Genomic DNA, 72089 nt, shown 5'->3' on the forward strand with positions numbered 1-72089 from the left:
TCTTGATTCTGTCCCAGTTGTGAGGGATTTTACCGATGTGTTTCCTGTAGACCTGTCGGGCATGCCACCGGACAGGGATATTGATTTTGGTATTGACCTGGTGTCGGGCACTCAGCCCATTTCTATTCCGCCGTATCGTATGGCACTAGCGGAGTTGAAGGAACATCTTTGGGAACTCCTAGATAAGGGATTCATTCGGCCTAGTATGTCACCTTGGGGTGCGCCAGTTCTGTTTGTGAAGAAGAAGGATGGCACAATGAGAATGTGCATTGATTATAGGCAATTGAATAAGGTAACAATTAAGAACAAGTATCATTTGCCTCGCATTGATGATTTATTTGACCAGCTTCAGGGAGCGAGAGTGTTCTCCAAGATTGATATCCGTTTGGGTTATCACCAGTTGAAGATCAGGGATTCAGATATTCTTAAGATAGCCTTCAGGATCAGATATGGTCATTATGAGTTCCTTGTGATGTCTTTCAGGCTAACCAATGCCTAGCAACGTTCATGCATCTAATGAACAGCATGTTCCGGCCTTATCTTGATTCGTTTGTGATCATCTTCATTGATGATATTTTGGTGTACTCGTGTAGTCAGGAGGAGCACGTGGAGCATTTGAGAGTTGTGTTGCAGAGATTGAGGGAGGAGAAGATTTATGCAAAGTTCTCCAAGTATGAGTTTTGGCTCAGTTCAGTGGCTTTCTTGGGGCACGTGGTGTCCAGCGAGGGTATTTAGGTTGATCCGAAGAAGATAGAGGCAGTTCAGAGTTGGTCTAGATCGTTCTCAACCATAGAGATTCGTAGTTTTCTTGGTTTGACAGGCTATTATCGTCGGTTTGTTCACGGATTCTCATCCATCGCATTGCCCTTGACCAAGTTGACTCAGAAGGGTGTTTCATTTGTATGGTCGGACGAGTATGAGGAGAGCTTTCAAAAGCTCAAGACAGCTTTGACCACAACTTCCATTATTGGTTTTGCCATCAACTTCAGGTTCATATACCGTGTATTGTGATGCTTTGAGAGTCGGGATTGGTTGTGTATTGATGCAGGAGGGTAGAGTTATTGCTTATGATTCTCGTCAGTTGAAGCCCCATGAGAAGAACTACCCCGTTCATGATTTGGAGTTGGCTGCCATAGTTCATGCATTGAAGATTTGGAGGCATTACTTGTATGGCATGTCTTGTGAGGTGTTCATCGATCATCGCAGTCTTCAACATTTGTTCAAGCAAAAGGATCTTAATTTGAGGCAACGAAGATGGTTGGAGTTTCTTAAGGATTATGATATCACTATATTGTACCATCCGGGAAAGGCCAATGTGGTGGCAGATGCTTTGAGCCGAAAGACAGTGAGTATGGGTAGTTTGGAATATATCCCAGTTGGGGAGAGACCTCTTGCAATTGATGTTCAGGCCTTGGCCAATCAGTTTGTGAGGTTGGATATTTCGGAGCCCAGTCGGGTGTTGGCTTGTGTGGTTTCTCGGTCTTCTTTATATGATCACATCAGAGAGCGCTAGTATGATGATCTGCATTTGCTTGTCCTTAAGGACAGAGTTCAACATGATGATGCTATAGAAGTGACCATCGGTGATAATGAGGTGTTGAGGATGTAGGGCCGGATTTGCGTGACCAACGTGGATAGGCTTCGGGAGTTGATTCTGGATGAGGCCCATAGCTCGCGATATTCCATTCATCCGAGTGCCACGAAGATTTATCAGGATTTGAGGCAGCACTATTGGTGGAGAAGAATGAAGAAAGATATTGTGGGATTTGTAGCTCGGTGTCTTAATTGTCAACAGGTGAAATATGAGCATCAGAGATCGGGTGGCTTGCTTCAGCAGATGGTTATTCCTGAGTGGAAGTGGGAGAGGATCACTATGGACTTTGTTGTTGGACTTCCACGGACTATAAAGAAGTTCGATGCTATTTATGTGATTGTAGATCGACTGACCAAGTCCGTGCACTTCATTCCTATGTGTACTACCTATTCTTCAGAGCGGTTGACAGGGATTTATATTCGAGAGATTGTCCGTTTGCATGGTGTTCCGGTTTCCATCATTTCAGACAGAGGTACTCAGTTTACTTCACAGTTTTGGAGAGCCGTGCAGAGAGAATTGGGTACTCAGGTGGAGTTGAGCACAGGTTTTCATCCTCAGACGGATGGGCAGTCTGAGCGTACTATTCAGATATTAGAGGACATGTTGCGTGCTTGTGTTATTGATTTCAGAGGGTCTTGGGATGAGTTTCTACCGCTTGCAGAGTTTGCTTATAACAACAGCTACCAGTCGAGTATTCAGATGGCTCCATATGAGGCTTTGTATGGGAGGCGGTGTAGGTGTCTAGTTGGTTGGTTCGAGCCCGGTGAGGCTAGGATGTTGGGGACTGATTTGGTGCAGGATGCCTTGGATAAAGTGAAAGTGATTCAGGAGAGGCTTCGTACAGTGCAGTCGAGGAAAAATAGTTATGCTGATAGGAAGGTTCGAGATGTGTCCTACATGGTTGGCGAGAAGGTTTTGTTGAAGGTTTCACCCATGAAGGGTGTTATGAGATTTGGGAAGAAAGGGAAATTGAGTCCTCGGTTCATTGGGCCTTTTGAGGTGCTTCGAAGGATTGGGGAGGTGGCTTATGAGCTTGCTTTGCTATCCAGCTTGTCGAGTGTGCATCCGGTATTTCATGTTTCTATGCTCCGGAAGTATATTGAGGATCCGTCTCATGTTTTAGACTTTATTACGGTTCAGTTGGATGATGATTTGACCTTTGATGTGGAGCCAGTAGCTATTTTGGGTCGTCAGGTTCGGAAGTTGAGGTCTAAGGATATAACTTCAGTGAAAGTGCAGTGGAGAGGTCGGCCCGTGGAGGAGGCTACTTGGGAGACTGAGTGGGAAATGCAGAGCAGATATCTTCACATATTTGAGGCTTCAGGTATGTTTCTTGACTCGTTTGAGGACGAACGTTTGTTTAAGTTGGGGAGGATGTGACGACCCAGCCAGTCGTCTCATGAGTTACCGCTCCGTTTCCCCCATTTGTTCTTTTTCATGCTTCGTTATCCGTGGTTATGTGATCGGGTTGATCAGTTTGAGTTCGGAGAGGATTTGGTAAGATATGAGACACTTAGTCTCTTTTGAGAAGGTTTAAGTTGAAAAAGTCAACCAGATGTTGACTTATATGTTAGAGGGCTCGGATGTGAGTTCCGATGGTTTAGTTAGCTTCGGGAGATGATTTATGACTTAGGAGCGTGATCGGAATGGATTTGGAGGTCCGTAGTAGATTTAGGCCTGAATTGGCGAAGTTGATATTTTGGCGATTTCTGGTTGATAGGTGAGATTTTGATATAGGGGTCGGAATGGAATTTCGAGAGTTGCAGTAGCTTAGTTATGTCATTTGGGACGTATGTGCAAAATTTCAGGTCAATCGAACTTGGTTTGATTGAGTTTTTGATCAAAAGCGTATTTCGGAAGATTTTAGAAACTTAGGCTTGAATTCGATGTGATTTGGTAGATTTGATGTTGTTTGAGGTATTTTGATGATTGGAACAAGTTTGAATAAGGTATTGGGTTATGTTTGTACTTTTTGTTGAGGTCCTGGGGGCATCGGGATCATTTCGGGTGGTTCTCAGAGAATTTGGAACTTGGTTGCAGCAGCGGATATTGCTGCTTCTGGTGTTTTCGAACCTGTGGTTTGGGGACCACAGGTGCGGTGCCGTACTTGTGGAAAGGGAGCCGCAGAAGCAGATTCGAAAGGGTTGGTCAGTAACCGCATATGCGGTAGGGGAACGCACCTGCGGAGTCGCAGATGAAGCGAGTGAACCGCAGATGCGGTTTGGCTGGTTAAATGAATTTCCGCAGAAGCGGATAGTTAGACCGCAGAAGCTGGTTTTGGACCGCAGATACGGAAAAGCCTGGGCAGAAGGTATATATTTCATCCTTCGTGATTTTTGAAGGGTTTGACCATTTTTGAACTCGGAATTGGAAGCTTTGGGCGATTTTGAAGAGGGAAATCAAAGAGACTTCGTTGAGGTAAGGATTTTGGACCTAAAACACACTTCTATGGTAATATTTCATGGATTGAGACTAAAATTTAAGGAATTAAAGGACTAAAAATGGAGGTTTAGGGCTTGAGTTTAAGAGGGTTTAAATTGAGAATTTGAGGGGTCATTTGAACTCCGATTCTTGTGTTTTTGATGTGTATGAACTTGTGGGGAGACGAGGAATCTAAAGATGTGAAAATTTTTGAGTTTTGAGAAGTGGGCCCGGGGTTCAGGTTTTGCTAATTTCAGGATTTTTGGTATTTTCGATTGTTTTCGCTTGGGCTTTGTTCCCTTAGCATATTATGACGTATTCGTTCTGATTTTGGATAGATTCGACGCGCATGGAGGCCAATTTGAGGAGAAAAGGCATCGCGAGCTAGAGAGTTTGCCGGTTCGAGGTGAGTAATTATTGTAAATGATGCCCTGAGGGTTTGAAACCCCGGATTGCACATCGTAGTGCTATATTGAGGTGAGACACACGTTTGATGACGAGCGTGGAGTCATGCACTATTGGGGATTGTGACTTGGTCCGTCCCGATTGATGATTTTACCACGTATTTGACTGAAACTTATTTGCTATCATCATGTTTTGGGCTGATTGCCATATTTGGGCTTCGTGCCAACTATTTGAACTCTTCATGGATTTTTATCACTATTTCCTCACTGTTTTGACTTATTACTTGAACTCAGTCATGTTGTTTCCCACTGTTTTAATACTCAGCCATTTTTACTCAGTTTTGAGACTTAAATGATATTTTAAATGATGTTTTGGGCTGAGAACTACTGTTTTACTAATGCCCGAGGGGCTTGTGATGATTTTCGAACTGAGTACGGTCGAGGGCCAGATGTAAGGATACACTGATGCTGATATGAGGCCGAGGGCCTGAGATACATATATACGCCACAAGGTGTCTTGACTGTTATGAGGCCGAGGGCCTAGATTTGATGCCACGAGATGGCTTGATATTGCGCTTGGGCCGTAAGGGACCCCTCCTGGAGTCTGTACACCCCCAGTGAGCGCGGGTATCCATTGTGATGTGAGATTGAGCCCGAGGGGCTGTCACTGTTCTGAGATTGAGCCCGAGGGACTGGCACTGTTTTGAGATTGAGCCCGAGGGGCTGGCATTGTTCTAAGATTGAGCCCGAGGGGCTGGTACTGTTCTGAGATGTTGCCCGAGGGGCGGTTTTGTTGACACTGTGCCCGAAGGGCGAACTTTTACTTGTTATTTACCGGTTAATTACTTGTTTTACCTGCTGAAAAAAGGATTTTACTTGATTCTTCACTGATTTACTGATTTTAAGTGATTTTACTGCTTCAGTATAGAATGCCTTTTGTTTTACGTGTTTTCTTACTTTCAGTCATTATTTGTATTTATTACTCACTGGGTCGAAGTACTCACATTACTCACTGGACCGTGTGTGAAGATTCAGGCATAGTAGGTCCCGCTCCTGAGTGCTGATCCTTCCAGTCCAGGCGGTGTTTCGGAGACTAAGAGGTAGCTTTTGGCGTCCGCAGCCCCCGTGTCTCTCTTATCTTATTATTTCTATGTTCTTCAAATAGTTGTACCATATATTGTATTTAGTAGACTCGTATCAGGATCCTTAGTTGCTCATTCCTTGTGACACCCCGGTTAGGGCTGTGTCGGGTTGGATTTCTGCTTTGTTATCTCTATTTCTGCTAATTGTGCTATTAAATTATGTTTGAACTATTCTCATGCTATTTAACTACTTAAAATGACGAATTGTGTTAGACTGACTGGCCTTGTCTTCACGAGAGACGCCATCACAACCGGGTTCGGGGTTAGGATCGTGACACTTTTGGGCAAGGTTAGAAAGAAAGGATATCATAAAGGCTCAAAATAACAAAGACAACGGGGTTAGTTTATTTACAACTTTTGGAATCCATTATAAAAACTTTGCCCCAATTTCCAAAACAAGAGAATTTGATTCTTTTTTTTAATGGAGTTACTAAGAAAGATTGCCCCACTCTCGACTTCGTGGGATTATGAAATATTCTATTTGGTGCGACCGAACCTTAAGGCTGCCTACGTATCTTGTGGTGACAAGAATCAGGTCAAACGTAGTTCAAAAGGCTACTCTTTGTTGCTGCTATTTTCCTTTCCTTTTCTTTTGTTTTTTTTCTTTTTTTTTTTTTTCTTTTAGGATGAAGATTCTAAAACAAACCTATGGGGACATGAACTTTTTTTTACTCTAACTTGATTCCAAAAGAGGGGAAGTCAAGAAAATTAGCACAGGCTCAAAAGGGGTACCGAATGGTATAAAGTGTTTGGGTAGCTGAAAGAGGGCCTCCCAATCCATGAAAATGCCAAGTACAACACGTTCAACTTGAGAATGAAAAAGACGATCATGCACAACATTTCTTTTGCAGCTTCGGCATTGATATCACTGATATGTCTTCCATTTTTCTTTAGCGCCTTGCCAAGTACAAAACTCTCATTGGGTAATTTCTTCTTCACAATGGATACCTAATGTGTGGGCTATAAGTCATGGTTTTTGCACATTATATACTTTGTGTTTTACATGCTTTAATGTTAAATTACACTTTTTTTGAGCATAATATAGTCTATTTTATGTGTAGGTACATCAGAAATGAAAGTAGAGCTAAAGGGATGCTTAAACGTCAAAATTGTGCTCGAGAACGGGGAAAAGGAGAAGCCGGGCAAAAGCCAGGTCGACCAGGCTTTATCGAGGTGAGGCGAGCTTAAAGCCAAGCCTAACCAGGCTTTATCCAGGTGAGGCCAGCTTAAAGCCAGGCCTAACCAGGCTTTATCCAGGTGTTATCTAGGCACCAGGCCTAAGGCCAGGCCCAGTCCAAGTTTTGAAGGTTTTAAGTATTTCCCAGTTTGACTAGAAGTTAACCTACACGTTTAGGGCTTATCCCAAACATATAAATAGACCTAAAAATGCCACTTTTTGGGGAATTGGAGAGACATACAGAGTTGGAGAGGCGAGAGATACAAGATATCGAGGTTGGACATACTTTTGACACAGATTCGACCTAAGGAGGCAAAGACATAATAGGATCAAGGCGGAGAATTCTTCTACGAGTTTTTCCTTCCGCTTCCTATTTTTCATTGTTGGTTATGACTTTTAGTATTGTAGTTTTATATACTATTATGAATAGCTAATTTGTTATCTAGGGTTTTGATAGAATCTTTTGTAGGATAAATTCTTGTTATGTTTTTATATAATTGAGCCGTTGAATTTCTCTACTTGTTCAACTATGTGTTTATTGTTGTTGATTGAATGACCATCGATTGACTGTGCCTATTTATTACGTGTTACTTAAGAAAGGATACATATTTAGGTGGTTGTTGAATAACGTCACTCCTAACGTATGTGAGAAATCAATACATCGGGTTTAAAGGCAGGTTTAGAAATAAAAAACTCTTGACGTGGTCATAGTGAGCGGTTAGATAAATCCAACTAGCGTAGTTTGAGAGAATATGTCTAGTAAATTGTTGTAGTTGCTTGAGAGAGAATTACGGTACCTAAAGTGCTCACGATCAGTAGAGAATACATCAGCGAAATTATAGGGAACATAGCTGTAAGGATTCCGACAATTGGAAAAATCATAACTCTAGACCTCCTTAATTTAGTCTCCAACCCTTTGTTTCGTTAGTTGGTAATTTTACCGCTTTTTAGTATTTGCTAGTTAATTAGTTAGAAATATAAATCTCAATCTTTATAATTTAGAAATTATTCAAACTTGTCTTTTTAGTGATGTTAAACAGATATAGCTAAGCCTTAGTTCTCTGTGGGATTCGACTCCGGACTTTTAGACCGGATTATATTTGTAGAGACCGCTTATCCTTTTTAGGACTAGAGTTGGGTGTGATCAATACCCTCCGTCGGTTCGGAGCAAACTCCCTTGGCTTTATCTTGTTACTTGAGGTGTGCTTGAACTCAAAACTGCTTGCTTCAAATTGTCTGGGATGCACTCTCCTTTAACGAATTCTTGTCATCCTATTATCTTCCCCAGTTTCACATAGTTCGGGCTTTAAATGATCTCAAAATGTCCAAATCTGTACTTATTTACCTCAAGTGTCCCTATCATCTTCAAAATTATTCCATTGCTTCATGACTAAACTAACTTTTAAGACTAGGCTGAGAATTACGCGTGCATATTATGTCACTAGAGTCAGCAGGAAAAGAACTACAAAAGAAAAAAGAGAACTAAACAAAAAATCACTAGAAATAACAGAAAAGAGAAAATTGCATTAGATAGACAGTGAAAGGGTTTGAACAATGAAACAAGCAAACTAAACTGGGGTTACAACTCTCGAACAAACCTAGATAACACTAGACGAGTTACTACGACTAAACGAACTAGACAAAATAAAATGATAGAAGGGTTTGAGTCACAAGTCAATATCCGGATTACAACCCTGAAATAACCCGGACCATAGAAATGACAACAAAATAAACCACAAAGACTCCTCCCTGGCTATCCAAGAAAGGAGAGTCTTTCCAATTACCAAGCTCGGCATCTTAGCCAGTGAGTTCCACGTCAATATTATCATGACCATTACCAACTTCAATGTCATTAACTTTAGTTAACAAGTTCCTAAGAGGATTCTCATACTCCCTGTCACCACGCATCATCCCCACAAAGTGTGCATCATTATGTGCGGGTAAAGGATTCTGTGCGATATTCTGGGTGTCACTATCTTAGATCACAATTATCCGTTATTGAATCATTTTTTCTATTTCCCTTTTCAAAGCACGACAATATTCAATGTTATGACCTTGGACATTAGAGTGGTACATGTATCATACAGTAGGATCAAAGCCTTTTGCATATGAGTCCGGAGTATAGCCGAGGAGCGGCTCAATCAGGCCAGAATATTTTAACTTTTCAAACAACCTTGTATAGGATTCTTCGGTTGGCGTGAAGCTATTTCTTTGCCTTTATTCCCCTCCATGCCCCAGTTTTCTAGGGTTGTTGGGTGCTCGAAAATGTTGTGAAGGTAAAAGTGCATTATGCGGTGCTGGCGCTCGCCATAAGGAGTGACCCAGTGGTTAGACAGATGACCGGACGTTGTTCGGAGGATAATACTGGGGTGGATTATGTGGAGCTCAGGGATAAGTTTTGGGTTGGGGTTGAGGCTGACTATATTGGTGAGGCAGACCCGTTGGACCATGCCGTGATCCTGAGACAACCATGGCAACATCATCATATTTCTTCTAACCCAGCAAGCTTCCTATGTCATTCTGAATTGCTTGTGTTGTGGCTTTTAAAGTAGAATAGCTCATGATCTTCCTCGACTTCAACCCATTTTATACAATTTCTCCCATTTTTACCACATAATTAAAAGGCTTACCCATAGCCGAGATCAAATGCCCAAAGTAAATTGGCTCTTGAACTTGAAGAAAGTACTCGACCAACTCGTCTTCTTCCATCGGGCGATTGACTCGGGCAGCTTACTCTCTCCATCTGAGCTCGTATTCCCTAAAGCTTTCATTCGGCTTTTTTTCCATCTTGGTGAGGGACATGCGATCTGGGACAATTTCTATATTGTACTGAAAGTGTCGGGCAAAGGCCTGAGCTATATCGTCCCATGTGTACCACCTTCTAGCATCTTGACGGGTGTACCACTCCAGAGCTACCCCACTCAGACTCTGACTGAAATACGCCATCAATAATTTGTCCTTCCCAGCTTCGCCTCTCATCTTACTGCAGTAGCCTCTCAAATGGGCCACATGATCTCTATGTCTGTCATACAAGTCAAACTTTGGAATCTTAAACCCAGCAAGCAGTTGGATGTCAGGAAACAAGCACAAGTGTTTGTAAGACACGCTCATCTGGCTCCTTATCCTTTGCATGTTTCTTAAAGATTGCTCTAAGATTTTCACCTTCCTAGATATCTCATCTTGCTCCACTATCTTAGCAGGCTTTTTAGTTTCACCGGGAGGCTCAAAATAAGGAGCGTGGGAGTATGGATCTGAGACCTTGAAAGTTGGTTTTGGAGCATAGTGTTGGGCATTAGGAACTTTGAACACAGTCTCGCTAGTGGATCGAGGAAAAGTAGCTTGTGGAGGAGCTACAAAAGCATGAGTGGTCAAAGGAGCAGGATATGAGGTGGTTTTGGCGGGTGGAGTGTGAAAAGGTTGTGGGAAAATATCAGCAGCAGTAAGAAGCTGGATTTGTGACAGTGACAGAATTGTGACGAGGCTTTCAGTGTAGTTAGTGGTAACTAATGGTGGAGGATGCCCACTAATCCAGGCTTGGTATATTTCGGCCATCTGTCCTTTCAACCTTAAGACCTTTTCTTTCAATTCAGATTCTGATTCAACAATTCCCTTAGACAGACCAACAACACTTGTGTCCAAGTCTTTGCTAACCATGGCTACTTTGCTCTTTGACCTTGTGTTGTATGAAAGAGTTACTAGTTTAAGAACCACAAACCAACCACCCTTCTACTATAAGAAGATAACGAAGAGGAACAAAATAAAGTCATCATGTTAGCGTTAGGGCATTTAACAACTAAAAATATCACATTGCGTGCAATGCACCCAGCAACAATTAACGGTTTAAGAATGACTTCGAGGGTCACAAGGTCACTTGGCATCATCCCAATTTGTTCATTTCAATATTCTCTTTTCTTTTCTTTTCTAGCACTTCTTGGCTTGCTCATTTTCCTTCCTCTTTTTTTCTAATTATCACTCTTTTCTTTCCTCTCATTTCTCACGTCCCACAACTTCATCCTCTTTTTTTTATTTTCTCTTTTTTTTTTAAATTTTTTTTAAAAGAAAATGATTCGATCGAACCCTATGTAGGTTGCCTACGTATTATGATGCTGCATGAATCAGATCTTTGCATAGTTCGGAAAAAATCGAGAATAGACTAAATAAACTAACACACTCTTTTTTTTTACCTTAATGACTACTCTGATGAGAAAAAAAAGAAGAAAATCTCTCTTTTTTTTAGACTTAATATTCTATAATCTATTCTAAACTCAATCTTAAACGACCATATATTTTTTTTGAAACAGATACTCTATGAGAAATTATTAAGGAAAAAAAAACCAGAAGAGAAAAATATTTTTTGATTCTTTTTTTTAGGAAGAAAATCTAAAGAATGAACCAAAGAAAAATATTTTGAATTTTCACTTGATATCCTGAAGAAAGATTTCGAAATAAGCAATGAAAAAGATAAGAAAATATTTTTGAATTTCAGTTTTTGATTACCTAAGGGAGAAACTCTAAAGATAAATAAAAGATAAATTATGTTTTTTATTCTTCTATGTACAATGTCCGAAAGTTCTAATGAAAATAAAAAGAATATTTTTTTATTTTATATATATTTCCCAAAGAAGAACTTCTAAAGAGGTATCAAAAGAAAATTCTCCCCCCTTTTTTAGTATTAATTAATATACTAAAGAAAATATAAAAGCAATTTTTATTTTGAGTTCTAAATATTAATTTCCTAAAGGAAAACCACCTCAAAAGATATTTTTTTGTAGAATTAGCATTCTAAAGAAAACTTCTAACGGAAATATAAAAACGCAAAATCTCTTCTTTTTTTGGATTTTTGATTTATAACACATTTTTTTCAAATACAAAATAGAAAGTACAATAACAAAAGACTCGACAAACTTAGCTAGACTATGACAGACTTTAACATCACCTAAAAGACTCGACATTACTGTACAAAACTAGAAGGTAAAAGATGACATAAAAAGAAAAACAGACTCAAAACATAACATAAAAAAATCCCCTTAAGCAAACTCCTGAATGAGCAATCCTGACTGGATGGTCCTGGGGCGTCCGTCATGCTCAAACTCCGGTAAGTAGACCCACACATGTATGAGAAAATTAAGACCAAATAAAGTTAAATACCTAGAACACTATGTGAGACAATAACACTTCCTGTTGGACACATGCAAGACATGATTGAGGCTATTTTGGCAAAACGGCCTATGAGGCCAAAACTGGCTAGATGTGCAAGATTTGGCTAAGACCCCGCGAAGCCAAGAACCTAAGACTTACTAGGAAGACCGGGCCCTATGTGGGCTGCCTACGTATCCCGCCCCGAAAGACGAAAATCAGGTATGCGTAGTTCAGGCAGATTGGATACGGGCGAGAATAAAAAAACAACTAATTTGGAAAAAACATATTTTTTGTCTTTTTTAAAAAAAAATAAATGATGGAAATTCATTTTTTGTCTTTTTCTTGGAAAAAATGTGAGAAAAATATAACTAAGCCTACTTGCTTCATTTTTACACTTCACCCTCTTTTCTTTCTCATTTACCCTCAGCCATCATTGGTCCGCCAAATGATCCCTTTTACCCTTAAAGATTGAAACATGTAGCACATAAGATACATCAGGATAGCCTTTTAATTTTGGGTACACCTGTCCTTGACGGACCCAACCCCTGTGTTGAGTCCCCAAAATCAAATGCACGTGATGCAAACAAGCGTCTCTACTAGGGATCCGACATGAGGCTATGTTATTCTAGGTTTAAAACCTGGGTGTATTTTTCTAGACCTGGCTTACCCGAGCGGACAACTCGAACCGGAGGGGAGGGGGAGCAACGTACCGGTAACCAAAAGGCCATCAGGCTTTGTAACTGATCTGATCCTCGTTCTAAATTAGGGTATGACACTAACAGAAAAGAAGTCACGCCAGCATGCACTTCCCAGAAGATTAGAAGAGAAGGGTTTCACAGCAGTTTATATACAGTTCAAATAATATCAAAGCGGTAAAAAATGACATTTACCACATTAGGCTCAAACATTTAATAAATCAGATAATAAATAAAATACAACTATAACAGTTATTTTAAGCTCGAATTCTGAACCCTGAACCAGAGATTCTGGGTTCTTGATCCCCAATAGAGTCACCAGAGCTGTCACACCTCCTTTTTCTACCCGAAAGGGGTATATGGTAGTTTTTCCAATTAAAGTGACAATAGTCGAAATAGGATTATTTATATTCAAATCAGAGTCACCACTTGGGATAATTTGTGGTGTCCCAAGTCACCGGTTTAAAATCCCGAATTGAGGAAGTTAACTCTTATTTATGATCTGTGAACACAGAAATTCGGGGAAGGAATTCTCTTAATCCGGGAGAAGTTGTTAGGTATTCCCGGGTTCCGTGGTTTTAGCACGGTCGCTCAACTATTATTATTGGCCTGATTATCTGATTAATTACATATTTTATACCTATTGTGTATTTTTAACCTTTGACCGCTTTTAATTATTTATGAATTATTCTGGAACAAGTTATGATTGTCATACATTTGTTTGTTTGATACACATTGCGAATCGTGTCACGGGAACCGTACCCACGCTCTACAACATGTTTAATTTATTAACATTATTAGAAATTGTGGCCGGGTCACATGAAATGCACACTCGAATTGGTATTTACGTGTCGTGACCATACTACGGGAACTGTACCCATGGCCACGATAATTTATTATTGATCGAGCTTAAAACAAGCTACGATGTTTATGAATACTAACGGCCTAAATATGCTCCTAGCGATCAAATTCATGAGAGTAAGAATAAGAGAGCAACAAAATTATCTAAGTCTAATTTCCTCACTTTTTGAAAGCTAACTCCCACAAATCTGGTACTGTGAAGCCTTAAACTATGAAGCCTTATACAATTACCTCTTAATAAAGTGGTAACACATGGAATCAACAACTCAATTTTACCATCAAGAACCCATCCAAAACCAAAAAAAAATCTAAACAACGTGCAAACAAGAATGATTAAAAGAGCAAATATTATTAAGACACTCAATAACAGAACAATGATATAGTAACTCATATGATCAACTAACAGAGCAATCGATAGATTAAAGAAATGACAAAGGTGCGAGGTTCAGCAAATAAGAAGTAGAAGGAAATGAGAGATCAACCTCAAATGAATCTGAAGTTAATTATGCAGCAGCTCTGAAACATAAGTGTTAGAACCGCGGATGGAAACTCGAATCGGCACTGGAAACCTCAACTCTGTTGTACCTCGATTCCTCATTCTTGATCCGATTCGCTTGGAGCTGGAGGGAAACAACGGTGTGCTACTGGTTCCTCTCGTTCGCTGCCTCTGTTTCTGTGTTGCTTCAGCATGTTTTTTTGAATTCCTAACTGATGGAGGAATGGCTATGAGGGAGATCCCATTTTTCGCTGGGTTCACGTTTGGGTGATGAAGGCTGCCCGTTTTTGTGGAGGAGAAGAAGGCCTCTTCAGGGTTCAACCAGAACCTAGAAAACGGCTACTGGTTTCATTGAAGGGAGCAGGGGTCAATGTTGATGGAGCTTGAGGTCTATCGTTAGTTTTTTGGATGGAGAAGAAGAAGCTTAGGGTGTTCTTAGGTTGTGCCAAAGTGAAGAAAAATGGCTGACGCTTCTCTAGGGTCCCTTGGGTTTTTGATCTAATGAAAAAGAAGAAGGGTGTGTGTTTCACGGCTGGGAGCCCATGGATGCTTCTTTTGAAGAAGAAGACATTCGGGGGGGGGGGGGTCTTTTTTTGGTTTTCTACGGTTGATCTCCAAGACTAGGTTAGGGGTCCTCCTTTAAGATTATTTTAATTAGGGTATAAGATGCGAATGGGTAAATTGGCTTGGATTTGGGAAATTGGGTTGGACCATGTCTTTTGGGTTTGAATTTATGCTAAGAAGACCAATAATACAATATATCTATAAAGGGTAAAAATCACTCTTAGTTAATATAAACTAATATAAACTAAATACTAAAAGTGAAACTAATTTTGTATTTTCAAGTTTTATGTAAGGCAGATAAATTAAAAGTAACTAGATAAAATATTAATTAGCTAAATAAAAGAAAATATTTTTGTAATTTTTATTTTTGTGATAAAATAGAGTAAAAGAGTCGAAACTATTTAGAATAGCGATACTAAACCTAAACTAAATATTTACGCTAAAATGTGTAAAAACTTGGGGAGGGTCAAAAATTACATGTCTACAGCAAGTGCTACATTTATTTCAAAATTCAAACTTGAAAATTGAAAGATTTATATTTAACAAGTAAATTGACGAAAAAGAGTAAATTCAAAGGTTTTGCATTGCCTTAGTAAGTTCTTCATAATCAATATGAACTGATTGACCTTCTTTTGGAGTGTTAAATTCAGATGGGTTACCATATGTTAATATATCTCCAAGTTCCTCATTTTTTAGGCTATCAACATCTTCACGGCCTTGATTTCTTCATTCCTATCTAATCCAATTTCTGAAACATACTAAAACTTCCAAAGCATTGCTTCCCAATGAGTGACGGGTGTCTCCAAGTTGTTGTCTTGCTTGGCTAAATGCACTCTCTGATGCAACAATTTAAATTGGCACATTCATCACGTCCCGAGCCATAGCGGAAAGAATAGAAAATTTCTTTCCATTCTCATACCAACATCCCAACGGTGAAAATTTCTTTGTGCGAGGCTCTTTTTGCTTTTGCAAGTAGAATTGAAGTTCATCAATGTTCCTGCTACTGGTTTGAGTGTTAGAAAATGTAGAAAAAAATATTAAAACTATCAAGGCTTTCATCATCAGCCACAGTAGTAGATGTGGTACAATGCATAGTGGGATTAACATTGCCTACATTAAGAGCAACGTCATCAATTATATTTGCATAATAATTATATAATTGTTGTAAAGAATCATTTAGCTTGTTCATACAAACATATATATATATATATATATATATATATATATATATATATATATATATATATATATATATGTGTGTGTGTGTGTGTGTGTGTGTGTGTGTGTGTGTGTGTGTAATCTCCATATAAGTATATAAATCATTGATTAATTGGTGACAATCAGACATCTTAATAAAAGGATTTAAAACAGCACCAATTAAGTAAATTGGAAGAATTTAAAAAAAATATTTTTTGAATTTTGCTTGCACTTTTTCAACAACATCCTTATATTTTTCTTTCTTCTTAAATTCAAAGAGTAGAAAAGAAATTTCAGCTATATGTACTAAATCCATAATAACAATAGGGTAATATGCTCCAGAAAACTCAACAGTAGCTGTATAAAATTTATGTAAAAATTTAACAACATCATTAATGGCCTCCCAAGTAGTAGTTGTTAACATACGGTTTTGGGTCAGTACAATGCGCATTAACAACTTCAGTTATTGGGAATCTATATTTGTAGCAATATTTAAAATATATATATATATATATATATATATATGTATAATTCCATCTAGTAACGATTTCGTCTGGCATGAATCTGGGCTTAAGGTTATGCTCGATACACTTATTCTTAAATTCCCTAATTCTAGATTGTTTATTATTTCCTTGAATAACACCAACTGCTCTTCTAACATGAGTAATCTCAGTTGAAATAAATCAAGGTCACTTAATTTTAACAATTAAATTATAAACATGACATGCACACCTAACATGAAATAATTTCGTCAAGTGGTGGTTGCGAATACAATTTTAATATTGAAACTGCGGCATTATTGTTAGAAGCATTATCAAAAAACATACACAATACTTTTTGCTTGAGATTATAAAATTTAATAACTTCACAAATAGTAGTACTTAAAAACACATCAGTATGACTCTAATCTTCATCTTATTTAAAAGCGATAATATATTTTTGCATACAATAATTATCATCTATCCAATGACATGTAATTGTCAAATAATTATTTCCATTAACAGCATGGCCAATATCAGAAGTTAGAGAAACTCTACAAGGAAGGTGGCTTGTCACGACCCAAAATCTAACCATGGTCGTGATGACGCATATCGTGTTACAAGGCAAGCCTATTCCCAAAATATTACTACTAATTTGATTATAAGAGTTTAATAAAATATTTCCAATAATTTATTTTCTGATAAACTAAACTAACTCTAAATATAAATAATACAAAATATGGAAATGAGCCCCAAACATCGGGGTGTCACTAAGTCATGAGCGTCTAAAACTATGAACTAAGATATATAAACTGTCTAACTGTCCAAAATAAGAAATGACAAAAAGAGTAACAAGGTCCTGCGGACGCTGGCAGCTACCTTGGAATCTTCACAGATAGTCGGCCTGAAATCAACGATCGCGCTCTAACTCACCTGGATCTGCACATAAAGTGCATGGTGTAGTATGAGCACAACCAACTCACTAGTAACATAAATAACTAATGAACTGAGCAGTAGTTACAAGCTAAGTAAAATAGTCCAATTATTTATTTTCACAATTTAAAAATAATAGGAATAAACAGGTAAATTTCATAACTCAGTAAATGCCACAAATAAAATTAACAAATAAATGCAGCAACAACAAAAGTAAATGCAACCTCACAGCAATGTTACTCCATCACTCAGCACTCGCACTCAACACTCAACACTCAACACTCAACACTCTGCGCTCACTGGGGGTGTGTACAGACTCCGGAGGGGCTCCCAAAGCCTAAGCACTAAGCATGGACAACTCACGTGCTGCACGGACAACTCGCGTGCCATAATATCATTTCCTGGATCCGCACGGTCAAATCACGTGCTACATGGACAACTCATGCGCTATGGTATCAATACCTGGATCTGCATGGTCAACTCACATGCTACATGGACAACTCACGCGCTATGGTATTAGTATCCTCACAACCAGGCTCTCGGCCTCACTCAGTCATGTACCTCACTAGCCTCACCATCATCAACAAATAAGGGAACACATCCCACATCAAGTATCACAGCATATTAACAAATAATAAAAACTGAGGTAAACATGTACAATAATTTTTATGACTGAGTACAAAATAATGTGAGCATGAATAAAGCCTAAGCATGATCTCTAACATGAAGGCAATGTAAACACATAACCAGAGATAATAGCTATTAGGCCTCGTAGCCTCACGGGACGGACCAAGTCTCAATCCCTCGAGGTATACACCCACACGCCCATCATATAGCGTGGGTGTTACCGCCAAACAATCACATGATATCAAATTCTCCGGGTTTATACCCACAAAGCTAGAGTTAAAACTGTTACTTACCTTAACAGCGTGAAATCCTACTCCGGGATACCTTCGTCTCTGGACTCGGTCTCTAAAAGCTCCGAATCTATCCATAATCAGAATACTACTATCAACATAGTCTAAAGAATCGAATTCCACAATAAAAACTATATAAATATGCCAAAAATTCGAAATTGACCAAAACCCGGCTCCCGGGCTCACGTTAGAAATCAGTCAAAAATGGCAGAATAATAAATCTCGTCCTCTCCCGAGTCTAACCATATAAAATCTATCAAAATCAAACTCCGTTTGGTCCCTCAAATTCTTAGTTAAAACTCTCCAAAACTCAAACCCTAACTCCCTTAATTTCACTTTGAAATCATCAATTAAATCCCAAAAATGAAGATGGATTCATGAAATATAACCAAAACTGAGCAGAGAACACTTACCCCAATCCATATGATGAACATCGCCTCCAAAATCGCCCAAATCCAAGCTCCCCAACTCAAAATATGACCGAATGAACAAACGCTAGTCTTATATATTTTTTTGCTAGCTATTCTTCCTCGTTTCTCATGGCAAACGATTTCCAAACCCGCTTTTTATGCCTCCAATGGATTTCTTGTAAAATTTTAGTCAAGTTAGGCTTTTGAATCACTCAATTTGACCTTACAATGAATGAGATATGTTGGTTTCAATATTTTCAAATAGTGCAGATTTTTAAATACGCCGTCAATGGCAATTTCGTAATTAATCTAAAAAAACCTGGCAACCTAATTCTTAATAAAATGACCATAAAAGCCTCATATGATGTCTAAATTCGACCATTCTTTTTGCTACGAATCCGTAATTATGATATGTATCTAATGTTTCAATCAAAAAAGAAATCGGAGCTTGTTTGTTCAATATGATATCATTTATGCTTGAAGAAACGGCGTCGAAACATAAAAAAAACAAGCGCTACACAACCCAAACCTATCCAAAACTCACCCGAGACTTTCGGGACCTCAACCAATAATTCCAACAGGTCATATATCACTACCCGAACTTAGTCGAACTTCCGGAATACCCAAAACAACACCAAAACACCAAATCAACATCGAATTCAAGCCTAAGAACTTCTAAACTTCCAACTTTTGCCAGTTCAAGCCTAATTCTACCACGAACCTCCAAATTACATTCTGGACACACTCCTAAGTCTAAAATTATCCAATGAAGCTAAATTAAATCATAAAAATCCAAATTCGAATTCGTTTACTCGTAAGTCAACTTTCGGTTGACTTTTCAAACTTAGCTTTCTAACTAAGAGACTAAGTGTCCATTTCACTCCAAAATTACTCGGAACCCAAACCTACCAACTCGATACAACTCAACATAGCTGAACAACACATAAATAAGCATAAATGGGGGAAATAGAGCTATAACTCTCAGAACGACCGACCGGGTCGTTACATGGCTAAACAAATAACGTATGTATGTTTGATATTGTCCATGAAGTCTAAAGATATCAGATCTACAAGTACTTCTAGGGATACCTTTAAATAAAGGATTATAAATCCTTTGAATATATATAATAAGATATGATGAAGAAGCAAAAGAAAAAGGTAGACAACCCAAAGTAATCATTTTTGCTAACTCCTCACGATCCTTCATTTTATTATATTTCATAAGTCCTCCAGTAGTAGGGTTTAGAGTTGCTTGATTTTCATCTCTATCAGAGCCCTATTCTATAGGATGATCAATTTTCATATGTCTAATAAGTGTCCCAGTCCTCCCTAATTGTCCTCCAGTCTTATGTTTAAAAGTATCATTAAAAAGTTTGCATTTAACTCTATCAGTACCTTCTATTTTGTCAAAAAAAAATTCCAAACCTTACTTCTTTTCTCCGATTAGTAGTCGGGCCATAGGTGGTCTACTACTAGCACCACGACCATCACCCCTGCTACCAGCTCCAACACTACTAGGTGTAAGTGGTATCTCATCTTCCATTTCCAATTCATTATCTTCTATACCGAAATTTTCATGTAATTTTTCATAATCTATATTATTATCAGGTAATGTTTCAAGAATATGTGTAGAGTCATTTAAATTACTACCAGATGCTGAAGCAGAAGTACTCCCTCTTTTTTTATTTCCCCGATTAGTAACCTTATTACAAACTCTTTTTGCAGCATTAAACATATTGTGAAAATTTAACTACTAGTAAAATTAAATATGCAAATAAAATAGTAAATAAGAAAAAGAGTTGGAGGGAATGCACCGAATTCGGCAATAAATTGAACACTTGATGATTTCGCAACTCCAGTGTTACCACGAAGAAACGTCAATTGTTCAAACTTCAAATATTAAATAATACGATAAATGAAATTCCAAAAAAAAATGAGAGCCAAATACTTAATTGCACTTTAGGTGAAGAATGAAAGAATGATAATTGAGAATATGAGAGATGAGGGAAGAAATGAAGAAGAGGGGGTGTATTCAAAGGGCTAATTAGGTAATTACAAAAGGTGTTAATTTAAAAAAAAAGCCCAAAATGGGCTATTTGTGCAAATCTTTCATTGGGCAACGGCCCCAAGGGCTAGAAGTCCGTTGCCAACGGTCAGAAAAAGTCAGGCCCTATTTAAAAATAAAAAAAATGAAAGTAGCCTGTCACAACCCTAAACTCGGACCCGATCGTGATGGCGCCTCTCGTGAAGACAAGGCCAGCCAACACAATACCCAATTCATTTTGACAATTAAAATACACAATTTAAGTCTTTAACTCGATAATAATCCCAAAATAAGCAGTAAAACAGTTCAATTTGTGGAAATAAAACCAACACAGCCCGACATCAGGGTGTCACCAGTCATGAGCATTTATCATAAAACTACAAGTCTGAAAGAGTCTACATAATCTATTACATAACTAGGAAAAGGGAAAGAAATAATGATAATAGGGAGAGACACCGGGCTGCGAACGCCGAGCAACTACCTAGTGGACTCCGAGAATCTGCTGGAAGCTATCAACCCTCGCTAGTAGGACATGAAGCACCTGAATCTGCATACAGGGTGCAAAGAGTAAAGTGAGTACTCCAACTCAGTGAGTAATAACAATAAATGAAGACGGAGCGAGAAGAAATCACGTAAAAACACAACAACATGCACAGAAGTAGAGTAAAAACCAGTAAAATGCAAGAAAACAGTGAAAACATATAAAGTCGCCTTAGTTCCGAATAAGCTTCTTTAAAATACTTTTTTAACAGTTAAACAAGTAAATGACAGGTAGGTAGAAGAGATAAGCACATAAAACCCTCCCCTCGGGCACAATACCAATAGAATCAGCCCTTAGGGCAACAACATGGAACAACACCAGCCCCTCGGGCTATATCTCATATCATAATGGATTCCCATGCTCACTGGGGGTGTACAGACTCTCGGAGGGGCCCCTAATGGCCCAAACGCAATATCAAGTCATCTAATGGAATAATCAATAGGCTCTCGACCTCATATCAAGCCACCCTGTGGCGTACAACTCAGACCCTCGACCTCATAATCATAATCAGTACAACACTGCTTCAGCGTGAAGCCCGATCCCATAATAGTCCTCACAACACAAGCCCTCGGTCCTACTCAGTCAGAAATCTCTAAAAGCCACTCGGGTACAGTAACTATGATGCTCAGCCCAAAATATCATTTAAAGTGTTAAAAACAGAGTAAACACGGCTTAGTTATGAAAACAGTATATTATAACATGACTCAATGCAGATATAAAATCAAAATAGTGAGGAAATAGCAGTAAGAATCCCGTAAGGGTCCAAATAGTTGGCACGAGGCCCAAATATGGCATTTATCCCAAAACATGATGATAGCAAACAGTTTTCAATCAATACGCGGTAAAATAGTCATTCGGGATGGACTAAGTCACAATCCCCAACGGTGTACGACCCCACACTCGTCATCTAGCGTGTGCGTCACCTCAATATAGCACAACGATGTGAAATCTGGGGTTTCATACCCTCAGGACAATTTTTACAATCATTACTCACCTTTATCCGGTCCAAATTCTAGCCCACGATGCCTTTGCCTCTCAAATCGTCCTCTGGATGCTCCAAATCTAACCAAAAATCAGAATCACGACGTCAAAATATGCTAAGTGAATGAAGCCCATACGAAAATAATTAACATACAACATAAATCCCAAAAGTAACCAAAACCCGACCCCCGGGCCCACATCTCAGAATTCGATAAAATTCACAACAGTAGATTCCTTATCTCCCCACGAGATCATACAAATCAAAAGTCCCAAAATCCGACTATAAATGGCCCCTCAAATTCGTAAGTCAAGGTCTCCAATACCAAGCCCTAATTTCCCAATTTTTAACCCTTAATTTCCCTAATTACAGCTCTAATCCATGAAATACTACCATAGAAACGAGTTTTTGCTTCAACAATCTTACCTCCAGACGTTATCCCTTGAATCCCTCTTCAAAATCTCCTAAAAAGCTCCAAAACCGACTTGAAATGGTGAAGAACAACTCAAAATTGCGAAGGAATCCTTTTATACTTTCTGGCCCAGGCATTTCGCACCTGCGATCCAGCTACCGCTTATGCGGTCCAAGACGCCGCATCTGTGGTCCTTACTTAAATGACCATTTCCGCATCTGCGGTTAAAAATCTCGCACCTGCGCTACCGCAAGTGCGCCCACTTCACCGCTTTTGCGGTTCCTGATGACCTTCTCCTTGGCCGCATCTGTGGCTGCCTTTACGCTTCTGCGAGCCCGCACCTGTGGTCCCCTAGCCGCAGGTTGTCTGTAGGAGCAGTTTGTGCTAGTGTTTTGGCGCTCACCTTATGGTTCTCATTCCTCTTTCGCCGAGATGCCCTTTAAAAAGATTTTTTCCGCATCGGAACAAGACCCACTATACTAGATTTAGACAATTCGGGTGCGGATGGGGATTCCCCAATAGATTCTATTGATTAGGATTTTGGAACAGGAGGAAGTACTCAACTAGTGAATGAAAGGAAAGATGACGCCTAGGCGAAGTCAACTTATTCAAGAGTCATCTTTAATCTTTCTTTAGAGGCCCGAATGCTTATCATTCTTGCCTTCTAAACTTCTTTATATCGAGGGATGAGGAACCATATTATCCATACCGCAGGTGCGGTTATGACAGCAGACTACAACTCCAGCTGCCATTTTCAATTTCCATTCTTTCCGTCAACCACCCAAAATCACCCCGAGGCCCCCGGGACCTCAACCAAGAGCACAAACAAGTCACATACCACCATCCAAACTTATACCAATCTTCAAAACACCTCAAACAACATTGAATCAACCAAAACACACCAGATTTAAGCCTAAGCTTCCAAAATCTTCTGAATTACGCTTTTGATAAAAAAGTCTACCAAACCACGTCCGAATGACCTGAAATTTTGCACAGACATCCCAAATGACCCAACGAACCTACTGCAACTTCCGGAATTTCATTCCGACCCTTATATCAAAATCTCACCTATCAACCGAAAAATGCCAAAATTCCAATTTCGCCAATTCAAGCCTAAATCTACTTCGGACCTCCAAAACAAATTCCGATCATGCTCCTAAGTCTCAAATCACCTCCCTAAGCTATCCTAACCATTGGAATTCACATTCGAGTCTTCTAACATATAAGTCAACATCTGATTGACTTTTCCAACTTAAGCTTCCTCAAAAGAGACTAAGTGTCTCAAACCTTACCAAAACCTCTCCGAACCCGAGCCGACCAACCTCATCACACATAGAATCGATAAACAAAGCAATAAGAAGAAGAAATGGGGGAAATAGAGTGGTAACTCATGAGACGACTGGCCGGGTCATCACATCCTCCCCCTCTTAAACAAACGCTTGTCCTCGAACGAGTCAAGAAACATACTTGAGGCCTAAAAATGTGAGTATATCTGCTCCGCATCTCCCGCTTGGTCTCCCAGGTAGCCTCCTCCACCGGCCGACCTCTCTACTGCACTTTCACTGAAGCTATATCCTTTGACCTCAACTTTCGAACCTGACACTCCAAAATAGATGTTGGCTCCACATCATAAGTCAAATCACCATCCAACTGAACCGTGCTGAAATCCAGAACATGAGACGGATCCCCAATATACTTCCAGAGCATAGAAACATGAAATACCAGATACATACTCGACAAGCTGGGTGGCAAAGCAAGCTCATAAGCCACCTCCCCAATTCTTCGAAGCACCCAAAAGGCCCAATGAACCGAGGATTCAATTTACCCTTCTTCCCAAATCTCATAACACCCTTCATGGGCGAAACCCTCAATAGAACCTTCTCGCCAACCATGTAGGACACATCCCGAACCTTCCTGTTAGCATAAATCTTTTTTCTCGACTGAGCTGTACGAAGGCTCTCCTGAATCACCTTCACCTTCTCTAAAGCATCCTACACCAAGTCTATCCCCAATAGCCTAGCCTCACCCGCTCAAACCAACCAACTTGAGATCTACAACACCTCCCATACAAAGCCTCATATGGAGCCATCTGGATACTCGATTGGTAGTTGTTGTTATAAGAAAACTCTGCGAGCGGTAGAAACTGGTCCCATGACCCTCCAAAATCAATGAAACAAGCATGCAACATGTCCTGCAATATCTGAATAGTGTGTTCGGACTGTCCGTCCGACTGAGGGTGAAAAGCTCTGCTCAACTCAACCTGAGTACCCAACTCTAGCTGCACCGACCTCCAAAACTGCGAAGTAAATTGAGTGCCCCTATCTGAAATGATGGAAACGGGGACACCATGCAAACGAACAATCTCCCAAATATCGATCTCTACCAACCGCTCTGAAGAATATGTATTACACACAGGAATGAAGTGCGCGGACATGGTCAGTCGATCCACAATCACCCAAATAACATTGAACTTTTTCAAAGTCCGTGGGATCCCAACTACAAAGTCCATGGTGATCCGCTCATACTTCCACTCTGCAATATCCATCTGCTAAAGTAAGCCACCCGGTCTCTGATGCTCGTATTTCACTTGCTAACAATTGAGACACCGAGCTACATATCCCACAATGTCCTTCTTCATTATTCTCTACCAATAATGCTGTCTCAGATCCTGATACATCTTCGCAGCACTTGGATGAATGGAATACCACGAGCTATGGGCCTCCTCCAGAATCAACTCTCGAAATCCATCTACATTGGGCACACATATCCAGCCCTGCATCCTCAACACCCCATCATCACAAATAGTCACATCTCTGGCATCATCGTGCTGAACTCTATCCTTGAGGAAAAGCAAATGAGGATCATCATACTGGCTCTCTCTTATGCGATCACATAAGGATGACCGAGAAATCACACAAGCCAAAACCCGACTGGGCTCCGAAATATCTAACCTCATAAACCGATTGGCCAAGGCCTGAACATCAACTACAAGAGGTCTCTCCCCAACTGGAATATATGCCAAACTCCCCATACTCACTGCCTTTCGGCTCAAAGTATCGTCCACCATATTGGCCTTCCCCGGATGGTACAATATAGTAATATCATAATCCTTTAGCAACTCCAACCATCTTCGCTGCCTCAAATTGAGATCCTTCTACTTGAATAAGTGTTGGAGGCTACAATGATCCGTAAACACCTTACAAGACACACAATGCAAGTAATGCCTCCAAAATCTTCAACGCGTAAACAATGGTAGCCAACTCCAAATCACGAATGGGGTAGTTCTTCTCATTGGGCTTCAACTGACGAGAAGCATAAGCAATAAGTCTACCCTCCTGCATCAATATACACCCAATAACAACTCTCGAAGCATCACAATACATAGTATATGAACCTAAAGCTGATGGCAAAACTAACACTGGAGCTGTGGTCAAGGAAATCTTGAGCTTCTTAAAGCTCTCCTCACACTCATACGACCATACAAATGAAGCACCCTTCTGAGTCAACTTGGTTATGGGCGATGCGATAGATGAGAATCCCTGAACAAATCGACGATAAAAATCCGCCAAACCAAGAAAGCTACGAATCTCTATGGCTGAGGACGGTCTGGGCCAACTCTGAACTGCCTCCATCCTCTTCGGATCAACCTGAATACCCTCGCTGGACACCACTTGCCCCAAGAAAGCCACTAAACTAAGCCAAAACTCACACTTGGAGAACTTTGCATAAAACTTCTCCTCCCTCAATCTCTGCAACACGGCGCTCAAATGCTCGCTCCTCCTGACTATGCGAGTACACCAGAATATCATCAATGAAAACCATGACAAACGAGTCGAGATAAGGCTAGAACACGTTGTTTATCAAATGCATGAACGTTGTTGGGGCATTGGTCAGCCCAAAAGATATCACCAAGAACTCATAATAACCATATCCAGTCCTGAAAGCTGTCTTAAGAATATCTGAGTCCCTGATCTTCAACTGGTGATAACCTAAATGAAGATCAATCTTGGAGAACACTCTCTTTCCCTGAAGCTGGTCGAATAAATCATCAATGCGAGGCAGAGGATACTTGTTCTTAACTGTTACTTTGTTCAACTGCCTATAATCAATGCACATCCTCATCGTGTCATCCTTCTTCTTCACAAATAGAACCGGCGCACCCCAAGGCGACATACTAGGCCGAATGAACCCCTTATCAAGGAGTTCCTGAAGCTGATCCTTTAACTCATTCAACTTCGCTGGTGCCATGCGATACGGTGGAATAGAGATGGGCTGAGTGCCCGGCACCAGGTCAATACCAAAATCAATATCCCTGTCCGATGGCATGCCCGGCAGGTCTGCAGGAAACACATCAGGAAAATCCCTCACAATTGGAACAGAATCAATACTGGCAGTCTCTGCACCAACATCCATCACAAAGGCTAAATACGAAAGACAACCCTTCCCAACCATACGCTAGGCCTTCAAGAATGAAATTACCCTACTGGGAACATAATCAGTCAAACCTCGCCACTCAATCTGTGGCACACCCGGCATAGCCAATGTCACTGTCTTAGCATGACAGTCCAAAATAGCATGACACAGAGATAACAATTCATGCCCAGAATAACATCGAAATCTACCATATATAACAACAAAAGATTTACTCGGGTCTCCAGACCCTCGATAGTCACCACACATGACCGATACACATGGTATACAATAACAGTATCGCCCACCGGAATAGATACATGAACAGGTGAAACAAGAGACTCACAGGGCATATCCAAATAACGAGCAAAGTATGATGACGCATAAGAATAAGTGGAACCGGGATCAAATAATATAGAGGCATCTCTGTGGCAGACTGAGACAATACCTGTAATAACAACATCGAAAGCAATAACATTGGGTCTAGCTGGAAGTGTATAGAAACGGGCCTGACTGCCACCTAATCAACCTCCCCCTCTAGGGCGACCCCAAGCTGACTGACCTCCATACCTAGCTGGCTGGGTGGTTGTGGTGAAGTAACTGACGTTGAAGCCGATGGCTGACTCCTCTGCTGAGATGAACCCACAAGACAACGAGGACACTACCTCCACATATGACCCATCTCTCCACACTCATAACAACTCCCGGGTGCTAAAGACAGGGACTGAAGGGAACCCCTAGTAATGGAATGACTAGCAGATGCACCTGGCATGGAAGAGCCCTGAACTGATAGAGCACGGGACAAACTCTGAGCTAGAAGGGCACTAAGTGATGACTGGCCCTAATGAGAACTGTGAGAACCATGACCTGATGACGCCCCACGATAACCTGGGCGAGCTGGATGAGCATGCCTGAATGGACGGCCTCTGCCGTGCTAAAACTGACCTCTCGAAGGATTACCAGCATAACTACCAGAACCTCAAGGCCTCTTGGCCTCCCTCTCATCTCGCTCCTGGCGACGAACTGACTCAATCTCACGAGCAATGTCTATAACCTCCTCAAAAGTAGCACCAGAAACCCTCTCCCTGGTCATGAGAATATGAAGCCGATATGTAAGGCCATCAACAAACCTTCTAATCCTCTCTTTATCTGTCGGAACCAACCAAATAGCATGACGAGCTAACTCTGAGAACCTCATCTCATACTGCAACACTGTCATCTCTCCCTGACACAACCACTCGAACTGCCTGCGCAGCTCCTCTCTGCGAGACTACGACACATACTTCTCCAAAAAGAGAATGGAGAACTGCTGCTAGGTAAGGGGTGCTGCACCAACAGGTCTACGCCTCTCATAAGCCTCCTACCAAGTGAAGGCAGCTCCAAAAAACTGAACAGTAGTGAAAGCGACCTCGCTGGTCTCCAGAACACCCATTGTGCGAAGAATCCTCTTACACTTGTCCAAGAAACCCTGAGCATCCTCGCCCTCTGCACTACTGAAAGTCGGAGGATGAAGTCTACAAAACCTCTCCAACCTGCGCTGCTCGTCCTCTGGCATGGCAAGAGCTACATAGTCTTGAGCAACTGCAACCGACTGGGCTGGATATGCCCCCGACGTCTAAAGTCCCTGCACGACCTGCTTAGGTGAGTGGACGGTGGGAGTCTGAGTGCCTCCCCCGACCTGAGAAGTAGCCGCGACTGTAGTAACTAAAACCGCCTGAGCTAGGCCAGTGCATACTGATAGAATCTGAGCCAAGGCCTCCGGAAGACCCGGAATCACAATGGGCACAGCTGGTGCGTGAGCTGGTACTGTTAGAGTGTCCACAACTGGGACCTGATCCTGAACTAGGGTGGCTGATGGATCTATAGGTGCTGCCCTAGCTGCTGTGCGGGCCACACCCCTGCCCCTACCACGATCGCATCCTCGACCTCTAGTGGCCACAGCCGGTGGTACTGTTGGTTGTCCATCCTGACCGGTAGCGCGTGTCCTCACCATCTGTGAGAGAATAGAATAATAGAAGTTTAGTACTCGGATCAACAGATTCGCACGACAAGAATTTCAAGAATATGAAGTTTTTCCTAAATGTTCTGTAGCCTCTCGAGGATAAATACAAACGTCTCCGTACCGATCTGTGAGACTCTACTAAACTTACTCATGACTCGTGAGACCTATGTAACCTATGCTCTGATACTAACTTGTCACGACCCTAAACCCGGACCTAATCATGATGGCACCTCTCGTGAAGACAAGGCTAGCCGACACAACACCCAATTCATTTTGACAATTAAAATACAAAATTTAAGTCTTTAACTTGATAATAATCGCAAAATAAACAGTAAAACAGTTAAATTTGCAGAAATAAAATCAACACAGCCCGAAATCGGGGTGTCACCAGTCATGAGCATATATCATAAAACTACAAGTCTAAAAGAGTCTACACAATCTATTACATAACTAGGACAAGCGAAAGAAATAATGATAAGTGGGAGAGACACTGGGCTGCGAACGCCGAGCAGCTACCTAGTGGACTCCGAGAATCTGCTGGAAGCTATCAACCCTCGCTAGCAGGACCTGAAGCGCCAGAATCTGCATACATAATGCAGGGAGTAAAGTGAGTACTCCAACTCAGTGAGTAATAACAATAAATGAAGACTGGGCGAGAAGAAATCACGTAAAAACACAACACCATGCTATACAGAAGTAGAGTAAAAACCAGTAAAATGCAAGAAAACAGTGAAAACATATAAAGTCGCCTCAGTTCCGAATAAGCTTCTTTAAAATACCTTTTTAACAGTTAAACAAGTAAATAACAGGCAGCTAGAAGAGAAAAACACATAAAACCCACCCTTCGGGCACAATACCAATAGAATCAGCCTCTCGGGCAACAACATGGAACAACACCAGCCCTTCGGGCTATATCTCATATCACAATGGGTACTCGCGCTCACTGGGGGTGTACAGACTCCGGGAGGGGCCCCTTACGACCCAAGCGCAATATCAAGCCATCTCGTGGCATAATCAATAGGCTCTCAGCCTCATATCACCTCGTGGCGTACAACTCAGGCCCTCGGCCTCATAATCATAATCAGTACAACACTGCTGCGGCGTGCAACCCGATCCCATAATAGTCCTCACAACAAAGGCCCTCGACTCTACTCGGTCAGAAATCTCTAAAAGCCACTTGGGCACAGTAACTATGATGCTCAGCCCAAAATATCATTTAAAGTGTTAAAAACAGATTAAACATGGTTGAGTTATGAAAACAAAATATTATAACATGACTGAGTGCAAATATAAAATCAAAACAGTGAGAAATAGCAGTAAGAATCCCCCAAGGGTCCAAATAGTTGGCACGAGGCTCAAATATGGCATTTAGCCCAAAACATGATGATAACAAACAATTTTCAATCAATACACGGTAAAACAGTCATTCGGGATGGGCTAAGTTACAATCCCCAACGGTGTACGACCCCACGCTCGTCATCTAGTGTGTGCGTCACCTCAATATAGTACAACGATGTGAAATTCGGGGTTTTATACCCTCAGGACAATATTTACAATCATTACTCACCTCTATCCGGTACAAATTCTAGCCCGCGATGCCTTTGCCTCTCGAATCGGCCTGCGGATGCTCCAAATCTAACCAAAAATCAGAATGACGACTGTCACACCTCCTTTTTACGTACCCACGAGGGCGCAAGGGAGTTTTTTCCAATTAAAGGACAATCGAAACGGGGTTGGTTTAATTATTTCAGAGTCGCCACTTAGGAGATTTAGGGTGTCTCAAGTCACCAATTTTAATCCTGAATCGAGGAAAAGAATGACTCTATATTATAGCCTGCATACCAGAAATCCGGATAAGGAATTCTGTTAACCCGGGAGAAGGTGTTAGGCATTCCCGAATTCTGTGGTTCTAGCACGGTCGCTCAACTGTTGTATTCGGCTTGATTATCTAATTTTATACAAATTGAACATATGTGCAAATTTTAACTTTTAACCGCTTTTGTCGTTATTATTATTTTTACGAGAATTGCAACGTCGTGAAAACATATCTCGAACCACGTTACATCAATGCACCCGTGGCTATCGATATATCTCGACTCGGTTGAGATTTGGATTTGGGTCACATAAATATGCACCCGAATTAAGGAAAATAAATTATTAGAGGCACGCCTAAAGCAACTAGCGTCTTGTTATTTTGAGGAAGGTCGTAAAAATTCGTTAAACGACACATCCCAAATTCTAAATACTTTGATATATACATACATTAGAGGGCCCCGCAATTTTTGTACATTTTGTTTGTCGAGGCTCGTCTCATTATTGTTTTTTAAAAGGAATTTGCGACGTCATGGACACGCATCTCGAACCACGTCACAATCAATGTACCCGTGATTAGAAACACATTTTGAATCCGTTGAGATTTGGATTTGGGTCACATAAATGCGCACCCAAATTCAAGAAGGTAAAATTATTAAATACGCGCTTAAAGAGACTATCGCGTTATTATTCCGGGAGGTCGTGAGATTTGCTAAACGACCCACCTTAGGGACTGAATGCTTCAATATATATATACATTTAACGAGGGCCCCGCAATTTGTGCATTTTTCTTTACTTTTGTCGAGGCTCATCTCGTTCTTATTTTAAAAGGATATCCTATAGCAACTACCTTTCTTGTCGCGTTTGTCTCTACTAATTGAAAATAGTAGATAGCCCTAGTTAATTACATGCTTGCAAGTTATCTATAACAGAATTCTGAGTGCTTGCGCAAAATTAGTAGCACGGCCACGTACACAGTCAGCCGAGCAAATTTAAGGGCCCAAATCCAGCCCATGCGTGATGGACCAGACCTGGGCCATTGTTTGTTCGATGCAAGCCTGCTTGGTCTGTTTCGACCTGGGCTCGACCTTCGTGAGGTTGAGATTGCAAGCTCTGTGTTCTTTGTCTTAAAGCATGGTTTACCAGTTATATGAAGCAATTTTTCAGAAGGGAAAGAACTTAACTAGTTAGTGTACGATTTTCATGCTTGGCATACATTACAGAATTATACTACACCATTAAGCTAAATCTAAGGTACAACCTACTGCATTGGGCATACTTTTATCACCAACCTATATACACAGTCTAACATCCGACTACCATATATTGACATTTATTAGGCATGAGGACTATCTCCAGTGTCCAAAACAAGAACGTAAACTATTATACATTACATGAGGCCTAACATAATAGTCTATGTATATATAAACATCTGCAGATCTTCTCTTTTATACTCATTGCTCAAACTTTCGAGTTACATTGGTAGTGTAATTGTGTACCTGGTAAGGAAAGCAAGTGAAGAAAGGAATGATCAGCTGAGTAGTATTGCAACAAACACAGCAACAACAGACACACAGCAACAACACAGCAACAACAACCAACCAACAATGATGAAGCTCAAGAGAAGTCGAGCAACAAACAAACAATCCCAGAACCAGAGTAACGAACCAACGGAAATAACAGAGTATTCAATGCAGCAACACCAGCAGTTCAACAATCACAAGCAGCTCAATCAGGGCAAGCAACAGAACTTGGCCAAGACAGCTTGACCAAATGTGAATTCTTATGTAGTTTACAGACAATGTTTGGTCACAATATCCTCTGAATTTATGTCTCTTTCTTTCAGTTTTTTTTTTCAGAAGAACCTCCTCCTTCTTTGGCTCCCAAAAGAATCCCCCTTCTTATAGCCTAACCTCAGCACTTTACAGCCTGCTGGACAACTTAGAATTCCCCCTCCCTGTTGTTTTTCCACTCACTTATTTTAAATAACAAAACTCCCATGAAATCCCTGACAGCCCCTCTCTCTTTTTGTTGTAAAAGTGTCCTAATCCCTTATTTCTTTAGCCAAAGTATGGGCAGCAGGAATATAATCTGACAGCACATGCTGTCCAATTATTTTAATTCCTTTAAGCTAATCATACACATGCTGCCCACAGTCTAATCCAAGAGAACATGTTATCCATAAAAAAAACACACAGCCTGGACCGCAACTATAACACACCCTCAAATGTTTTTGATTCAATTCGAACAAATCTCAGGCAACACACTCAATTCCTAATTGAATTCAAATACGATCACAGCAGCAATAAACAACACGGATCAAGTTGTTACCATTAATGACTGAAACTAACTAACGACATACATCGACTCGACTATATTAATCGTAACACATAACAATTAATCGTTCATGTAAACAACACGTACAGAGTCCCGAATGACTTCAGACAACTTTGTTCAATCACTGGGAGCCTATATGAATTAACTCATTTGACGATTAATTTAATTGACGATCATGTATACCACAGAATACATTCAGAGCATACACAGAAAACAATCGACCAAATAAAAGGTCTTTGACAGAGATGAAAGAAATTAAGAAAACTATCAAACAATAACAAACAATCACAACAAAGCATGCTAACAACTTAATTAGCAGTTGAATAAAACAAAAAGGAAAAGAAAAACTTACCGAAAAATGTTTAAACCAAACTGACCCAAATCTGACTCAACTTTGACCATTTGAGGCCGAACAAACTTTAACCAGGGTGTTCTCACATGAGAACACCTTGGTTAAGGTCTATTAGACCTCAAAACCCTGTCAAGACCGGCCGGATTCCAAGGCTACTCGTGTTCTAGGTTTTGGATCTTCAGATCTTGTTTTTTAGGAGTTGTGGGTAGATTCGGACCAAACCAAGCTTGGTTTGGTCACAAGGGAGGTCAGGGGATTGTCTGGTACGAAGATGGTGAGGTTTGGTATAAATCGAGTTTTGTCTTGAATCTTCAAATCCAGATTCGAGACGATGGGAGGTGATTCGAGGTACATGGTTAGTGGATTCGTGCTCAGGGTGGTTAGATGTTTCAGGGGTGTGAAGGGGGTGGTCACCAGCGTTCATGCCATCGGGTTCTGGTGAAAAGGATATCAGGGCGGCTGCTAGGGTTTGGGGGTTCAAGGCTTGGGGAAGGAGATGAGTGAAGGGGGGTTCGGATAGGGGGCGTGGGGTGTGAGGGAAGGTTTATATACGGCGTAGAGGATTGGATCCAGGCCGTTAGATCATCTGATCTCAACGGCTGCGATCTGATGGTGAGGGGTGAGACGAGGTCGTTTGGCATTAGAACGGGGTCGTTTGGGTTTAAGTGGTGGGTTGGGTTAGACCGGCTAAACAGGTCGGGTTACGGGTGCGGATGTGGACCGTTGGATCAAGGGGTTTAGACGGCTCAGATCGACTCGCCTGAAACGACGTCGTTTGAATTGGTGCTTGGGCAGGCCGGATTTGAACTGGACTTGAGTGCTGGTTTGGGCCTATTTTTGTTTTATTTCTTGGGCCCAAACCGATTTTCCCTTCCCTTTTAGTTCAACAAATTAACAAAAATTCCCAAAACAATGTAAAAAATTAACATAAACTTATATACATATTGGGTAACACCTACAACAAATGACACACATATATAGAATTTTAAAATGGTTAAACCACAGCCTAGAGTAAAAGCTGCGTATTTTTGTGAGTTTTCTCTTAAAACCGGACTACGGCCTGATTACACACGACGTACTTATTTTTGTATTTTGTAAGATTAATTGCAACACGGGTTGAACCACAGATGACTAGCAGCACATGGCGTGAAAAACTGAAAATTTGTACAGCGAGGTCACTGGTCACTATTTTTGTTTTCTTTTGGAGTGATTGTCCGTGAGGCAAAAATCATGTGCTTACAGCTGCCCCTCTTTGCACGAAGACACGAAGGGTTTTCGCGCAAAGATAAAGCGGGCGATCTTTGCTCGTCCGAGTACTCCGTGTGAAGCATTTTTGAAAAAGATTTGACCGAACCTTTGCTTCAGAGGTTTCCTACATATCCTGGGCTGAACAGGAATCAGGTCAATGTAGTTCGGGGAATTTTGGTAGCTGGGACTACCGTATGACTGTAGTGCTCGCTGCTGTTGTGCGCTGTTGCATGCTGCTGCAGGATGCTACTGCTCACTGATCTCCTTGTTACATTGTCTGAAAGGAAAAACAAGAAGCTAAGCTAGACTATGGATCATGAGATCTCGTCTATCCTCGACTTGTTCTTGTTGCCTTGCTTTCTTGTCGGCCAGCGCTTTCCTCTGATGCCTTTATTTTGTGAACTTGGGGGGATGATACTGGTCCTTCGCCTTTTCTGAATACCAGTTTTCATCACTTCGCTTGATCTGCTGGGAACATGGCCCTCTTCTTTAAGCCTTTCAATGGTTTCTTCAGTGGTATGGCTTTCTTCATCAAAATCGTTATGTTGGGCATGCTATAACGTTCCCAACTGCTTCTTCTGAGACGCGTTCCTTCTTCCTTTAGAATCGCGCGCTTGCTTTTGTAGCCTTCCGCTCCTTGGTGCTGGGGATTTTATTGTTTCCTGCTTGGGGTCTCTATTGTAACCTTCCGCTTTTAGGTGGGGTTACTGATTCCAAAATCTGGATCTGAAAAGTATTCCCGCATTTTACTGGTGGGCGACCTAGAACTTAAATGTATTCCCGCATTTTACTGGTGGGCGACCTAGAACTTAAAAGTATTCCCGCATTTTACTGGTGGGTGACCTAGAACTTAAAAGTATTCCCGCATTTTACTGGTGGGCGACCTAGAACTTAAATGTATTCCCGCATTTTACTGGTGGGCGACCTAGAACTTAAAAGTATTCCCGCGTTTTACTGGTGGGCGACCTAGAACTTAAATGTATTCCCGCATTTTACAGGTGGGCGACCTAGAACTTAAAAGTATTCCCGCATTTTACTGGTGGGCGACCTAGAACTTAAATGTATTCCCGCATTTTACTGGTGGGCGACCTAGAACTTAAAAGTATTCCCGCGTTTTACTGGTGGGCGACCTAGAACTTAAAAGTATTCCCGCATTTTACTGGTGGGCGACCTAGAACTTAAAAGTATTCCCGCATTTTACTGGTGGGCGACCTAGAACTTAAACGTATTCCCGCATTATACTGGTGGGCGACCTAGAACTTAAATGTATTCCCACATTTTACTGGTGGGCAACCTAGAACTTAAAAGTATTCCCACATTATACTGGTGGGCGACCTAGAACTTAAATGTATTCCCGCATTTTACTGGTGGGCGACCTAGAACTTAAATGTATTCCCGCATTTTACTGGTGGGCGACCTAGAACTTAAAAGTATTCCCGCATTTTACTGGTGGGCGACCTAGAACTTAAATGTATTCCCGCATTATACTGGTGGGCGACCTAGAACTTAAATGTATTCCCGCATTTTACTGGTGGGCGACCTAGAACTTAAAAGTATTCCCGCATTTTACTGGTGGGCGACCTAGAACTTAAATGTATTCCCGCATTTTACTGGTGGGCGACCTAGAACTTAAATGTATTCCCGCATTTTACTGGTGGGCGACCTAGAACTTAAATGTATTCCTGCATTTTACTGGTGGGCGACCTAGAACTTAAATGTATTCCCGCATTTTACTGGTGGGCGACCTAGAACTTAAATGTATTCCCGCATTTTACTGGTGGGCGACCTAGAACTTAAAAGTATTCCCGCATTTTACTGGTGGGCGACCTAGAACTTAAAAGTATTCCCGCATTTTACTGGTGGGCGACCTAGAACTTAAACGTATTCCCGCATTTTACTGGTGGGCGACCTAGAACTTAAATGTATTCCCGCATTTTACTGGTGGGCGACCTAGAACTTAAAAGTATTCCCGCAATTTACTGGTGGGCGACCTAGAACTTAAAAGTATTCCCGCATTTTACTGGTGGGCGACCTAGAACTTAAATGTATTCATGCATTTTACTGGTGGGCGACCTAGAACTTAAATGTATTTGAAATTGTTTCCCCGTTCTTCCGAGAAAATATTCGACAATCGACAGAAAATTTTCTGCCCCGGTTTTTGGTGGTTTCCCTGGCATTGCGTCTTGCTGCCATCATCAATCCTTTGTTTTCCTGCAGCAGACAAAAGGATTTAGTTAGTTTTAATTGTGGTGGTAGGAGGTGCCTTTCCGGTGGATGATTTTTCCTCTCTTCCCCTTTTCTTGCTCTATGTCCCCATAATTGGTTGGTGGACAAAACTGCTTGCTGGGGGTTTCTAGCCTGCTGGGGCTGGTTTTCAATTTTATCCCCTTTCCTGCTTTCTCTTTAAGCACATGTTGTGGGAGTCTGTTTTTACTCCCGAAACCACTCCCTTTAGGAGCTTACTTTCTCCAAAACTGCCAGGCGCGATCATTGCATTGCCTGGGGCCGGCCTTTAAGTCTGTTTGTGTTATCCTGCATTGACTGAATTCCCCTTCGGTCTCTGGTAGTAAGCTTTGAAAAAAATTCTTTTCAAGACAAATTTTTAGGAAGAGAAATAAAAGATAGAAAAATGAGAAAATCTTTCTGAACCAATATTTGGTGGGAGAAGAAATTCAGAAGAACTTATCTGGAGGACATGACTGGTCCCCGTGATCATGACATGCACCATAGATTCCCGACCCAGTCTATTCGTATCAATCGAATTTGCCCGATGGTCTGACTTGCTGGGGATGATAAATGAGTGTCCATTTCGTTGCGAATGTGGTCGCTTTTTGTTGATCTGTCTTGTCGCCTCATAGTGCCCTTCGAGGGGTTTTCACTAATGAGACTCTCTCTTTTCTCTCATCTCCCGGCGCCTTATGGTGCCTGTGAAGGTTTTCACCAATAAGACTCTCTCATTTCATATCTCTCATCTTACGTCACCTTTTGGTGCCTGTGAATGTTTTCAACGATAAGACTCTCTCATTTTATTCTTCATCTTACGTCGCCTTTCGGTGCCTGTGAGGGTTTTCACCGATAAGACTCTCTCATTTTATTTTTTATCGAGGAATCGGGGTGTTGTCGATACGACCCTCTCTTCTGGAGATTCCTTTGACCATCAATTCATTCCCAGTCTTACGATCCTCTTCTTTGCTGGGGATCGGTGCATTATTCTCGGCCTTATTTGCCTGACTTGGCATCTCTTGGATATTGATCGGGAGGTCTTTTGGACGTCGATGTTGGTTTTGGTGTGGGGTTAAAGAAATGCTATCAAAAAATGAAATAATTTGATGGGTGATGTGCTACAACTTTTGGAATCAAACCTTTGTTGGAACTTAAAACATAACCTCTGCCCCAGTTTTCTTGCTTGGGGAATTTTATTTTTTACACTTATGTTGAGCTATGTGCGTTACGCACATTGTGCCTATTATGCACACTATGTACATTATGCATCCTATATTCACTATGATGCACACTATGACCGAGCCGTGAGGCACCTACGTATCCTCTTTGAGGAATCAGGTCAAACGTAGTTCCCACGGTTTTGTATTTCTTATGATTTTATCTTCTTTTTTCTTTGTTGTTTTTCTTTTCTTTTCTTTCTCCTTCTTTTCATTTTCCTTTAAAGATTTTTTTTTCTTTTCTTTTTCTCTCTTTTTTTCTTTTCTTTTTTTTTCTTCTTTTCCTTGTCTTTTCCATTAGTGATTCCAAAAGAGGGGTATGAAAGAATAACTTAAGGCTCAAAAGGGGAAGCAAGGGTTAAAAGTGTTTGGATAGAAGTAAGAATTGCCTCCGTCATATTATTATCCAATAAATGCCAAATACAAACAAATGAACCAATAATTGCCATAATTAAAGAAATTACGCGTAATATCTCTTGACTGCATCAGAATTGATAGCCATGTCGACATATCTCCCCTCGATATCTGTCAAACACAAAGCACCGTTGGACAATACTCTGGTCACGATATAAGGCCCTTGCCAATTTGGGGAGAATTTGCCTTTTGCCTCGACCTGATGTGGGAGGATCTTCTTCAATACCTGTTGCCCTACTTCAAACTTCCTAGGGCGCACCTTCTTATCGTATGTTCTTGCCATTCTCTTCTGGTACAGCTGACCATGGCACACCGCCGCCAATCTTTTCTCGTCTATCAAGCTTAACTGTTCCAACCGAGCTTTGACCCATTCATCATCATCAATCTTGGCTTCAGCGACAATCCGGAGGGATGGAATTTCGACCTCCGCCGGTATTACGGCTTCAGTTCCGTACACCAACAAATAAGGAGTTGTACCTATGGAAGTCCGGACAGTAGTGCGGTAACCCAACAAAGCAAAGGGTAATCTCTCGTGCCATTGTCTGGATCCTTCCACCATCTTTCGCAGTATCTTCTTGATGTTCTTATTGGCTGCTTCGACCGCTTCATTCGCCTTGGGACGATATTGGGTGGAATTGCGGTGTGTAATCTTGAATTGTTGGCATACCTCTCTCATCAGGCTGCTATTAAGATTCGCACCGTTATCCGTGATGATTACTTTTGGGATCCCAAATCTGCAGATGATATGGGAATGCACAAAATCCACCACTGCCTTTTTAGTTACCGACTTGAAGGTTTTAGCCTCAACCCATTTGGTGAAGTAATCAATGGTCACAAGAATGAATCTATGGTCGTTGGATGCTGCTGGTTCAATAGGTCCAATGACATCCATGCCCCATGCCACAAACGGCCAGGGTGCTGACATCGTATGTAACTCTGTTGGCGGGGAATGGATCAGATCTCCATGTACCTGGCACTGATGGCACTTCCTCACGAAAGTGATACAGTCGTGTTCCATGGTGAGCCAATAACACCCTATTCGAAGGATTTTCCTTGCCAATACATATCCGCTCATGTGTGGCCCACAAACTCCAGCATGTACCTCTGCCATAACCGTCGTGGCTTGACCGACATCTATACATCTCAACAATCCCAAATCCGGGGTTCTTTTGTACAACACTCCTCCGCTGAGGAAGAAACCATTCGACAAACGCCGAAGGGCTCTTTTTTGGTCTCCAGTGGCCTGTTCTGGATATGTCCCCATTCTGAGGTATTCCTTGATATCATGAAACCAGGGCTCGCCATCCGGTTCCTCTTCTACGGCGTTGCAATAAGCGTGCTGATCACGGACCTGGATGTGCAGAGGATCAACATACATTTTGTCAGGGTGGTGCAGCATTGATGCTAAGGTGGCCAAGGCATCCGCAACCTCATTGTGAACTCTCGGGATATGTTTGAACTTCACCGATCGAAATCGCTTGCTCAGATCATGCAAGCATTGTCGGTATGGTATGAGCTTTAGATCTCGTGTTTCCCATTCACCCTGAATTTGATGTACCAAGAGGTCCGAGTCTCCCAAGACCAAGACGTCTTGGACATCCATGTCCGCAGCTAAGCGCAGACCCAAAATGCAAGCTTCATACTCGGCCATATTATTGGTGCAATAGAAGCGTAGTTGAGCCGTAACAGGATAATGGCGTCCTGTTTCAGAAATGAGTACTGCTCCTATTCCAACCCCTTTCGCGTTTGCAGCTCCATCGAAGAAAAGCTTCCAACCCGGTTCCTCAGTTAATTCCGTCTCATTTGTATGCATTACCTCCTCGTCGGGAAAGTACGTTCTTAAGGGCTCGTACTTTTCATCAACGGGATTCTCTGCCAAATGATCGGCCAACGCCTGGGCTTTCATGGTTGTCCTCGTCACATAGACGATATCAAACTCTGTGAGCAGAATTTGCCATTTTGCTAACCTTCCCGTGGGCATAGGTTTCTGAAAGATATACTTCAATGGGTCCAAACGGGATATGAGATAAGTAGTATATGAGGACAGGTAGTGCTTCAACTTCTGAGCTACCCAAGTCAGGGCGCAGCATGTTTTCTCGAGTTGAGTGTACTTGACCTCATGCACTGTGAATTTCTTGCTAAGATAGTAGATGGCCTGCTCCTTCCTTCCTGTGTCATCATGTTGCCCCAGTACACAACCAAATGAATTTTCCAAGACTGTCAGGTAAAGGATTAGGGGTTTCCCGGGCTTAGGCGGGACCAACACGGGTGGATTAGACAGATACCCTTTGATTTGGTCGAAAGCCTCTTGACACTCTGTCGTCCAACCTTCTGCAGCATCCTTTCTCAGTAGCCGAAATATGGGCTCACAAGTTGCTGTGAGTTGAGCGATGAACCTGCTGATGTAATTGAGTCTACCCAGCAAACTCATTACCTCTGTTTTGTTCCTTGGCGGTGGCAAATCTCGGATGGATTCAATTTTGGATGGGTCTAACTCAATCCCCCGTCGACTGACGATGAATCCTAGCAGCTTTCCTGATGGAACCCCGAATGCGCATTTGGCCGGGTTGAGCTTGATATCATACCTTCGGAGTCTTTGGAAAAATCTCCTTAGGTCTGCTACATGGTCCTCCTAACGCCAAGACTTTATGATCACATCATCGACGTACACCTCGATTTCTTTGTGTATCATGTCATGAAACACGACAGTCATTGCTCGCATGTACGTTGCCCCGGTGTTCTTCAATCCGAACGGCATTACCCGATAGCAGTAAGTTCCCCATGGCGTAATAAATGCTGTCTTCTCCGCATCCTCCTCGTCCATTAGGATCTGATGATAACCCGCATAGCAATCCACAAAGGATCCGATCTCGCGCCCAGCGCAATTATCGATCAGGATATGAATGTTGGGTAACGGAAAATTGTCCTTGGGACTTGCTTTGTTGAGGTTGCGGTAGTCGACGCACACCCTGATTTTTCCATCCTTCTTTGGGACTGGTACCACATTGGCCAACCACTCGGGATATCGAGTGACCCGAATGACCTTTGCCTGCAACTGCTTAATCACCTCTTCTTTGATTTTTACACTCATTTCTGTTTTAAATTTCCTTAGTTTTTGCTTGACCGGGGGGTATGCCGGGTCAGTGGGCAATTTGTGAACCACTAAATTGGTGCTTAATCCAGGCATATGGTCATATGACCATGCAAAAACATCTTTGAATTTCATGAGGGTTTTGATCAATTCTTCCCTGACATTCGGCTCAATGTGGATGCTAATTTTGGTCTTTTGGACGTTATCAGCGTCTCCTAGATTCACAGCCTTAGTGTCATTTAGGTTAGGCTTGGGTTTTTCTTCAAATTGGCATAGTTCTCGGTTTATCTCTTCGAAGGCTTCACCTTCATCACATTTAGATTCATCCTCACAAACGACCTCTTGCATCATTGAGTCAGATTCATATTGATTTATTATACTAGGTCGAAGATCCGTTGTGCATGCCATGTCATTAGAACCAGTAAAAAGAGAACTGTTTAGAAAGGAAAAAAACAAAACAAAATTAAAATAGGGAAAAGGAGAGAACTTTATTAAATTTGCGGGATAAAGGGTTCACACTTTTACAAAACAAAAGTAAAATTTGGATTACACCCTGAAATAATCCGGACAAAACAAAACACACAAAACATAAATCAAAGCCTACTACCAAGACTCCCCTCGGACAGGAAGAGGAGTAACTGTCCAATTGTTGGTCTTGGCCTCAGGCCCCACAAACTGTATCTCTGTTCTGCTGGAACCTTCTCCAGCTTCTACCATACTGACATCAGCGAATAGCCTCTCAAAACTCTGATTCAGGTCCCCATCCATACCAATCAACGGTCCTAGGATCTTCGGGACTGGCAACCTCTTGGCATTTGCTTTGACAAAAGACCTTGAGAGACGTGGCACCGGCTTAGGCAGAAACCAAACCCTTTTCTTCATTTCTCGCGCTTGCTTCCTATCTGCTGCGGTTGGTTTGAACCCCAATCCGAAAGTTTCCAGATTTTTAGGCAAGGTGATAGGTTGGACAATCCCCTGAAGCTTGACTCCTAGGCCCTTTCCCGGCACGAATCCAATACCCAGCATTTCTGGGACCATCATGATTGTTGCGGCAGCTATCCTAGGGTGCGGGATGATTTCTCCTTCAGAAATTTTGTCGGCCGACCCTGTATCGAAAATCTGGTATACCCAAGGACCTTTGTCATTAGCGGTCTCTATGAAAGGTACAATGGCTCCGGCCGTGGTGCATGTTGTATCCTCACCGTGTAACACGACTTCTTGTCTTTCCCACTCGAACTTCACCATCTGATGTAGGGTGGAGGGCACCGCTTTGGCTGCATGAATCCATGGTCGTCCCAACAGCAGGTTATAAGATACTGTGGCGTCTAACACCTGGAATTCCATGGTAAACAGGACTGGACCAATAGTCAGTTCAAGTACAACATCCCCCACAGTGGCTGTTCCGTTTCCGTCGAACCCTCGGACACAGATACTGTTCTTGTGGATCCTTCCGTGGTCGATCTTTAACTGGTTCAGGGTAGATAGTGGACAAATATTGGCGCTTGAGCCGTTATCCACCAATACTCGAGTTACCACCGAGTCTTCACATTTGACAGCTAGGTATAGAGCTTTATTATGCTCCGTACCTTCCACCGGCAGATCATCATCTGAGAATGTTACCCTGTTCACCTCGAAAATCTTGTTGGCAATGGTTTCCAGGTGGTTTACAGAAATCTCATTGGGTACATGAGCTTCGTTCAATATCTTCATCAAAGCCCGTCGATGCTCCTCAGAATGGATCAGTAATGACAGCAACGAGATCTGGGCCGGTGTTTTTCTCAGCTGTTCGACCACGGAGTAGTCCTGCACTTTCATCTTCCTCAGGGAACTCCTCAGCCTCTTCTTCGGACACAGGTTTCTTGGTTGCAACTGGGTTGGTTCTTCTTAGCTCCACCGGAGCAAAACAACGACCTGATCGAGTCAGCCCTTGCGCTTCACAACTGACTTCTTCCACCTGTTTTCCTTTGTACATCACCACCGCCTTTTCATATTTCCAAGGTACATCCTTGCTATCAATCATCGGCAGCTGGACTACAGGCTTTATGGTGACCAGTTCTCTATGTGCCCCCTTTAACACAACAGCATGTGTGGGCAGAATCCCTGATATTACCAGCTTATTTGGCTCGGGTTTGCTTGTTATGGCGGACGGGCTCTTTCCCAATATCACTACCGGCTTGACACCTTCTCCCTGCGACTGTACACTCGTTCCTCCACTGGTTGAGACTTCTTTCGGGGCGGCCTGGATCATCATCACTGTTTGTGAGGGTTTTCTCAACTCTCCTCCCTCATATACCAACTCAATCATGTGAGTCTCGTGGTGCGCTGGTAGTGGGTTCTGGTTGATGTTAGGAGCCTCCGGTGTCTGGACCTCGATCTTATTGGTGTCAATAAGATCCTGTATGGCATGCCTCAATTTCCAACACTTCTCGGTATCGTGCCCGAGCATCCCTGAGCAGTATTCACAACTTATTGATCGATCCAAATTCTGAGGTGGGGGATTTGGTTCTCGAGTCTGGACAGGACTAACCAAACCCAATTGCCTCAGCTTGTGGAACAAAGCGGTGTAGGTTTCTCCCAACTCCGTGAAAGTTCTCTGTTTCCGCAACCTGTCATTCCTAGCATCTGGATTTCCCCGAAAGCCTGCCCCTGAAGGGTTTCTATACGCCCTCGGTGGAGGGTAGGTGTTTTGTGGTGGTGCATATATGTTCTGGGGAGCCGGCGCGCGCCATTGCGGGCGAACCGGAGGCTGAGTGTATGCTTGGGCCTGGTGTACGGAACAATGTGGTTCTCGAGGTGGATAGAAATTTTGTGGTGGGTTGTATGGGTAGTTTGACCTGTGAGGACTGGGTTGGTTGTAGTGTGGCCGGCCAGCCCTGGACCAACTGCCTGCCTCGATCGTGGCAACCTCTTCTTTCTTTCTTCTCAGCGCACCTCCCGTGCCGCTTTGAATAGCCTGGGTTGTGGCCTTGAGTGCCGAATAGTTCAAGATTTTGTCAGACCTCAGACCCTCTTCTATCATGACCCCTATCTTGACCACCTCGTTGAAAGATTTTCCAACTGTTGTCACCAAGTGACCAAAGTAGGTTGGATCCAGTGTCTGCAAGAAATAGTCCACCATCTCTCCCTCTCTCATGGGAGGATCGACTCTAGCTGCTTGTTCTCTCCAGCGGAACCCGAACTCGCGAAAACTTTCCCCGGGTTTCTTCCCAGTTCTCAATAATGTGAGACGGTCAGGGACTATCTCGAGATTGTACTGGAAATGACCTGCAAAAGCCTGCGCCAGATCATCCCACGTGTACCACCTGCTGGAATCCTGCCTGGTATACCATTCTAGTGCAGATCCGCTCAGACTTTGGCCGAAATAAGCTATCAGCAGCTCATCCTTGCCGCCTGCCCCTCTCATTTTGCTACAGAATCCCCGCAAATGTGCCATGGGATCACCGTGCCCTTCATATAAATCAAACTTAGGCATCTTGAACCCAGCCGGGAGTTGGACGTCTGGGAAAGGGCACAGATCTTTGTATGCTACGCTGACTTGATTGCCCAATCCGTGCAAGTTCCTGAAGGACTGCTCCAGGCTTTTGAACTTTCTCAATACTTCATCCTGTTCAGGGGCCTTGACCGGCTTCTCAATCTCTGCCGGCACTTCCAAGTGTGAATTGTAAGCCTGTGGCTCGGGAGCGTGAAACGTAGGCTCGGGGGGATAGTATTGTGTATCGTGAGCCTGAAACAATGGCTCACTGGTCGTTCTTTGCAAAGGGGCTGATGTTGGTCCCACAAAAATGGGAATATTGGGTGTTGGGAGAGGTTGATGGGGTGGTGGAGCTTGGGAATCATGAGGGCTTCTTTCTTGATGATAAAGGGGATTTGGGCGGCTTGTGGAAGGGCCGGAGTGAGGGTATTCTGGCATGTGTCCCAGTGTTTCAGGGCTCTTTTGTGTTTTGGCTATGGCTAGCTGCATTGCATTCATCTCTAGTCCCATCCTTTCAATCTTTTCCATCGCTTCTTTTAACAACTGGCTCATCGGCCTCTCTTCCTCATTACTATTCTCTGAAGTAGTCATGCTTGTTGCTATCGGTCCTTTGGATCTGGTTTGATAGGAGTGTGTTGCCAGATTTCTTTAACAACTAACTTGTCTGGATCAGACAACAACAAACTTTGTTAGCGTTAGAGCTTAACAGATTTGATCACAACACATAGAGGATGCAATTCTCCTAGGCAGTTAACCGTTTCTACATGCTTCGCTTCGAAAAACATGCGTCATCCCGGTTTGCTCATTTGTTCCCTTTTTATTTATTTTTGTATTTTCTCTTCTTTCTTTATTAAGAGCGGTCGAATCTTATGGGGATTGCCTACGCATCACGTCCCCGCGCGAATCAAACCAGGAGTAGTTCTGCACAAATGAGCATAAAAGCAAACAACCTTTTATTGTTGAAATGGCCTATTACAAACTACATTTTGCAAACGAAAGAGCAAACTTTGAAAATAAGCCTAGACTCAAAAATAGACCAGAAATCACCCTGATAAAAAAACAAGCAAAAAGTGCTAAGATACAGACTTTGACTTATGAGTACATTATGGTTTTGAAAATTGGTGTCCGCGGGGCGTCGTTCGGCCTTGCCGCGGTCCTAGGTGCGAGATCCCTCTCAAGTTGCTCCAGCTCATGCATGGTCTGCTTGACATAACTCATCACTGCCGAGAGGATGGTAACGCTGGTCATGTTCTCACATCGTAGACATCGTCGGGTGATGGCATGGGCAATGGCCTTGATCCTATTTCTGGTTTGCTTCTTCTCTATAAATAGACATTTTATCTGATCGCTGCACATCTTGAATACCTGAGCATCCTGGATATGTTGATTCTTCAGTTGCCGTACTTCTAACTTCATTCGGGCCGACAAGTCGTACCAGTATCTGCTCTCAATTTGGAGATCCTTGGCCTGATTAGCTGTTTTGATTTCAAGTGTAGCCATCTCTCTCTTCATTTTAGCAACAGTTTTCTCGTGGTCGCCTTCCAATTGATTCAGGTATCGGCGATGCTTATCTGCTCTTGTATCCCATTGTGCCCTAAGCTCTGCTATGACGTTTTCGAATTTCTCCAAACCATCTTGCCATTTCCTGATTTCACTTTTTAGCCTTTTTATCAGCTGCTCGTCTGATCAACGCCTTGACTGTTTATCCGCATCCACCCTTATCTGTTTGATCTGGGCTCTGAGCATTTCGTTTTCCTGAATTAACCTGTTCCGCTCTCCCAGATTGGTAGCAACTTGCACATTGTGCTCATATTTCAAGCTTTCCATTTGTCGCTTCAACCTACTGATTTCGGCGCAATAGCCTCTTTCCTTCGCTAACCAATCCCACTGCTTTTGCGATGATTCGGTGAAATTCCGGATGTGGGGTCTCTTAGCCGGCCTTTCATGCTCAAATTCCCTTCTATACCATGCAAGGTAACCTGGCGCCGTCTCTCCTTTGGCTCGATCCCGCACGCAAGTATCTGATTTCAAATATTGACCCTTACTCCAGATTTGGCGAATCTTCGCTTCTGGGAATTGTCCGTTAGGACTTATCTCAACTGCTTGAGTGCTAAGATCTTCTTCATGAGGTACTGTCTGGCATCTTCCGAACTGTCTCAAAACTCGGCAGGGTGCGTAAGGTTGAATGCTCTTAAGCCCCATCAGTAAGAAATGAGTTTTAGCTGCCGACATATATAGGATCTCATCAACAGGCAACCATCCTAGCGTCCATTGTATTTGGCTGGCAGTAAGAGCTTGAAAGAACGAGGTCCATGCCAGGACTCCTTTGGGCAAACTGATCTCTTTGGTTCTCGTGTAAGATTCTTCTATGCAAGTCTTTTCCGGGGAACCATGGCTCAAAATCTCGGAATGATGGCAGAGGTGCTCGGTCATCCATATCTGTAGGAGCAAGTTACAACCTTCGAAGAAATTTCCCCCAGCTTTACAAGCTGTAAGAGCTCGAAAGATGTCAGATACCACCATAGGTGCGAGAGTACTGTCATTTTGCGTGAGTAAAGTGCTGACGACCCCGGATATCTTCAAATCAATGTTTCCGTCTTTCCTTGGAAATACCAGAAGGCCCAGGAACATCATCATGAAAGCTACCCGTCTGTGTTTGTCCCACTTCTGACGAACACCTTTGCTGCACAGTTTGTTGATTGGATTATTGAATCCCCCCTCATGACCGTACCTATCATATATGAAGCATGGAGTACAAAATCCGGCTGCCAGATCCGGGTTGTGGACCGTTCTGGGTATCTTCAATGAATCTAGGAACCGATGTACCGTGACAACTCTTGGGGCGACCAAGTATTTTTGCCTCAACGGAAGTTCAGCATTCCCGATGTACCCGGCCATTTCTTCCAAAGTCGGGGTGAGTTCAAAATCAGAGAAATGGAAAACATTGTGCGCCGGGTCCCAGTAGGTAACCAAAGCTCTTATGATATCTCCCCGAGGCTGGATTTCCAACAAACCCACGAGACCTTTCAGATATTTCTTGACCTCATTTTGTCCTTCAACACCTAGATCATTCCACCATAGCCGTAACTTGACAGGGATTTTGGTCATTATTGAAAAATGTTCATTTTGCATCGTGCTCATCCTGCACATTTATTAAGGTGATTTTAACAAAATGACTTGACTCAAAAATATTTTACAAAGGGGATCAAGTTTTGAACACGGCCTTTAAACACTTCGGGGACGAAGATTTTAAGGCTGTGTGGGTCAACTGGACAAAAATGCTAAACAAGACCCAAAGGTGGCTGTTTATGCAAAGTCAGCCTTCCGGCGTCCCTTTTCGGGAACATTCGGCTATTTATGATAAAACTGCATTACCTGACTTATTTATGACTCTTTTAAAATTTGACATCTTTTCTTTTTTTTCTTTTTTATTTATTTATTGATTTTGGCTATTTTAGCAAAAATGGGGTTGAACCCGACGAGGGTTGCCTACGTATCTCACATCCGGTGAGAATCAAACCGGCGTAGTTCGGGATATCGTGAATAGAGAAAATCAAATAAACCTAGAAAACGAGAATATATATTTATTATTTTTTTTCTTTTGAAAAGAGATAAAGACTAAAGAAAATATTTATTTTTTAGGAAATATTTGGACTATTAGTCTGAGTTTATAAAAGGGGTACTACGAAAGAAACAACATTTTGGAATTATGAATTTTCCGTTTTTTTTTACTTTTAAATAAATTCCTTCTCTTTTTTTTTTTTGATTTTGAAAGTGATAAAAAGAATATTTTAATATTATTTTTTTTTTCTTTTTTTAAAAATCCAACTAGAAGTAATTTTTATATTATTTTCGACACTACTCGGACATTGGTTTTTCCAAAAGAAGTAATTATCTCCCTACGCTGCTATTTTTCCCTTTTATTTTTAGAAACCGGTCAGCATGCGGAACTGAAGCAAATAGATGCGCAAAACAAATAGGATGCAGCAGGATGGTCTTTTCATTTCAGGTTGCTAGTCCTAGACGGACCCAACCCCTGTGTTGAGTCCCCTAAGTCAAATGCAACATGATGCAAATAAGCGTTCCTACTAGGGATCCGGCATGAAGTTTCGTTATACTAGGTTCACAACCTGGGTATTTGTTCTAGACTGTGTACCCGAGCGGACAACTCGAGTCGAGGAGGGGGCTACGTACCGGGGACCCGCGAGATCGTCCGGCTTTGTAACTTGTCCGACCTCTTTCTTATTTCAGGGTATGACACTAACAGAATAGGGAGTCTCGACCAGCGAGCTTCTCCCCGGAGGTAAGAAGAGAAGGGTTTCGGCACATTTTATATGTACAGTTCAAATAATATCAAAGCGGTAAAAGCAGCATTTAGCACATTATGCTCAAAACATGTAATAAAATCAGATAATAAACAAAGCCAAATAATAACAATTATTCTAAGCTCGAATTATCAACCCTGAACCAGTGGTTCTGGGTTTTAGATATCCCCAGCAGAGTCGCCAGAGCTGTCACACCTCCTTTTTACGTACCCGCGAGGGCGCAAGGGAGTTTTTTCCAATTAAAGGACAATCGAAACGGGGTTGGTTTAATTATTTCAGAGTCGCCACTTGGGAGATTTAGGGTGTCCCAAGTCACCAATTTTAATCCCGAATCGAGGAAAAGAATGACTCTATATTATAGCCTGCGTACCAGAAATCCGGATAAGGAATTCTGTTAACCCGGGAGAAGGTGTTAGGCATTCCTGAATTCCGTGGTTCTAGCACGGTCGCTCAACTGTTGTATTCGGGTTGATTATCTGATTTTATACAAATTGAACATATGTGCAAATTTTAACTTTTAACCGCTTTTGTCGTTATTATTATTTTTACGAGAATTGCAACGTCGTGAAAACATATCTCGAACCACGTTACATCAATGCACCCATGGCTATCGATATATCTCGACTCGGTTGAGATTTGGATTTGGGTCACATAAATGTGCACCCGAATTAAGGAAAATAAATTATTAGAGGCACGCCTAAAGCAACTAGCGTCTTGTTATTTTGAGGAAGGTCGTAAAAATTCGTTAAACGGCACATCCCGAATTCTAAATACTTTGATATATACATACATTATAGGGCCCCGCAACTTTTGTACATTTTGTTTGTCGAGGCTCGTCTCATTCTTGTTTTTTAAAAGGAATTTGCGACTTCATGGACACGCATCTCGAACCACGTCACAATCAATGTGTCGTGATTAGAAACACATTTCGAATCCGTCGAGATTTGGATTTGGGTCACATAAATGCGCACCCGAATTCAAGAAGGTAAAATTATTAAATACGCGCTTAAAGAGACTGTCGCGTTATTATTCCGGGAGGTCGTGAGATTTGCTAAACGACCCACCTTAGGGACTGAATGCTTCAATATATATATACATTTAACAAGGGCCCCGCAATTTGTGCATTTTTCTTTACTTTTGTCGAGGCTCATCTCGTTCTTATTTTAAAAGGATATCCTATAGCAACTACCTTTCTTGTCGCGTTTGTCTCTACTAATTGAAAACAGTAGATAGCCCTAGTTAATTACATGCTTGCAAGTTATCTATAACAGAATTCCGAGTGCTTGCGCAAAATCAGTAGCACGGCCACGTACACAGTCAGCCGAGCAAAATTAAGGGCCCAAATCCAGCCCATGCGTGATGGACCAGACCTGGGCCATTGTTTGTTCGATGCAGGCCTGCTTGGTCTGTTTCGACCTGGGCTCGACCTTCGTGAGGTTGAGATTGCAAGCTCTGTGCTCTTTGTCTTAAAACATGGTTTACCATTTATATGAAGCAGTTTTTCAGAAGGGAAAGAACTTAACTAGTTAGTGTACGATTTTCATGCTTGGCATACATTACAGAATTATACTACACCATTAAGCTAAATCTAAGGTACAACCTACTGCATTGGGCATACTTTTATCACCAACCTATATACACAGTCTAACATCCGACTACCATATATTGACATTTATTAGGCATGAGGACTATCTCCAGTGTCCAAAACAAGAACGTAAACTATTATACATTACATGAGGCCTAACATAATAGTCTATGTATATATAAACATCTGCAGATCTTCTCTTTTATACTCATTGCTCAAACTTTCGAGTTACATTGGTAGTGTAATTGTGTACCTGGTAAGGAAAGCAAGGGAAGAAAGGAATGATCAGCTGAGTAATATTGCAACAAACACAGCAACAGCAGACACATAGCAACAACACAACAACAACAACCAACCAACAATGATGAAGCTCAAGAGCAGTCGAGCAACAAACAAACAATCCCAGAACCAGAGTAACGAACCAACAGAAATAACAGAGTATTCAATGCAGCAACACCAGCAGTTCAACAATCACAAGCAGCTCAATCAGGGCAAGCAACAGAACTTGGCCAAGACAGCTTGACCAAATGTGAATTCTTATGTAGTTTACAGACAATGTTTGGTCACAATATCCTCTGAATTTATGTCTCTTTCTTTCAGTTTTTTTCCAGAAGAACCTCCTCCTTCTTTGGCTCCCAAAAGAATCCCCCTTCTTATAGCCTAACCTCAGCACTTTACAGCCTGCTGGACAACTCAGAATTCCCCCTCCCTGTTGTTTTTCCACTCACTTATTTTAAATAACAAAACTCCCATGAAATCCCTGACAGCCCCTCTCTCTTTTTGTTGTTAAAGTGTCCTAATCCCTTATTTATTTAGCCAAAGTATGGGCAGCAGGAATATAATCTGACAGCACATGCTGTCCAATTATTTTAATTCCTTTAAGCTAATCATACACATGCTGCCCACAGTCTAAGCCAAGAGAACATGTTATCCATAAAAAAAAACACAGCCTGGACCGCAACTATAACACATCCTCAAATGTTTTTGATTCAATTCGAACAAATCTCAGGCAACACACTCAGTTCCTAATTGAATTCAAATACGATCACAGCAGCAATAAACAACACGGATCAAGTTGTTACCATTAATGACTGAAACTAATTGACGACATACATCGAGTCGACTATATTAATCGTAATACATAACAATCAATCGTTCATGTAAACAACACGTACAGAGTCCCGAATGACTTCACACAACTTTGTTCAATCACTGGGAGCCTATATGAATTAACTCATTTGACGATTAATTTAATTGACGATCATGTATACCACAGAATACATTCAGAGCATACACAGAAAACAATCGACCAAATAAAAGGTCTTTGACAGAGATGAAAGAAATTAAGAAAACTATCAAACAATAACAAACAATCACAACAAAGCATGCTAACAACTTAATTAGCAGTTGAATAAAACAAAAAGGAAAAGAAAAACTTACCGAAAAATGTTTAAACCAAACTGACCCAAATCTGACTCAACTTTGACCATTTGAGGCCGAACAAACTTTAACCAGGGTGTTCTCACATGAGAACACCTTGGTTAAGGTCTATTAGACCTCAAACCCCTGTCAAGACCGGCCGGATTCCAAGGCTACTCGTGTTCTAGGTTTTGGATCTTCAGATCTGGTTTTTTAGGAGTTGTGGGTAGATTCGGACCAAACCAAGCTTGGTTTGGTCACAAGGGAGGTCAGGGGATTGTCTGGTACGAAGATGGTGAGGTTTGGTATAAATCGAGTATTGTCTCGAATCTTCAAATCCAGATTCGAGACGATGGGAGGTGATTCGAGGTACATGATTAGTGGATTCGTGCTCAGGGTGGTTAGATGTTTCAGGGGTGTGAAGGGGGTGGTCACCAGCGTTCATGCTGCCGGGTTCTGGTGAAAAGGATATCAGGGCGGCTGCTAGGGTTTGGTGGTTCAAGGCTTGGGGAAGGAGATGAGTGAAGGGGGGTTCGGATAGGGGGCGTGGGGTGTGAGGGAAGGTTTATATACGGCGTAGAGGATTGGATCCAGGTCGTTAGATCATCTGATCTCAACGGCTGGGATCTGATGGTGAGGGGTGAGACGAGGTCGTTTGGGTTTAAGTGGTGGGTTGGGTTAGACCGGCTAAACAGGTCGGGTTACGGGTGCGGATGTGGACCATTGGATCAAGGGGTTTAGACGGCTCAGATCGACTCGCCTGAAACTGCGTCATTTGAATTGGTGCTTGGGCAGGCCGGATTTGAACTGGACTTGAGTGCTGGTTTGGGCCTATTTTTGTTTTATTTCTTGGGCCCAAACCGATTTTCCCTTCCCTTTTAATTCAACAAATTAACAAAAATTCCCAAAACAATGTAAAAAGAAATAACATAAACTTATACAAATATTGGGTAACACCTACAACAAATGACACACATATATAGAATTTTAAAATGGTTAAACCACAGCCTAGAGTAAAAGCTGCGTATTTTTGTGAGTTTTCTCTTAAAACCGGACTACGGCCTGATTACACACGGTGTACTTATTTTTGTATTTTGTAAGATTAATTGCAATACGGGCTGAACCACAGATGACTAGCAGCACATGGCGTGAAAAACTGAAAATTTGTACAGCGAGGTCACTGGTCACTATTTTTGTTTTCTTTTGGAGTGATTGTCCGTGAGGCAAAAATCATGTGCTTACAACGACGTCAAAATATGCTAAGGGAACGAAGCCCATGCGAAAATAATTAACTTACAACATAAATCCTGAAATTAACCAAAACTCGGCCCACGTCTCGGAATTCGATAATATTCACATCAATAAATTTCTTATCTCTCCACGAGTTCATACATATCAAAAGTGCCAAAATCCGACCACAAATGCCCCTCAAATCCGCAAGTCAAGGTCTCCAATACCAAGCCCTAGTTTCCCAATTTTTAACTCTTAATTTTGTCACACCTCCTTTTTCCGCTCCCGCGAGGGGCGTCGGAGTTTTTTCCAATTAAAGGACAATCGAAACGGGATTTGTTTATTTATTTTAGAGTCGCGACTTAGGAGATTTAGGGTGTCCCAAGTCACCAATTTTAATCCCGAATCGAGGAAAAGAATGACTCCATATTACAGTCTGCGTACCAGAAATCCGGATAAGGAATTCTGTTAACCTGGGAGAAGGTGTTAGGCATTCCCGAGTTCCGTGGTTCTAGCACGGTCGCTCAACTGTTATATTCGGCTTGATTATCTGATTTTATACAAATATGAACTTATGTGCAAATTTTATCTTTTAACCGCTTTATTATTATTGTTTTTAAAAGAAATGTGAACATCGCTTAAAACACGTCTTTGGACTGCGTCACATGAAATGCACCCACAATCCGGAACATATTTTATTCGACGTTTTGGGATTTTGGATTTGGGTCGCATGAAATGCACACCCGAGTTTAAGAAGATAGATTATTAAAGGCGCGCCTAAAACAACCAGCGTCTTGTTATTTTGGGGAAGGCCGTAAAATTTACTAAACGGCACGTCCCTAATTCTAAGTAATTAAAGCACACATTTTTTTGTGAGGGCCCCGCAATCTGTGCATTTTATTTGGCGAGGCTCATCTCGTCCTTATTTTAAAAGGATATCCTATAGCAACTACGTTTCTTGTCGCGTTTGTCTCTACTAATTGAAAACAGAGATAGCCCTAGTTAATTACATGCTTGCAGGTTATTTATAGCAGGCTTCAAAATGCTTTTACAGAACAAGAAAACGTGGCTATGCGCACGGACAGCTAATCGAACATTATGGGCCCAAATCCAGCTCATGCAGGATGGGCCAGACCTGGGCTACTGTTTATCCGATGCGGGCCTGCCCAGTCTGTTTCGACCTGGGCTCGCCCCCGTGAGGTCGAGGAACGCAAACTTGTGCTATTTGTTATAAGGGTGTGGTTCGACAATTATAATGAGGCAGTTTATCAAAAGGAAACGAAATTAACTAACATGGATAGTTTTATGTTTTGACATACATTTAAGGACATGCCAATCACAAAAAAACACAACTCATTTCCAGGTTATAGCCTATTATACTGCCAATCCTCTTATCTGTCAAATTACACACCATATGATATTAAATTATCCTACATTTACATTCACTATATGAAATGACCAACTCCAGTACCCAAAAAAAATGTAAACCAATACACTCTACATGTCTCTCGATATAACAACTACATGTGGACCTAAACGTCTTCAAATCTTCTCTTTTGTATTCATGCTCAACTTTCAAGTTACATGGACAGTATTAGTCGTGTACCTGGTATAGAGGAACAAAAGCAGGAGAAGAAGAAAGGTGTCAGCAACAGGCAACCAAACAGCAACAACACAGCAACAACAACCAGCAGCAATAACCAGCCACAATTATGAGGCCCTCAAGTGATAGAGCACCAAGCAGAAAATCCCAGAAAACAGATTAGAAAAACAACAGCAGGAAGCCCAGAATATTGAATGTAACAGCGCCAACAGTTTAACAATTACACACATTTCAGCAAATAACAGCAATTGGCCAAGACAGCTTGGCCAGCTTAAATTCTTATGCTGTTTTCAGACAGTCTTGTTACAATGTTCTAAGATTTCTTTTTGTTTCTTTCTTTCAGCTTTTTTTTTTAATAAAACCTCCTCTCCATGCTCCCAAAATTCTCTCTTTAAACGGAAGGTCTGCCTTTTTATAGCCTTCCCTCAGCACTTTACAGTTTGTTGGACAACTTAGAATTCCCCCTCCCTGCTGTTTTTCCACTCAGTTATTTTAAATAACCAGACCTCCCATGAGATCCCTGACAGCCCCTCTCTATTTTTGTTGTTAAAGTGTCCTAATCTCTTATTTATTTAGCCAAAGCATGGGCAGCAGGAATATAATCTGACAGCACATGCTGTCTAATTATTTTAATTCCTTAACAGCTAACCATACACATGCTGCCCACAATCTAAACCAAGAGAACATGTTATTCATTTAAAAATCACAGCCTGAACTGCAACTATAACACACCCTCAAATGTTTTTTTTATTCAATTTGAACAAATCTCAGGCAACACACTCAGTTCCTAATTGAATTCAACAAAATCTCAGCAGGCAAACCAATGACAAAGATCAGATTATCGCCATTCCAAACTGAACTAATTGACGACGTATATCGACTCGACTATACTAATTGTAATACATACAGTCGAAACCAATGATCATAAATCCAAAAGTATCAGCATGTGATTCAAATTGTACCGACATAAACCAAGTTGTACTGGGGACTAATTAATCGATCAAATTTAAATTCAACTGACTGCACAGCTTACAAACACACACCAAAATGAAGACGGGCTTGACCAAACACAGAAACCTTGGGCAAAATGGACGGGGCAGTCAAAATTCACAGCAAATCAACTACAGACAATTAACCATACAAACAGACCTTTAACTATAACAAAACACATGAAACGATAAAGTAAAAATACCTGGGAGTCTTGGAAAAGGAATCAGCAAATCCTAACTCGGATTTGAATCGATCTTTATTGGGGATGAACGGGCTTTAATCGAAGTGTTCTCCACTGAGAACACTTAGATTAAGGTCCATTAGACCCTAATCGTCTGGTTTAAATGGACACCGACCGGACATCAGGATTTCTAGGGTTTCTAAAGGCGGATTTGAGATTTATGCTTCCCTGGTTAGATTCGGACCAAAGCAAGCCTGGTTTGGTCACGAGGGAGGTTTGGGGAGTGTCTGGTACGAGTATGGTGTGGTTTGGTGTAGGTCATAGTTCGACTCGAATCTTCAAATGAAGATTCGAGAAGCTAAGGACTGATTCGAAGCAAAAGGATAGCAGATCCATGTTCAGGACAGTAAGGTGGTCCTAGGGTGTTCAGGAGGTGGTCACCGGCGTCCATGCCGCCGGCTTTAATGGCGAGGGAGATGGGGCGGCTAGGGTTCCTAATGGGAGGTCTGGGTTCGAGCTTGGGGACGACGGGAGGGGGGTGCTCGTATAGGGGGCTGGGTAAAGGGTTAGGTTTATATACGTAAAGAGTAATTAGATCCTGGCCGTTGGATGCATCGAGATTGATGGCCAGGATCTTTTACTTAAAACGGAACGAAACCGTTTGGCCTCGGTTGGGGGGTCAGTTCGGACTGGTTCCTGGGTCGGGTTTGGAAATGGGTTACTGAAAGGGAATCATGGGCCGTTGGATTGGCCTGGACGGATGGCTCAGATTAGATGGCCCATACGGCATCGTTTTGGGGTCTCGCCTGGGCAGGCTTGTTTGGACCGGATGGTGGACGTGGTTTGGGCCTACTGTTTTAACTTTTGGCCCAATCCGAGTATCCTCATTTTCTTTTGCTTTTTCTATTTTAATTTAAACACAAAATTCCTAAATAAGACAAAGTAAAATTATATACCCACAGATTAATATTTAATAAAAATCAACCAATGATAAGAAACATTTATGCATATATTTTTGATTTTCTTTTCTTTTGGAGTAATTCCCGTGAAGCAAAAATCACGTGCTTACAGCTGCCCCTCTTTGCCCGAAGACACGAAGGGTTTTCGCGCAAAGATAAAGCGGGCGATTTTTGCTCGTCCGAGTACTCCGTGTGAAGCATTTTTTTGAAAAAGATTTGACCGAACCTTTGCTTCAGAGGTTTCCTACATATCCTGGGCTGAACAGGAATCAGGTCAATGTAGTTCGGGAAATTTTGGTAGCTGGGACTACCGTATGACTGTAGTGTTCGCTGCTGTTGTGCGCTGTTGCATGCTGCTGTAGGATGCTACCGCTCACCGATCTCCTTGTTACATTGTTCTGAAAGGGAAAACAAGAAGCTACGCTAGACTAGGGATCATGAGATCTCATCTATCTTCAACTTGTTCTTGTCGCCTTGCTTTCTTGTCGGCTAGCGCTGTCCTCCTATGCCTTTATTTTGTAAACTTGGGGGGATGATACTGGTCTTTTGCTTTTTCTGAATGCCAGTTTTCATCATTTCGCTTGGTCTGCTGGGACATGGCCCTCTTCCTTAAGCCTTTCAATGGTTTCTTCAGTGGTGTGACTTTCTTCATCAAAATTGTTATGCTGGGCATGCTATAACGTTCCCAAACTGCTTCTTTCAAGACGCGTCCCTTCTTCCTTTTGAATTGCGCGCTTGCCTTTGCAGCCTTCTGCTTCTTGGTGCTGGGGATTTTATTGTTTCCTGCCTGGGGATCTCTGTTGTAACCTTCCGCCTTCTGGTGGGGTTACTGATTCCAGAATCTGTAATATAAGACCAAAAAATTGCTTAAATGCAAAATTATGAGATGTATTCCCGCATTTTACTGGTGGGCGACCTAGAGCTGAAATGTATTCCCGTATTTTACTGGTGGGCGACCTAGAGCTAAAAGTATTCCCGCATTTTACTGGTGGGCGACCTAGAACATAAAGTATTCCCGCATTTTACTGGTGGGCGACCTAGAGCTGAAAGTATTCCCGCATTTTACTGGTGGGCGACCTAGAGCTGAAAAGTATTCCCGCATTTTACTGGTGGGCGACCTAGAGCTGAAAAGTATTCCCGCATTTTACTGATGGGCGACCTAGAGCTGAAAGTATTCCCGCATTTTACTGGTGGGCGACCTAGAGCTGAAAAGTATTCCCGCATTTTACTGGTGGGCGACCTAGAGCTGAAAGTATTCCCGCATTTTACTGGTGGGCGACCTAGAACTGGAAAGTATTCCCGCATTTTACTGGTGGGCGACCTAGAACTGAAAAGTATTCCCGCATTTTACTGGTGGGCGACCTAGAGCTGAAAATTATTCCCGCATTTTACTGGTGGACGACCTAGAGCTGAAAGTATTCCCGCATTTTACTGGTGGGCGACCTAGAGCTGAAAGTATTCCCGCATTTTACTGGTGGGCTACCTAGAGCTGAAAAGTATTCCCGCATTTTACTGGTGGGCGACCTAGAGCTGAAAAGTATTCCCGCATTTTACTGGTGGGCGACCTAGAGCTGAAAGTATTCCCGCATTTTACTAGTGGGCGACCTAGAGTTGAAAGTATTCCCGCATTTTACTGGTGGGCGACCTAGAGCTGAAAGTATTCCCGCATTTTACTGGTGGGCGACCTAGAACTGAAAAGTATTCCCGCATTTTACTGGTGGGCGACCTAGAACTGAAAAGTATTCCCGCATTTTACTGGTGGGCGACCTAGAGCTGAAAAGTATTCCCGCATTTTACTGGTGGGCGACCTAGAGCTGAAAGTATTCTCGCATTTTACTGGTGGGCGACCTAGAGCTGAAAGTATTCCCGCATTTTACTGGTGGGCGACCTAGAACTGAAAAGTATTCCTGCATTTTACTGGTGGGCGACCTAGAGCTGAAAAGTATTCCCGCATTTTACCGATGGGCGACCTAGAGCTGAAAGTATTCCTGTATTTTACTGGTGTGCGACCTAGAGCTGAAAGTATTCCCGCATTTTACTGGTGGGCGACCTAGAACTGAAAAGTATTCCCGCATTTTACTGGTGGGCGACCTAGAGCTGAAAAGTATTCCCGCATTTTACTGGTGGGCGACCTAGAGCTGAAAGTATTCCCGCATTTTACTGGTGGGCGACCTAGAGCTGAAAAGTATTCCCGCATTTTACTGGTGGACGACCTAGAGCTGAAAGTATTCCCGCATTTTACTGGTGGGCGACCTAGAGCTGAAAAGTATTCTCGCATTTTACTGGTGGGCGACCTTGAGCTGAAAGTATTCCCGCATTTTGCTGGTGGGCAACCTAGAACTGAAAAGTATTCCCGCATTTTACTGGTGGGCGACCTAGAACTGAAAAGTATTCCCGCATTTTACTGGTGGGCGACTTAGAGCTGAAAAGTATTAAAATTGTTTCCTCGTTCTTCCGAGAAATTTTTTTGACAATCGGCAGAAAATTTTCTGCCCCGGTTTTGGTGATTTCCCTGGCATCGCGTCCTGCTGCCATAATCAATCCTTTGTTTTCCTGCAGCAGACAAAAAGGATTTAGTTAGTTTTAATCATGGTGGGAGGAGGTTCCTTTCCGGTGGATGATTTTTCCTCTCTTTCCCTTTTCTTGCTCTGTGCCCCCCCCCCCTCATAACTGGTTGGTGGACAAAGTTGCTTGCTAGGGGTTTCCGGCCTGCTGGGGATTGATTTTCAATTTATCCCCTTTTCTGCTTTCTCTTTATAGTACATGCTGTGGGAGTCTGCTTTTACTCCCGAAACCACTCCCTTTAGGATTTTACTTCCTTCAAAACTGCAAGGCACAACATTGCATTGCCTGGGGCTAGCCTTTAGGACTGTTGGGGTTACCCTGCATCGGATGAATCCCCCTTCGGTCTCTGGTAGTAAGCTTTGAAAAATCCCTTTCAAGACAAATTTTTAGAAAGAGAAATAAAAAGATAGAAAAGGAGAAAATCTTTCTGAACCAATACTTGGTGGGAAAAGAAATTCAGAAGAACTTATCTGGATGACATGACGTGTCCACGTGATCATGACGTGCACCATAGATTCCTGACCTAGTCTATTTGTATCAATCGACTTGCCCGATGGTCTGACTTGCTGGGGATAAATGAGTGTCCATTTCTTTGCGAACGCGGACCCTTTTGCTGATCTGCCTTGTCGCCTCATAGTGCCCTTCGAGGGGTTTTCACTAATGAGACTCTCTCTTTTCTCTCAGCTCCCGGCGCCTTATGGTGCCTGTGAAGGTTTTCACCGATAAGACTCTCTCATTTTATATCTCTCATCTTTCGTCGCCTTATGGTGCCTGTGAAGGTTTTCACCGATAAGACTCTCTCATTTTATTTCTTCACCGGAGAGTTGCACTGTTGTCAATATGACCCTCTCTTCTGGAGATTCCTTTGGACTATCAATTCATTTCCAGTTTTATGATCCTCTTCTTTGCCGGGGATCAGTGCATTATTCTCGGCTTCATTTGCCTGACTTGGCACCTCTTGGATATTGATCGGGAGGTCTTTTGGACGTCGATGTTGGTTTTGGTGTGGGGCTAAAGCAAGGCTATCAAAATGAAATAATTTGATGGGTGATCTGCTACAACTTTTGGAATCTAACCTTTGTTGGAATTTTTAAAACATAACCTCTGCCCCAGTTTTCTTGCTTGGGGGATTTTATTTTTACTCTAGGTTGAGCTACGTGCGTTATGCACACTGTGCCTATTATGCATACTTATGGACATTATGCACACTATGACCGAGCCGTGAGGCGCCTACGTATCCTCTTCGAGGAATCAGGTCAAACGTAGTTCCCACGGTTTTGTATTTCTTATGATTTTTATCTTCTTTTTCTTTTCTTTCTCCTTTTTTTTCATTTTCCTTTAAAGATTTTTTTTTTCTTTCATATCTTTTCCATTAGTGATTTCCAAAGAAGGGTATGAAGGAATAACTTAAGGCTCAAAAGGGGGAAACAAGGGTAAAAAGTGTTTGGATAGAATAAAGAACCGCCTCTGTCAATTCATTATCCAATAAGCACCAATTACAAACAAACGAACCGATAATTGCCATAATTAAAGAAATTACGCATAATATCTCTTGACTGCATCAGAATTGATAGCCATGTTGACACATCTCCCCTCGATATCCATCAAACACAAAGCACCATTGGACAACACTCTGGTCACAATATAAGGCCCTTGCCAATTTGGGGCGAACTTGCCTTTTGCCTCGACCTGGTGCGGGAGGATCTTCTTTAATACCTGCTGCCCTACTTCAAACTTCCTGGGGCGTACCTTCTTATTGTATGTTATCGCCATTCTCTTCTGATACAGCTGACCATGGCACACTGCGGCCAATCTTTTCTCGTCTATCAAGCTCAATTGTTCCAATCGGGCTTTGACCCATTCATTATCATCAATCTCGGCTTCAGCGACAATCCGGAGGAATGGAATTTCGACCTCCGCTGGTATTACAGCCTCAGTTCCGTACACCAACAAATAAGGTGTTGCACCTACGGAAGTCCGGATGGTAGTGCGGTAACCCAACAAAGCAAAGGGTAATCTCTCGTTCCATTGTCTAGATCCTTCCACCATCTTTCGCAGTATCTTCTTGATGTTTTTATTGGCTGCTTCGACCGCTCCATTCGCCTTGGGACGATATGGGGTGGAATTGCGGTGTGTAATCTTGAATTGTTGGCATACCTCTCTCATCAGGCTGCTGTTAAGATTCGCACCGTTATCCGTGATGATTACTTTTGGGATCCCAAATCTGCAGATGATATGGGAGTGCACAAAATCCACCACTGCCTTTTTAGTTACCGACTTGAAGGTTTTAGCCTCAACCCATTTGGTGAAGTAGTCAATGGTTACTAGAATGAACCTATGACCGTTGGATGCTGCTGGCTCGATAGGTCCAATGACGTCCATGCCCCATGCCACAAACGGCCAGGGTGCTGACATCGTATGTAACTCTGTTGGTGGAGAATGAATCAGATCTCCATGTATCTGACACTGATGGCATTTCCTCACGAAAGTGATACAGTCATGTTCCATGGTGAGCCAATAATACCCTGCTCGAAGGATCTTCCTTGCCAATACATATCCGCTCATATGTGGCCCGCAAACTCCAGCGTGTACCTCTACCATAACCGTCGTGGCTTGACCGGCATCTATGCATCTCAACAATCCCAAATCTGGGGTTCTTTTGTACAAAACTCCTGCGCTGAGGAAGAAACCATTTGACAAACGCCGAAGGGCTCTTTTTTGGTCTCCAGTGGCCTGTTCCGGATATATCCCCATTCTGAGGTATTCCTTGATATCATGAAACCAGGGCTCGCCATCTGGTTCCTCTTCTATGGCGTTGCAATAAGCGTGCTGATCACGGACCTGGATGTGCAGAGGATCAACATACATTTTGTCAGGGTGGTGCAACATTGATGCTAAGGTGGCCAATGCATCCGCAACCTCGTTATGAACTCTCGGGATATGTTTGAACTTCACCGATCGAAATCGCTTGCTCAGATCATGCAAGCATTGTCGATATGGTATGAGCTTTAGATCCCACATTTCCCATTCACCCTAAATTTGATGCACCAAGAGGTCCGAGTCTCCCAAGACCAAGACGTATTGGACATCCATGTCCGCAGCCAATCGTAGACCCAAAATGCAAGCTTCATACTCGGCCATATTGTTGGTGCAATAGAAGCGTAGTTGAGCCGTAACAGGATAATGGCGTCCTGTTTCAGAAATGAGTACTGCTCCTATTCCAACCCCTTTCGCGTTTGCAGCTCCATCGAAGAAAAGCTTCCAACCCGGTTCCTCGGGTAACTCCAGCTCATTTGTATGCATTACCTCTTCGTCGGGAAAATACGTTCTTAAAGGCTCGTATTTTTCATCAACTGGATTCTCTGCCAAATGGTCGGCCAGCGCCTGGGCTTTCATGGCTGTCCTCGTCACATAGACGATATCGAACTCTGTGAGCAGAATTTGCCATTTTGCCAACCTCCCTGTGGGCATAGGTTTCTGAAAGATATACTTCAATGGGTCCAAACGGGATATGAGATAAGTAGTATACGAGGACAGGTAGTGTTTCAACTTCTGAGCTACCCAAGTTAGGGCGCAACATGTTTTCTCGAGTTGAGTGTACTTGACTTCATATACTGTGAATTTCTTGCTAAGATAGTAGATGGCCTGCTCCTTCCTTCCTGTGTCATCATGCTTCCCCAGTACACAACCAAAAGAATTTTCCAGGACCGTCAGATAAAGAATTAGGGGCTTCCCTGGCTTAGGCGGGACCAATACGGGTGGATTAGACAGATACCCTTTGATTTGGTCGAAAGCCTCTTGACACTCTGCCGTCCAACTTACCGCAGCATCCTTTTTCAGCAGCCGAAATATGGGCTCACAAGTTGCTGTGAGTTGAGCGATGAACCTGCTGATGTAATTGAGTCTACCCAGCAAACTCATTACCTCTGTTTTGTTCTTTGGCGGTGGCAAATCTCGGATGGATTCAATTTTGGATGGGTCTAACTCAATCCCCCATCGACTGACGATGAATCCTAGCAGCTTTCCTGATGAAACCCCGAATGCGCATTTGGTCGGGTTAAGCTTGATATCATACCTTCGGAGTCTTTGGAAAAATCTCCTTAGGTCTGCTACATGATCTTCCTGATGCCAAGACTTTATGATCACATCATCTACGTACACCTCAATTTCTTTGTGTATCATATCGTGAAACACAGCAGTCATTGCTCGCATGTACGTTGCCTCGGCGTTCTTCAATCCGAACGGCATTACCCGATAGCAGTAAGTTCCCCATGGCGTAATAAAAGCTGTCTTTTCCGCATCTTCCTCGTCCATTAGGATCTGATGATAACCCGCATAGCAATCCACGAAGGATCCAATCTCGCGCCCGGCGTAATTATCGATCAAGATATGGATGTAGGGCAATGGAAAATTGTCCTTGGGACTTGCTTTGTTGAGGTTGCGGTAGTCGACGCACACCCTGATTTTCCCGTCCTTCTTTGGAACTGGTACCACATTGGCCAACCACTCGGGATATCGAGTGACCCGAATGACCTTCGCCTGCAACTGCTTAATCACCTCTTCTTTGATCTTTACACTCATTTCTGTTTTAAATTTCCTTAGCTTTTGCTTGACCGGAGGGTATGCCGGGTCAGTGGGCAATTTGTGAACCACTAAATTGGTGCTTAATCCCGGCATATCATCATATGACCATGCAAAAACATCTTTGAATTCCACGAGGGTTTTGATCAATTCTTCCCTGACATTCGGCTCAATATGGATGCTGATTTTGGTTTCTCGGACATTATCAGCGTCTCCTAGATTCACAGCCTCAGTGTCATTTAGGTTAGGTTTGGGTTTTTCTTCAAATTGGCACAGTTCTCGGTTTATCTCTTCGAAGGCTTTATCTTCGTCATATTTAGATTCATCGTCACAAACGACCTCTTGCATCATTGAGTCGGATTCAGATTGATTTATTAGACTAGGTCGAAGATCCGCTGTGCATGCCATGTCATTAGAACCAGTAAAAAGAGAACTGTTCAGAAAGAAAAAAGAACAAAACGAAATTAAAATGGGACCAAAGAAGAGAACTTTATTAAACTTGCGGGATAAAAGGGTTCACACTTTTACAAAATAAAAGTAAAACTTGGATTACACCCTGAATAATCCTGAACAAAACAAAACAAACAAAACATAAATCAACGACTACTACCAAGACTCCCCTCGGACAGGAAGAGGAGTAACTGTCCAATTGTTGGTCTTGGCCTCAGGCCCCACAAACTGTATCTCTGCTCTGCTGGAACTTTCTCCAGTTTCTACCATACTGACATCAGTGAATAGCCTCTCAAAACTCTGATTCAGGTCCCCATCCATACCAATCAATGGTCCTAGGATCTTCGGGACTGGCGACCCCTTGGCACTGGCTCTGACAAAAGACCTTGAGAGACGTGGCACTGGTTTAGGCAGAAACCAAACCTTCTTCTTCATTTTTCGCGCTTGCTTCCTATCTGCTGCGGTTGGTTTGAACCCCAATCCGAAAGTTTCCAGATTTTTAGGCAGGGAAACAGGTTGGACAATCCCCTGAAGCTCGACTCCCAGGCCCTTTCCCGGCACAAATCCATTACCTAGCATTTCCGAGACCATCATGACTGTTGCGGCAGCGACCCTAGGGTGTGGGATGATTTCTCCTTCAGAAATTTTGTTTGCCGACACTGTATCGAAAATCTGGTAGACCCAAGGACCTTTGTCATCAGCGGTCTCTATGAAAGGTACAATGGCTCCGCCCATGGTGCACGTCGTGTCCTCGCCGTGTAGCACGACCTCCTGCCTTTCCCACTCGAACTTTACCATCTAATGTAGGGTGGAGGGCACTGCTTTGGCTGCATGAATCCACGATCGTCCTAATAGAAGGTTATAAGATACTGTGGCATCTAACACCTGGAACTCCATGGTGAACAGGACTAGACCGATGGTCAATTTAAGTACAACATCCCCTATAGTGGCTGTTCCCTTTCCGTCAAATCCTCGGACACAGATGCTATTCTTGTGGATTCTTCCGTGGTCGATCTTTAACTGGTTCAGAGTGGATAATGGGCAGATATTGGCACTTGACCCGTTATCCACCAATACCCGAGTAACTACCGAGTTTTCACATTTGACAGTTAGGTAGAGAGCTTTATTATGCTCTGTACCTTCCATCGGCAGGTCATCATCTGAGAATGTTACCCTGTTCACCTCGAAAATCTTGTTAGCAATGGTTTCCAGGTGGTTTACAGAAATCTCATTGGGCACATGAGCTTCGTTCAATATCTTCATCAAGGCCCGACGATGCTCCTCAGAATGGATCAGTAATGACAGCAGCGAGATCTGGGCCGGTGTTTTCCTCAGCTGTTCGACCACAGAGTAGTCCTGCACTTTCATCTTTCTCAGGAACTCCTCAGCCTCTTCTTCGGACACAGGTTTCTTGGTTGCAGCCGGGTTGGTTCTTCTTAGCTCCACCGGAGCAAAACATCGACCTGATCGAGTCAGCCCTTGCGCTTCACAACTAACTTCTTCCACATGTTTTCCTTTGTACATCACCACTGCCTTCTCGTATTTCCAAGGCACAGCCTTGCTATCAATCATCGGCAGCTGGACTACAGGCTTTATAGTGACTAGTTCTCTATATACCCCCTTCAATACAACTGCAGGTGCGGGTAGAATCCCTGATATTACCAATTTGTTTGGCTCGGGTTTTCTTGTTATGGCGGACGGGCTCTTTCCCAATATCACTACTGGCTTGACGCCTTCTCCCTGCGACTGTACCCTCGTTCCCCCACTGGTTGAGACTTCTTTCGGGGCGGCCTGGATCATCATCACTGTCTGTGAGGGTTTTCTCAACTCTCCTCCCTCATACACCAACTCAATCATGTGAGTCTCGTGGTGCGCTGGCAGTGGGTTCTGGTTGATGTTAGGAGCCTCCGGTGTCTGGACCTCGATCTTATTAGTGTCAATAAGATCCTGTATGGCATGCCTCAATTTCCAACACTTTTCGGTATCATGCCCGAGCATCCCTGAGCAGTATTCACAACTTATTGATCGATCCACATACTGGGGCGGGGGATTTGGTTCTCGAGTCTGGACAGGACTAACCAAACCCAATTGCCTCAATTTGTGGAACAAAGCGGTGTAGGTTTCTCCTAACTCAGTGAAAGTTCTCTGTTTCCGCAGCCTGTCATTCCTAGCAGCTGGATTTCCCCGAAAGCCTGCCCCTGGAGGGTTTCTATATGCTCCTGTTGGAGGATAGGTGTTTTGTGGGGGTGCATATGTGTTCTGGGGAACCGGCGCACGCCATTGCGGGCGAACCGGAGGCTGAGTGTATGTCTGGGCCTGGTGTACGAAACAATGTGGTTCTCGAGGTGGATAGCAATGTTGTGGCGGGTTGTATGGGTAGTCTGGCCTGTGAGGTCTGGGTTGGTTGTAGTGTGGCTTGCTAGCCCTGGACCAACTGCCTGCCTCGATCGTGGCAATTTCTTCTTTCTTTCTTCTTCCCAACGCACCTCCGGTGCCGCTCTGAATAGCTTGGGTCGTGGCCTTGAGTGCCGAATAATTCAAGATTTTGTCAGACCTCAGACCTTCTTCTATCATGAGCCGTATCTTGACCACCTCGTTGAAGGATTTTCCAACCGTTGTCACCAAGTGACCAAAGTAGGTTGGATCCAATGTTTGTAAGAAATAATCCACCATCTCTCCCTCTCTCATGGGAGGATCGACTCTAGCTGCTTGTTCTCTCCAGCGGAACCCGAACTCGCGAAAACTTTCCCCGGGTTTCTTCCCAGTTCTCAATAATGTGAGACGGTCAGGGACTATCTCGAGATTGTACTGGAAATGACCTGCAAAAGCCTGCGCCAGATCATCCCACGTGTACCACCTGCTGGAATCCTGCCTGGTATACCATTCTAGTGCAGATCCGCTCAGACTTTGGCCGAAATAAGCTATCAGCAGCTCATCCTTGCCGCCTGCCCCTCTCATTTTGCTACAGAATCCCCGCAAATGTGCCATGGGATCACCGTGCCCTTCATATAAATCAAACTTAGGCATCTTGAACCCAGCCGGGAGTTGGACGTCTGGGAAAGGGCACAGATCTTTGTATGCTACGCTGACCTGGTTGCCCAAACCGTGCAGGTTCCTGAAGGACTGCTCCAGGCTTTTGAACTTTCTCAATACCTCATCCTGTTCAGGGGTTTTAACCGGCTTTTCAATCTCTGCCGGTACCTCCAAGTGTGGATTGTAAGCATGTGGTTCGGGGGCATGGAATGTAGGCTCAGGGGGATAGTATTGCGTATCGTGAGCCTGAAACAATGGCTCACTGGTCGTTCTTTGCAAGGGGGCTGATGTGGGTCCCACAAAAGTGGGAATATTGGGTGTTGGGAGAGGTTGATGGGGTGGTGGAGCTTGGGAATCGTGAGGGCTTCTTTCTTGATGATAACGGGGGTTTTGGAGGCTTGTTAAAGGGCCGGAGTGAGGGTATTCCGGCATGTGCCCCAGTGGCTCAGGGCTCTTTTGTGCTTTGGCTAGGGCTAGCTGCATTGCATTCATCTCTAGTCCCATCCTTTCAATCTTTTCCATCGCTTCTTTTAACAACTGGCTCATCGGCCTTTCTTCCTCATTACTATTCTCTGAAGTAGTCATGCTTGTTGCTACCGGTCCTTTGGATCTGGTTTGGTAGGAGTGTGTTGCCAGAGTTCTTTAACAACTAACTTGTCTGGTATAGACAACAACAAACTTTGTTAGCGTTAGAGTTTAACAGATTTGATCATAACACATAGAGGATGCAATGCACCTAGGCAGTTAACCGTTTCTACATGCTTTGCTTCAAACAACATGCGTCATCCCGGTTTGCTCATTCGTCCCTTTTTAAAGTACTTTGGGAAACCCTGCGTTTTATTTTATTCTTTCTTTATTAAAAGCGGTCGAATCTTATGGGGATTGCCTACGTATCACGTCCCCACGCGAATTAGACCAGGCGTAGTTCTGCCACAAAGTAAAGACACAAAAATTCTTCTGGAGTCACTTCATTTCATTATCAAAATTTGCTATTACACATTATTTCAAACAAAAGTAGCAACAGTACAGACCCCACAGTTTTTAACTTGATTTGACTAAAAGAAAAGAAAACAACATATAGGAAAACAAAGCCAAATAAACAGGACTTGAGCAAGGATTAATTTTCCAACTTAAGGGCCCGCGAGGCATCATTCGGCCTTTTCGCGGCTCTAGGTGTGAGGTCTCTCTGCAAGCCTTTCAATTCATTCATGATCCGGTGGACACAGCCCATGATGGAATCAAGGAGGGTTTTCCGAGGCATTTACTCGCATTCTAAGCATCTCATGTAGATGTAATGTCCGATCTCGTCGATCCTTCCTCGAATGTTGTCCCTTTCAGTGAATAATTGCTCTATTTGCTGGTTCTTTAATCCCAGTGCTTGAGCATTGTTGTCAAGTCGATCCTGGAACAACTCCATTTGTCTTTCCATGCAGGCCATTGCATCGTAACAATGTCTTCTGTCGGCCTGGGCATCTCGTGCTTGTTTGATGATCCGATCATGTAGGGTGGAGTTCGTTTTCCTTAATATCCCGACGCTCATTTCATAATCCCTTATGACCTGTTGCAGACGCTGCCTCCGGGCCATTGTGCATTTTGCCCATCTGTCCTTCATCCTGGCCACGCGAGTTTCTTATTGCTCTAATTCTTCTTGGCTTTGGATGACCTGATTTTTTAAACCTGCTATCAACCTTTCGTCGGAGCGACGTCTCTGTCGGTCAATGTTACTTTTGCTGGCTTGGCGAAGGCGGGCCTTCAGGTTTTGGTTTTCTTGGGTTAGCTTGTTTCTTTCAGCCTGCTCCGAGGCGACTTGCACATTGTTCTCAAATACAAGCCTTTCAACGTGTTGCTTTAGTTTCCCGATTTCAACCCGGTAACCTTCTTTGCTTTTTAACCATCCCCATTGCTCATGTGAATCATCCGTGAATTGTTGGATGTGAGCTCTTTTAGCAGGTCTCTGCCGAATCTGGAATCTTCTTTCGAACCAAGCATCGTACTTTGGGTCTACCTCACCTTTAGCTAGTTCTCGCACCATGGTCTTGGGTTCCAAGAATCTACATTCGTGCCACAGCTTTCTAATCTTTCCCTCGGGAAATATGACTCCCGGGCTTAGCTCAATGGCGTGCTTGCTCAGGTCTTCATCAGTAGGGATTACTTGAAACCTGCCCAGCTGGCGCAATACCCGATGAGGAGCATATGGCTGGATGCTGCGAAGTCCCATTAAGAGAACATGACATTCTTCAACTGCCATGTATATTACCTCTGTATCAACCAACCAGCCGAATGCCCATTCAATTTGGTCAGCTGTTGTTGACCTTAATCGTGTAAACCATGCTTCGACACCTTCAGGAAACCTGACGCCTATCATGCGCTTCTCGAAGCCGCTGATACAATTCCTTCCGGTCAATCTGTGATTCATGTATCCTACTCGGTGATGGAGGTGATCTTGCATCCATAGCTGAAGTAACAGATTGCAACCCTGGAAGAACTTGCCTCCTTCTCGGCATATCGTCAAGGCTCGGTAGATTTCGGACAAAATCAAAGGAACAACAGTACTGTCGGTTCTTTTGATTGCAACGTCGGCCATCCCTACAAGGCCTATCTCTATCTTTTTATCCTCCCGTGGACAGACCACGACTCCCAAGAATGCTGTGATGAAAGCCAAAGTACGTCTTGCTTCCCATTTGTTTCTGTTTCCGCCATGAGTTAGTCCAAGGTTTGGTTCCTCGAAACCTTGCGGAGTTCCGTATCGTTGATACAAGAATTGGAGAGCACAACGTCCTCTCGATAAATCGTCGTGTTGTACCTTCCGACTGATGCTTAGCAAATCCAGGAATGCGTGCGGAGATACCGGCCTTGGCGAAAGTAGGTATTGTCCTCTTAACCTTCCATTCAATCCCGCATATCCGGCGACTTCCTCTAGTGTCGGTGAAAGTTCAAAGTCAACAAAACGGAATACATTGCGGGTTGGGTCCCAAAATGGTATTAGAGCTTCAAGAATATCTGTCTTTGGCTTAATACTCAGCAAATTGACAAAACCTCCCAATACTCTTCCCACTATCTCTTTGCTGTCGGCTTCCAAATCATTCCACCACATGTGGAGTTGTAGAGGGACCTCGCTGAGGGCCGAGAACGGTTCATTTTGCTCTGTGCTCATCCTGCACATTTATTAAGGTGATTTTTTAGGCGAAAACAAAAACCTTTATTTTGACTCCAAACAAAAAAAATCTTTGAAAAAAAAAACTATATATGTATTTATATACATGTGTGTATATATATATATACATATATACTTTATGGTATATCATTATTGGTAAAATGAAAAAGGGAGTTGGACCCGATGAGGGTTGCCTACGTATCCCACATCCGGTGAGAATCAAACCGACGTAGTTCGGGTAATAAACTAAATAGTTTATAACTTGAAAATAAAGCAAATTAAAAGAAAAACTCATTCCTCATTATAAATTTATAACTTAAAAATAAACTAAATTTTTATTTTCTTCAGTATAACAAACTGTTAAAATATACCCAATTTCTCCTCTATTTGAACTTTGTCATTTTTTTTTATTATTTTTTTTTATTTTTTTTTTATTTTTGTAAAATTTTCCCAACATTCACAACCGGTCATCATGCATGTTCGAAGCAAATAAATGCACAAGCAGTGAGCAGGATGCATCAGGATGGCCTTTTTTGTTTCAGGTTGCTATTCCTAGACGGACCCAACCCCTGTGTTGAGTCCCCTAAGTCAAAAATGCACATGATGCAAATAAGCGTTCCTACTAGGGATCCGGCATGAATTTGAGTTATTCTAGGTTCAGAACCTGGGTGTTTGTTCTAGACCTGGCTTACCCGAGCGGACAGCTCGAGCCGAGGGGGGGCAGCGTACCAGGAATACAGAAGCTTCACCGGCTTAGCAACTTGTCCGAACCTCGTTCTAAATTGGGATTTGACACTATACAGAAAAGAAGCCGTACGAAGTACGCCCTTCTTCATGATTTAGAAGACTCAGAGAGGATATGGGTTTCGGCACAATTTATATACAGTTCACAAAATATCAAAGCGGTAAAGTAGTTAGTTAGCACATTGAGCACATATCATGTAACAAAATCATATAAAGTTGAATATAACAATTTATTTAAGCTCGAATTTCTAACCCTGAACCAGTGGTTCTGGGTCACAGACGTCCCC

This window comes from Nicotiana sylvestris, chromosome 11 (assembly GCF_000393655.2).
Source record: "Nicotiana sylvestris chromosome 11, ASM39365v2, whole genome shotgun sequence".
Lineage (NCBI taxonomy): Eukaryota > Viridiplantae > Streptophyta > Magnoliopsida > Solanales > Solanaceae > Nicotiana > Nicotiana sylvestris.